Source organism: Thalassophryne amazonica, chromosome 20 (assembly GCF_902500255.1).
Source record: "Thalassophryne amazonica chromosome 20, fThaAma1.1, whole genome shotgun sequence".
Taxonomy (NCBI): domain Eukaryota; kingdom Metazoa; phylum Chordata; class Actinopteri; order Batrachoidiformes; family Batrachoididae; genus Thalassophryne; species Thalassophryne amazonica.
The window spans coordinates 32,141,140-32,213,228 of NC_047122.1; the positions used below are offsets into that span (position 1 = coordinate 32,141,140).

The 72,089-nt window shown below is 41.8% G+C and overlaps 1 protein-coding gene, 1 long non-coding RNA gene and 1 other non-coding gene across 3 annotated transcripts in view; 1 reads left to right on the forward strand and 2 right to left on the reverse strand.

Moving 5' to 3' along the window:
• The window catches only part of sdc2 (syndecan 2), a 131,711-nt gene extending 126,090 nt beyond the window's left edge, over nucleotides 1–5,621 (forward strand). Inside the window, exon 5 of the mRNA XM_034160099.1 lies at nucleotides 4,688–5,621. Within this exon, the coding sequence (XP_034015990.1) occupies nucleotides 4,688–4,851 (164 nt within the window). The 3' untranslated portion in view covers nucleotides 4,852–5,621. The remainder of the gene's footprint in view (nucleotides 1–4,687) is intronic.
• Nucleotides 5,622–11,111: 5,490 nt separating this feature from the next.
• LOC117501256 lies at nucleotides 11,112–25,133 on the reverse strand. The gene is made up of 3 exons (XR_004557983.1): nucleotides 25,124–25,133; nucleotides 19,380–19,384; nucleotides 11,112–11,225 (listed from the first exon to the last, which is right to left on the reverse strand). It is a non-coding gene; the product is annotated as an uncharacterized LOC117501256 (long non-coding RNA).
• A 749-nt stretch (nucleotides 25,134–25,882) lies between these two features.
• Nucleotides 25,883–25,953, reverse strand: trnag-gcc. Its single transcript has one exon. It is a non-coding gene; the product is annotated as a tRNA-Gly (tRNA).
• Nucleotides 25,954–72,089: the final 46,136 nt, after the last annotated feature.

Sequence of the window (72,089 nt, forward strand, 5' to 3'; positions counted from 1 at the left end):
GGTCCAGATATACTCCAGGTTCCGATGGTCGGTGAAGACCGTGAATGGAACCACAGCTCCATCCAACAAGTGGCTCCACTCCTCCAGGGCCTCCTTCACCACCAGGAGCTCCCGATTGCCGACGTCATAATTCCGCTCTGCTGGGGTCAACCTGCGGGAGAAATAGGCACAGGGGTGGAGAACTCCCCGCTCTGGGACAGCACGGCTCCTATCCCTGAGTCAGAGGCATCTACTTCCACAACAAACTGGCGGCTAGGATCAGGCTGCACCAGAACTGGCGCAGTAGAGAACCGGCGTTTCAACTCCCTAAACGCGGCTTCGCACCGATCCGACCAGGTGAAGGGAACTTTTGGGGAGGTCAGGGCTGTAAGGGGACCAACAACCTGACTATAGCCCTTGATAAACCTCCGATAGAAATTAGCGAAGCTGAGGAACTGTTGCAGCTTCCTACGGCTTGCCGGTTGGGGCCAATCTCTCACCGCCGCTACCTTGGCCGGATCAGGGGTGACGGAGTTGGAGGAGATTATGAACCCCAGGAAGGACAAAGAAGTACGGTGGAACTGGCACTTCTCGTCCTTCACAAACAGCCGGTTCTCCAACAACCGCTGCAGGACCTGACGTACATGCTTAACATGGGTCTCAGGATCCGGGGAGAAGATGAGGATATCGTCTAGGTATACGAAGACGAACCGATGCAGGAAGTCCCGCAACACGTCATTTACTAATGCTTGGAACGTCGCGGGGGCGTTAGTGAGGCAGAACGGCATGACCAGGTACTCAAAGTGACCTAACGGGGTGTTAAATGCCGTCTTCCATTCGTCTCCCTTCCGGATCCAAACCAGGTGATACGCATTCCTAAGATCCAATTTAGTAAATATTTTGGCTCCATGCAGGGGCGTGAACACTGAATCCAACAGAGGCAACGGGTATCGGTTGCGAACCGTGATCTCGTTCAGCCCTCTAAAATCAATGCATGGACAGAGTCCGCCGTCCTTCTTGCCCACAAAAAAGAAACCAGCACCTAACGGGGAGGTCGAGTTCCGGATCAACCCGGCAGCTAAAGAGTCCCGGATGTAGGTCTCCATCGATTCTCGCTCGGGGCGTGAGAGGTTGTACAGTTTGCTGGATGGATACTCAGCGCCCGGGATTAAATCAATGGCACAATCGTACAGTCGATGTGGAGGAAGCGTGAGTGCCAGATCTTTGCTGAAAATGTCAGCAAGATCGTGGTACTCAACTGGCACCGCCGTGAGATTGGGAGGGACTTGAACCTCCTCTTTAGCAGTCACACCGGGTGGAACCGAGGATCGTAAACACTCCCGGTGGCAGGTTTTGCTCCATTGAGCCACAACCCCAGATGGCCAATCGATCCGGGGATTGTGCTTACTAATCCATGGATAGCCCAAAATAACTCTGGAGGTAGAAGGTGTTACAAAAAACACAATCTCCTCCCTGTGATTCCCAGACACAACCAGTGTTACGGGCTGTGTCTGGTGTGTGATTAGTGGAAGAAGGGTGCCATCTAGTGCCCGTACCCTCACTGGTGAAGGAAGAGCCACTAGAGGGAGCCCTACTTCTTTAGCCCATCTGCTATGTAGCAGATTCCCTTCTGATCCTGTGTCAATTAGTGCTGGGGCTTGAAGGGTTAAATCCCCACAGAGGATCACAACTGGGATTCGTGCGGATTTACGTGCATTACCCACATGTGTGTTATGGCCCACCCTAAGCCCAGTCTCTAAGGGTGTGTGTTGTTGTTTTGACCGTTTGGGGCATTGTTTCTGCAAATGTTCGTTAGAGCCACAGAAAAAGTACTCTCCACGGGCCAGCCTCCTCTGTCTGTTTTCTAATTTTATTTTGGCCCTGCTCGTGTCCATAGCTTCGTCAGCAGGGGGAGCTGTCGTCACACGGAGCACTCTGGCTCTGGAGCGTGGGGAAGGCGGGGCTGCTTCGGACCGGGAAGGGAGAGGGACGGCGCGTGCCCGGCCACGCCCTTCGTTGTTCTTCCAATCGGTTGTCTAAACATATAACTAAATCAATAAGCCCGTCTAAATCCCGCGGCTCATCTCTACCCACCAGGTGCTCCTTCAGGAAGGCGGTGCGGAGCGCTACAGTATTCCAGCTGGCCCTCGCAGCCGCGACACGGAAGTCGACTGCATACTCCGTGGTGCTCCGTCGCCCCTGTCGAATGGACAGCAGCAGCGTGGAAGCAGATTCGCCTCGATTAGGGTGATCAAGCACTTGTCTGAATTCCCGTACGAACCCAGTGTAAGTCTTTAGGAGCCGCGAATTCTGCTCCCAAAGCGCCGTAGCCCAGGCGCGTGCCTCACCTCGAAGCAAATTGACAACATAAGCCACCTTGCTGGAGTCTGACGCGTACATTACTGGACGCTGAGCGAAGACGAGTGAGCACTGCATTAAGAAGTCTGCGCACGTCTCAACACAGCCTCCGTACGGCTCCGGGGGACTTATGTATGCTTCAGGGGATGGGGGGGTCCGTTGAACGACCACTGGAGGGTCCCTTTTCTGCAACAGGTTGGCAGGAGGAGGAGCGGCAGCCGCGCCCTGTGCACGCGCTTCCACCTGTGCGGTGAGAGCCTCCATCCTATGATTGAGTAGTACATTCTGCTCAGTTACCAAATCCAACCGAGCAGTGAAGGCGGCCAAAAATTGCTGCAACTCACCCATAATTCCTCCTGCAGAAGCCTGTGCACCTTGCGTCTCCATTGACTGTTCAACGGGTGGGTTGTGCCCCTCGGGATGCATGACGTTGGCCGAGATATCCTGTTGGGGAAAGTGTAATGCACGGACCCACAACAGGGGGCGCAAATGAACGGTCAATAGATAATCCAATAAATACAATTTATTGTGGCAAATGTGCACAACAGGTCGAATACTGCTTTTAGACAGTCAGTCACAAAATACAATTGGTGACATGTGGGCAGGCCCGAGGGTAGGAGACGCCTATCCAGAGAAGAGCCGGGGCCCACAAGGTTCCGCCGCCAACGAAGACCTGCAGTATACTGAAGCCGCCAAGTCCCGAGTCCCCAGGTGGCCTCTGCTTCAGCTGTCAGATCCGGTACTGCTGGCAGGAACAAAAACAGGTTAATGGTGGTTGTGTGGACACCCAGTAAGCAGTCAGCAAACTCACAGTTCTTATCCACTTGGAGGGGACACCTCCACCTCCAACTCAGGAACAATTCAACGGCAGAGCCTGAACTACTACTTATCGTAAGTGGAGCGAGGAGTGAAGGTCGTCACTCCTCCACCGTCCACAAACCCAGCTCCAGCTGCGAGTAGAGTTCCAGGTACTCCTGCAAAAGGTTCAGAACAGACAAGGTACGTGCGTTCGGCACAGAAAAACGGCTGAGAGGATTACCTGTGTGGTAAACTGATATCTCGGCAGAGATGTGGTGTCTCCTCCAGGCTTTTATGGTGCAGTGATGATGATTACTGACAGCTGTCAGTCCTGGCTCCTGGGTAGTGACTGCACCCTCTGGTGCCTGAAACCCGACTACAGGCAGGGTGCCCTCTGGCGTAGGCCAGCAGTACCTCCTCTTCGGGCGGCCCACACAACATAATTTTATTTAGTCACTTTGCATTATTTCATCTTGAAGCGCCAGCAGACGGTTGCGTTATTTACCCATAAGACCACCAAAAATGGTGCGCTGGGCAGACTGTCGCACCACGACAGGCTCTGATCAGATTACGAATCTATAAGGGACGTCATACTGGCACAGTCAGGTAGAAGATTGGACTAAACCCAGAAAATCACGTTAGCGGCACAGGTGAGGAAACGCAGGGTCAAGCCTGTGGGTAGGATCTTGATTTCATTCATTGTTTCCTCGGTGGTCCGCCGCTGGTAGACAGTTAGTTTGGAATGTGACCTTTGCGGGATATTTAACCGTGTTTGTGCATCTATAACAGTTTATGCCATATAAGTGAGAAATCTGCTCTTCAATAGATCCTCTGTACAGTTTATACACACGGTATAATTTTAGTCATATTAAAACATTAAATCAAGTCTTTGACTGCTTGAATCAGTTTTGACCCTTGTGTTGAGGGAAATCGCTTTTTCGGCAAACAAAAAGGAAGTCATGCTGTCAGCAGGGCAGACATTATGACATATGTTTTGGAAACATCACATGGAGGCATTTGGTCATGATGTTTCCACACTGATGTCAATATTCAGTTTGTTGCCTGCAGGCTGGTTGTTGTTGTTATTGATCCGTCATTGGTTGCGTTTGGACCCATTGGACACATTGGACACTTTCCAGCTGTGATTGACGGGGATGAAGAGCGAGTCTGTGAGGGTTCTGTGCACTCGAGAAGAACTGGTGTTCAAACTTTAAACACGACACATTAGGAGAGGCGAGAAATGATTAGCTTTGTATCTCCAGAGGTAAACCGAAGGCGTTCGGTACAGTCTGTCGTGAGGTCGTTCAAGATTTTGTGGATTGGTTTCAACATTTAGCTTGAATTTTCTGTCATTTCAGTCACTTTCTAAAGCTTCAACTGTTTCATAAGTTGCTGTCACACAAAACAGAGGAGGCAGCTCAGTGCTTGAGAAGACCCCTCTTCAAATTCGGAGGCTCAATCTCCGTGACTACCTGCAGCAAATATTGACTTGACCTCATGGACCTTTTGACACTTAACGTCTGTGTCTTGCTTCTTGTTTTCTCCTTTGCAGCTGTCATCGCTGGCGGCGTGATTGGATTCTTGTTCGCCATCTTCCTCATCCTCCTGCTGGTCTACCGCATGAGGAAGAAGGACGAGGGCAGCTACGACCTCGGAGAGAGGAAACCTTCAGGTGCAGCCTATCAGAAAGCCCCGACCAAGGAGTTTTATGCATAAAAAAAAAAGAAAAACCTGCCATCCTTTCACCGGAGTGACGAGTTGTAAGCGACTGTTCAAATCCAGTCGACGACAACAGCGAACCTGTTCAAATGCAGCGGCAACATGTTGTAAAGTAAATAACATAAAGGAAAAGCTTTTGCATAGAGTATTGTAATTAAGATCTTTTTTTTTTTCTTCTTTTTTTTTGGACATGAAAACATTTCTCATTTTATGTCAAATCTCAGTGTATTTAAACATATTGTGTGCTATGAGAAAAAAAGCAAATCTATAACAGCCGATTGCATCTGTCTTCTGTCGAAGGAGCAGGTTTTTAGCCGCTGACTACTTTTAACTGTAGCAGTATTTGTAAAGAAAAACAAAGTGGAAATAATTGAAGATAAATATTCTGGATCAAACCTGCTTTCACCTTATTTTCTTTTGTCCTAGCATGTCTGATGTTGATCTCTAAAGGTGTATGACATTAATTTATCTTTTTCTCTGATGTAAAGAAAAAAAAAGCCTTTGTAGTTTTGATGAAGTGCTTCGGTTTCCACATTAACGGCGTTAACGGTCAGTGTAAATGTCATCCATCCAGGTTACGGTGTTTCTTTGTTTGTTTTTTTTGCTCTCACGTCACTTTTTAGGCAAAGATTTAAGCGTTTCAAGATGTCCGTTTGTTCGTCAACTTATCGATGTAGCCTTTTTTTCTCTCTCTCTCTCTCTCTCTCTTCGACTGCGTTTTACTGTCATACCCAGGAATCAGTCTTCAAATTATATATATATATATATATATAAAAGAAAAGTCAGGGCTCAAGAAAAAAGTCAGTGTTGCCGAAAATCTTTTTCTATATAAATGCATTCACTTTAATCCTGCACATGTACTGTTTGTGCAGATATGTGTGTTTGTGGTGTTTCAAAGGTGAAGGTTCTTCTGTGGCTTGTATTGTTGATTCTCATCGTTTTCTAAGATGTCTGGAGAATCATGTTCAGACATCGCCTGCAGTTGCCCTTTCACACATGTAGCACATAGCAGCAGAGTGTCCGTGTCAGATGCTTTATAACCCACTGCAAATACCCTGCTTGGTTTAGGCAATGAATGGGGTAGAGTGCGTACAAGACAGGACATGACGCAAAAATGATGCTTTCGAGATCGCTTTGGCATTCCTTGAATTTGTCTAATTTTGGCATCTCTCCCATTAAGACATTTTCACTGGTGACTAAATGTAAATGGACATTTTTCTTCACCCTTGGACAGTATTGTAGTCAAGACCAAGGCATGGACCCCTCAGGCCAAGGTTTGAAACTTTCAAGGCCAAGGCTTGGACCCATCAAGGGCTCTAAATCAACTCTTAACCTTAAAATAGTGAAGTGTAGTTATTAACAGTAGTTCTTATAAAACAGCATAGGTTGCTTGTAATATTCTTAAATTGCTAGGAATAGCTTGATCAGACTGCGGCGATCAGTATTGGGCCTACTTAAGGCATTTCTGTCTGAACCCTTCAAGGCCAAAGCATGGACCCTTCAAGGCCAATGCTTGAAACCTTCAAGGCCAAGGCATGGACCCCTCATGGGCAAGGCTTGAAAACTTCAAGCCCAATGCTTGGACCCCTCAAGACCAATGCTTGAAATGTTCAACTCCAAGACTTGGAACTTTCAAGGCTAAGACTTGGACCAATCAAGGCCAATGCTTGGACCAATCAAGGCCAAGGCATTAATCTGTCTAAACTTGATGATTAAGGTCAGTGCTTTTACCTCTCAATGTCAATACTTTAAAACTCAAGTCCAATCTATCCAAAACCTGGCATATTATGAAAGTAGCTTCTTGAATACCCATTCTTTCCAGTAAAAGCAGTATTCTGTAAAGTACAGGCTGTTGAGGTGACTACAATGTGTTTAAAATGTGGCCAGAAATGCGTGCTTATTAACTTGCTATCAATGATAATTTGTTGATTTCAACTTGTAATCTTGCTACTTGTGTCTAAATTTGCCTGACTTTCTGTGTATTGAGGTAAGATTATATCAAAAAGTTCTTTTTTAAAACTTCTTCCCAATAAAATCAAAACAAAATCTATACAGAAAGATACACTACTGAAAGTGCATTTTTTTTCTGTCAAGTTAGCTATGTACGTTTTATAGAGCATATTACATTTTATGATAGCTGTTTTCATTGCCTAGGCCTATTATATTTGCCTGGAACTTGTATTTACTTCATAAAGACACACAAAGCAAATTATTGTAAAATTTACTTGAGGGGAGATCAAAATTACATTTATCTTGAAAAATGTCTTTAATTTTCTTGAGCTGTTCAAGGCTTTGAACCCTCAAGGCCAAGACATCCAAGACCAAGGTCAAGGCTTGGAAAAAAGTGGACCTTAAAGCTAAGGCCGAGCAGCATTGAGGCCCTACAATGCTACCCTTGGACATTACATAGACTTTGTACGTGGGAGTTCACAGGCTCACGTCTGTTGGGCATTTGTGTTCTCACGTAGCGGTCCTCTTGGTAATGTCTATTTAAGTTCAGAGCTGCATTGTGTGAAAGAGGCTTCTGATTTTGCCCACTGTCTGCTTGTCTTCTCCACCCTCAGTCTCTCTTTGAATCCCGACCTCCCTCAGTCACACCTTCTTTTTAACCAGACTGGACCACAGCCAGTTGAGGCGCCAATTCTTTCCCCTTATTTCTCACTTGGCTGTATGGAGCCGCCTGGTTAGCCTGGTGTTATTGTTCTAATGTTGTAGCTTTCAGCTCAGAGATCAGCTCATGGCGGCCTGACTACAGCGGGCCAGGACCGGATCACTCCGTGCACAGCAAATAACTCTGCAGCCAATAACAGCACAGCTTGTTTTCTCAATGGGATTTCCCATTGTTATAGAAAGAACCAGTTGTTTTTTGCTGGAGTGTCCTTTTAAGGTCTGTGCATGTGTTTTAAAAGTTTTTATGGTGGGTGCCAGCACCACGGGCACTTGTGCAGAGAAAGTGCTCTTAGATGAGGTTAAACACCTGCACACGGTGTGTTCAGTGGACCACACCGGCTGTTTTGAAACACATGTTATGTGCAGCACACAAATGCAAAATATTCTGCAATCGGGCCATATTGGAATTCTGCAATTGCGCGAGACTTCCAGAAGTGTGCAAACATGGTGTCTGGAAGCGGACGTCATGTTCAGATTGCCAATTTTTTATTTATTTTTTGCATATCAGAAAATTTAAACCCTAATCCTAAACCTTCTAAGAGATAGTAATTTTCAAAGTACTTTGGCAGCTGAGACATCAGGTGCAGAGCTTTGTTCTGACACCAGAAGGTTGCAGCGTTCTTCCAGAAATGGCATTTGGTTTCTGGAGTACAAACTCTTCCAAGTTTGTTCACAGTAACACACTGCACAGAACACATGCAGTTAACCTACATGTTACGTTACTGGAAACCAGTTTCCAAACCATGTAAATACAACTGTGAAGTATTTTTTCCAACCTTTCAAGTGTTTTTGTGAGTTCACTTAATTTCAAAAAGCTTCACATTAAGTTGCTGTTGATACTTTAATGCAAGCTTTCAGTACATTTACAACTACTATATAGCAAATACGGTATCTCCCGCACTATACACTCACAGAAATATTTAACCCTAACTTTAAGATTTATGTAATTTTATTACATGACAAATTCCCATTTACTTTTTTAGATAATTTTAATACAAACCTACCAAATAAACCTTACATGATGCATATTCATTACTGTAATAAACCTATTTATTTGAATTGCATAATCCTCAGCTTTATTTATTTAGTATTGGTAAAATATAATTACTCTAAATCAATAATAATGACAGTATTTATTTAAAATGCATAAAGTATATTGTTTGAGTTGCATAATAATTATGTTACCTATGCCACTTAGCTTGTATAGGTAACATAATTAAATAAATACTGTTATTATTATTGATTTAGAGTAATTATATTTTATTAATACTAAATACATAAAGCTGAGGATTATGCATTTCAAATGAATAGGATTTATTACAGTAATGAATATGCATCATGTAATGTTTATTTGGTAGGTTTGTATTACAATTATCTAAAAAAGTAAATGGGAATCTGTCATGTAATAAAATTACATAAATCTTCAAAGTTAGGGTTAAATATTTCTGAGTTTACGTTGCATTGTTTTTACTAGTTTGAGAGGTCCTGTGACTTATACATAAAAAATCATGTTCATTAATAATAACTATAATTATTGTTATTATCATTTATATAGACCTTTCCCAAGAATCAAAGCACTCAGCAAAATAAACTTCACTATTAAAAGACTAAATTCCAATAATAAGAGTAGACTGAAACAGTGCACAAAAATCCCTAATTAAAGAGCTGCGACATTTTTCTTGTAATATTTCCAGTGTTTCCAACAATCTGTATTTTTGGAATTTGAAAGTTCTTATGTTAAGTAACAGTGCAGGCTGTGGTGTGCACATGTGCGACCCCGAGTTCCTGTCCATTGTTCCCCAGGGAAACGCTGTGTTACAAAGTGAGTTCTGCATACAGAAATATAGTTTGACTTATACTCTGGAAAATACGGCAATCTTCTGGAATTTCCTGGTGGTGCATTCACATGCTGTGGTGAAGATTGGGCAACAGAGTTTCATAATCAGCTGCATTACAGTTATTATTGTTTTGGGCATTTAACATCCTAAAATGATTACAGTGAAGCTAAATATGTTATCCAACTTCAGTTTTACAAAATAGCACATGAACGCACCACAGTTTATAAATTGTACAAAATGCTAAAAACACACTTCTTAGGGGGAAAAAACGATGACTCATTTGTGATGATGATTATCTTTCCCAAAGCAAACAACAAGTTCATTTTAAAAGAATTAATGGTGGTAAATGTAGTGTAATGTCAACATTCCAGTGACACGGTTTGGAAAATGGTTTACATACAAACGGGCTGGTACGGTGCTTTTAAATGTCACGATTCACCCTCAATTGATTTTAATTTAATGGATTTTGGACATCACACGGGCACGTAGCAAACACGAATTAACTGTCACTTTCTTGTTGTAACGTCCGCGTTCAGTTGCTCTGAAGTGATGCACATTTTGTCTAGCGGGTTGATATGTTGCCTTTTTCTGCATGTACAGTAATATAAAGTAGAAATCACAGTGTCCAAATTCCATCCCTCATCTTTTCCATCCTTGTGTCCTTCCTGTCTGTCTCTCTGATGTGTTTTCTCCTCGTCACAGGACTTAAATTACTGAACTCTCCTGAAAAACCCAAAGACTCTGTATTTCTTACTCCCAACCAGCCCCAACGCCACGGCCACATCGTGTTGGTTTCCTTCACTCTTTCTCTCTCTCTTCTCTCTATTAGATACCTGACCTTTGAGTCCATTTGCTTATTAGTAAAAGATATATAAATATATAAATGTATATTCACAAATGTTTTAAACCTTCAAAGTGCCTACCATTTGGAAATGTACTTGCTCTAGGTCAGTGTGTGGCGGGTGCGTACACACGGGACGGGTGTAAACGACTTGACTGGCATTCTGTGAGCATGGATGACTGTAATGGTAACTTTTTTAGTCTTACAAAAGATGACAGTATTGTACCTATAAGTTAAAACAACACTACTGAATAAACATTGTGGCCTAATATCCAGTTGGTTGTCGTGTTTTCATAAAAAAGGGGAAAAGAACCCAACATTAGTCCCCTCTGATTCTGTCAAATCTATTCATTTATCATAGCTATGTTATAATAATTCACTAGAGTAACACAATGAGGTCATCGGATGAGTACTAGACCCAGTACACCCCGTTACTAATAAAACTACAGGTTGGAGCTTTGTGCTGACATATTGACCTTAAAGCCACTGTGTGTAGGATTTAGGGGTATTTATTAGCAGAAATGTAATGTAGCGTTCATAACAATCTATTCATTAAGTGCATAATAAATTACCTGCAACAACAAATCGATGTGTTTTCAAAAATTTAAATTTGCTCTTCATATCTACATGGGAGCGGGCCCCCTTATGGAGGCCGCCATATTGTTATAGTAGCCCAAAAATGACATATTATTGCTGTGATCAAAACACTTAGAAAAAATCTTGAAAGCTCAGTTGGGCCAGAATTTTCACTTCAAAATTGGTGAGGAAATGTAGCAACCAGAGGCTTCTGAGTTGACGTCATAGCTGTGGTAGCCGCGTTAGCGCCTGGTTAGACGACAGTGTTACTCATGTTGAAAATGCATCTTTAAAATCAAATTTTAATTTTTTGTAACATATTCACATTCTATGTACATTTAGTTTAGCTAGCAGCACCACACATCAGCAAAAACATCTTTGACAATTTCATTTAGCCCCAAAAGATAATGTTAGCCTAGCTCTACTGTGACAGGCTAAGTAGTTGTCTCCAAGGTAATCTCATGAATGCATTTTTTCCGGAAGTAGGGATTTTTTTATGTCTGTTTTTTCTGAGCTTCTGTGGGTTCTGAAGCAGCATTACTCCACTTTTTGAATTTTTGTAAAACATGATCATATATATTGTTATCACAGAAGGCAAGGGAGCATGAATCCCCATCGCAAAAGAAGCAAAAACACAAAGGGAAACAAAATTCTGACTAGTGATGCCATAATACAGTCTGCACCCTCACCATAGATGGCGCTACATACTTAATGTACTTGTTAAACTTTGTACCAGTGTTTTATTATCTTACAGTCTCAGGGTGCATACATAGGACTTCACAAAGATTTACCAACTGGAAATGGGCTCAGAACTGTGTATCTACATCTAAATCTAAAATGTATAACGTTCTAAAATGCAGGGCAGCCTTTGATACTTTGCAACGTATTTGGCTCTTTTAGCTAATCTTGATGTGAATTGTGTGCTGCAGTATGGCGTTTTTACAGAAGGAGATTACAATGGCAGTAAAATAATAATCATCTCAAACGGAATTTCACATCTGGAATGGTTTCAAGAGAGGAATGACTTTTAAAAAACATAATAGATGAACTGTGACTGACTGCTGTCAGGGAGCAGGTTTATTCTCATTAACTGGTTTAATTCTCCAGGTCACGTGTCCAAATGTAGCAATTAAGGCAACATAAACTCATCATATGTCCACATCATATATACTGGATAAATATTCCATCATGTCACCTGTAGGTTTTCTGAAGAGCTGGTTTGTAGCTAAAATGAGGTTGTCCCAAATGTCGCCATCTTGGCAGTGACCGACTCCACCTAACTACTAACAAGTGGTGGGCAAAGTTCAGCTAATCCAATAGTTTCTGAATGTTTTTGCTATCGGATTAGCTTTGCAGATAAGTTTTAAAACCATCATCGGACCAATTATTTTCTGATAAATTTAGTTCCAATAACTTTCAGTCCGATAACATTTTTTTTTTGCTGGTAGTTTAATGGTCAAAAACGTTTGTAAGCCCTAAAATCAAACATTTTAGTCCATTTGTTGTGTGTTTGCAGCAGACCGGCTGCCTGTCACTTGCTGATGACATCATCATTAAGCCCAAAACGTGATTGGGCTTAATGGCCGGTCGACGCAGGGAGCATTGTGGGTAGTGTAGTTCAGGTTCACTTTGGACGTTACAGTGAGTCGTCCGCTCGACACAAAAACAAAACAGAGTAATTTTAACATTATTTTATTTCTTTGTGGCTGCAATTTAATTGCCAAGACTCACTGGGGAGAGGAGCTCTCACGGCGCAGCTGTGTGTACAGAGGGAGGGATTTTTCTTCAAGTTTAGACACTGTTTTGGATTTTTAAAAAGGATGCTTTATGTAGAATATTTATTCAGATGAATCCCACTGAAACTAAGGAATTAAGTAAGAATTACTATTTACTACGTGTGTTTTCTGCGAATCAATGCATTAATGGATGTATTTTGGTTGTTTAAGCCGCAGGGTTCAAACCGTGCGAAAAAAAACAGCAGCTTTTAGCTCGTAAATGACGGTGTCTAATACCGAGATAAACTGTGACTTCTAATACTGTGTGTTACTGCTTTTAAAAGATGATGACAGTGTTTGGGGTTTTATTTTTTATTTATTAATTTTTCTGTGTTCTTTGTGTTCGTGATCCTCAGGCTTGGGGAGTAACGGAATACATGTAACGGCGTTACGTAATTAGGATACAAACAAAAAAGGTAACTGTATTCCGCTACAGTTACAGAAAAAAAGACGTATTCAGATTACAGGTATATTTAGTAAAAATGGGGATTACTTCGCAGGATTACAATTTTAATGCATTTTATGATATTATCCAGGGTTCTAGCTAGCACAAACTTGCGTTACGGCCCGTTACGCTTAATTTTGGACCGTTACGATTTTCAATACAGTGTCTGTAATCAACCGTTTCTGCAGCGTGACTCCAGTTTGAAGCGTGAATCGAAGCAATGGCTCGTGGCTCTTTGATTCGCTGCTCTTCAGAAGCGGTAAGTCCGCTTCTTAACCCCTCTGAAAGCCATCAAAATATCATGAGTCACTTTTGTGTGGATTAAAGTCATTAACTCTGACTCTGGTCTTGTTGCAGTCGAGAAACGAGAATCGTCCTCCGTTTTGTCACAGCTTCAAATGCTGTGCGGCTCTCTGCTGAGAGTCCGCTCGGAATTAATAACTTCAAAATGAATCGCCGCTTTAAATAAAATGACACCTCTTACAAACGTTGCAATACAGACAATAAACTACAATCGACTAAAATGTTTTTTCCTCCCAAAATGAGACGTTTTGCATTCTTTATGAACCTGACCTGCAGCACATCTGCAAGAGCTCAACTCATAGGTATGAAAAGACATTCATGCCAATAATAATGTCTGAAAGGAAATGCTTTTGACAAAAACTAACATTTTATTTCTGTTTATGTCCAAAGATCAAGGATCCACCATGTAGAGTTTATTATGTCCCAGAGTTTAAGGATCCAGTAACCAATTTCATATTTATTTACTTTAAGACTCAATAAAATGTTGTTCAATTTCAATTTAATCAGCTTCTAAAGCGCCAAATTACAACAAAAGCCATCTTAAGGTGCCTCACACAGAACAGTTCAACATAAAAAATTAAAATAAATAAATAAAAATAAAAATTCAAATACCTAATTAAAAACAGAAGTAAAAGAATAAAACATAACAAAATAAAAACTACTCATAAGAAAGAGAATAAAAATAGGTTTTAAGTCTTGACTTAAAAATGTTAATGTTAAATATTGTTCTGCAAGCCACTTTTAATTACAAATTCATCCGCACACGCCTGAGTTTTCATTATCCTTCATTTGTTTGGCATTTTTTGTTGAAAATTTAGCAGGTGAACACTGGGTGTGTTTAAAACTATATTGTGGGTGTTCTTAATTCATAATGTGAAGTAAAACAGAGGATGCCATGTAAAAGAAACAGTTTTATTTTTGCTTAATAAACTGTACTATGTGGTCAAGACTATTTATATTTAGTTTCTTTTGTCTGTATTAGCATATTTGATATTGTAGTAATCCAGAAGTAATTGAAAGTAATCAAATTACATTACTTTAATATTATGGTACTTGGATTACGTTACTGATTACATTTTTCAACAGGTAACTAGTAACTGATCCTTGAATTTACCCAGCAGCCCCTGCGGCGCTTAAAGTGAAACTGGTTTAATAGAAGCCCACTGTGTAATCTGATGTGGCCGCATCCAAATCAATACTAATAGTTATCGGTTATCTGTAATAAAGATTAATTTTTTTGCAGTTTATTGTCATAAAAGCTAGCTTTTCAGTTATCTGATTAATGGTTATCAAAGCTAACTTTTAGGTTAGCTGTGCCCACCACTGCTACTAACCAACTTATAAAGGTGTAAAGAGGTGGAGCATAGGCTAGAACAACATGACATGGGCGGGAAGAATGAAACCCAAACAACACTTCCCAATTTTGGATTTTCCAAGCCAGCTAAAGCTAACAGGCTAATCTTGATGTGGGTGTTTGACTGTAGTATAGTTTTGTGGACTAGGTGGTGGTTTCCATACCAGTTGGATAATGTAATATTGCTTCCGTGGGCTAATGCCATTAAAGTATGGACACCTAATTGGTGCTAAAAGTGTGAATATACAAATTAAATAACACAAGAATTTAAACCAGTGGAAATACTGAAGCACAGATTTCTTAGTACAATTAATCACACATCAAGCCATATCAACATGGTTGAGTCTACAGCTAGCTGCCACCTGCTAGCACAGGCCACGACAGTAGTGGCCGCCTGGAATCGGCACCTACAAGCTGTCACTCAAAGCGGCTACACCTTTAATTATTTATATCTTTACATCTTAAAATAACTTAAACTGATGAGGTACTCAGACACTCATCTTCAACCGCTTATCCAATATCGGGCCGCGGGGGACCTATCCCAGCAGTCATAGGATATAAGGCGGTATACACCCTGGACAGGACGCCAGTCTGCTGCAGGGCCACATATAGATGAACAAACATATTCACACTCGCACACCTGCTCCTCCACATCGAAAGGAGTCAGTTGAGGTGGCTCGGGCATCTTTTCTGGATGCCCCCGGACACCTCGCCGGAGAGGTGTTCTGGGCACGTCCCATTGAGAGGAGGCCCCGGGGAAGACCCAGGACACGCTGGAGGGAGTACATCTCTCGGCTGGCTTGGGAACACCTTGGGGTTCCCCCGGAGGAGCTGGGGGAGGTGTGTGTGGATCGGGAGGTCTGGGCGGCTTTGCTTGAGCTGCTGCCCCCGCGACCCGACTCTGGATAAAGTGGAAGAAAATGGATGGATGGACTAAATCTCAAACCCTGACACACGGGGAGAACATGCAAACTCCACACAGAAAGTCGACAGGTAGGAATCAACCCCATGACCTTATCACTGTGAGGCAACAGTGCTAACCACTAAGCCACCTTGCTGCCCCTGATAAGGTACTGTGTATAACAATTTAACCTCAAAACTGTTTATTTCTGTTTATTTCTGTTGTAAATTTAACATGGCCATCTATGGGGAGTCAGGATGGACATTACTCTGGTGTTCTATGTGTTCTTTTGGCTGAATAGTCTGCTTTCTACCATTTGTAAGGAATCAGGTCAGTACATTCTGGACATATCTGGCCTGAAGCATTTGGAACAAGATGTGGCACTGAAGGAGGACCTGTTCAGGGGCAGAGAAGCAGACAAATTTAGATTTTAACAAACATTTGACAGTCTGTCTCCGTCCACATGTTCGGAATGTTTGTCCTGCGGCCGCCACTTTGTGTCAAGTGCTGGATTTGTACACCGTTTGCTTTCTGTTTGGGTTAGCGCAAGTCAGCATTTATGTCAGTGGGGGAAACATAAATTGAAGCCAAGCTCACTTAAGGATACAGGTGAACATGTTTTAACTTCTCATTCTCATTTTTCCCCTTTGCAGCTCTTCTTTCGCTGGAGAACTAATTCAATAAAGTTGTCGGCCATCGACTTGTAGTCAGCACCAAACCATGCAGAAAAGTCAAAGAAAGACCATCCAAGGTAAACAGGCTGTCAGAGCTCATCAGAGCCTGAGGCTGGAGACGAAGCCTGGACCAGACTAAAGCGAACACGTAGCACCTCAATGAGTGCAGCCGAGCGGAGACCAGACGAAACAAATTCAAATCCGAGCTCAGCACATCGTAAACAGTCTGGGTTATCCTGCCATGACTGCAGCCACATTTTGAACACAAATTTTCATGGGGAGAAAAAAAAAATGTCCAGTCAAATTCTGGTGAACTTTTGTATCATTCAGAATGTCACTCCTGGATCGCACCAACACATTCACTTCATATAATTTTAATTTTATTAAGTGGCTAGCAGCTGTGTTACCTAGCTAGCTAGTGTGGGTCAGTACTACAGAGTTGGTTATGCTAGTTTGCACTGAGCCTTACAACAATTTGATAAAATTCAGCCCTACCCAAGTTTTAAACTAATACACAACTAATAATATAAATAATGTTCTTAACTTATTTTTCAGGTAGAAAAACATGTCAAGTTGATGCAGTGGTTCACCAAGCTAGCTAGCATTCCTGGTTAACACGTAGCTGACTCAAAACATTTTTGAACCATCTAATGCTGAAATTACACATTTGTGAACCCTATCAGACTGCCACATTGATTTCACTAGATAATTTAAACTTTTTTAACTTTGCAATATAGAGAATAAGAATAATCATTATACACATGAAAATTCAGTAAGGTATATCTTATATATTATATTCCAATTCTAAGGTGGAACTATGCCAGTATACAAAGGTATAACTAAATATCTAAAAAGGAAGAGTAAAATAGGAGAGTAGAAAAGAGTAGAGTAGAGCCACTTAGGTGCCTGGTCTTGAGAACCAGGGATGTCAGATTTCAAAACCAGCGTGTCTACATCAGCCAGTTTTAATCCCTGCCCAAGCTTCGACATAAAGCACTTTGGCCATCATTTTTAATTGTCCTGTTGAAAAAAATATTAGTCCAACACTGCCGGGTCACAGGCCGAACGGTCCACCCTAAAAATTGGTTCGCCTTTTGCATCTGCACAGCCGTCGTTTTGGACCACAGCAGCAGGTCTGAGAGAGTCTCTTCACCTAAAGCAATCAAATGGGTTAATGGAATTATTATCCATCAGATAAAACCTCTTAAATCATTCTAAAGTGAGTTTTAAGCAGAAACGAGGCAAACGTCCATGACACTTTGAAATGTCCAACGCACAGTGAGCACATCACCTAGCAGCTTGTTTAGCCGCAGAGCTCTGGTCGCTTCCGCCACCTTTTATGATGAAATAATGCTGAATGTATGTGGAAATGATTGTTGTACAAAAGCTTCAGATATCTGTCACTGAGACAGATGATGACTTGAGTGCAGTTTTAAGCAGAAATGAGGTGTTAATCCATGAACCACGTCGTGTCATCAGGGGGACCGTTTGGTCTGCGACACAGGGTAAAAGAACTGAGACATCCAAAATGCATTCACTTAAAATATTTTGGATTAAGAATAATATCAGTTATCAAGTTGTTCACCAATGAATATGGCTTTATACACCCTGAAGAAAACCATACACCTTGAGGCTGAGGGTGTATGGTGGACGTACGTGACACCGGTGGGAAATACACACGTGGAACAAGAGGTGAAGCTCTTAACAGACAGAATATTTTACATCAACTAATGCTTCAGCTGAACGGTGCTGTTTCTTTTTTTTTCTCCCTTGTTTCAGAAGCCATAACTGGCAACTGTCTTCTAGTGTTAGCGGAGGTTAGCCTGTAAGCTTGCCGTCGTGCAGATAATCATTTGAGTACATTTGTTTAATGAAGCTGCTGTAAATGAAGAAATTCATCAAAATATCAACATAAATTGCGAAGGTGTTTTGCTTCTTTCATCATCTATCCACCTCAAGTTCCAAGCGCTGTTTTCTAAGCGAGGCGGAAAGAATTGTACGTGACATCTGATTGGCTGATTACTCGGGTGGTATGAAAAATATTACCTGTCCACGAATAGGGTGTATTGCTATTTATTCTTTAATGTTTTATCCAATGTTATTGGCATATCATTTATAGGTATATGATAATGATATATATCTATCGACTATATTATTGCTTGCTGATATATGCCCTCATATTGTGTCAAGTAACCTGCCTCTTGTAATATCATAGCAAGTGTGGTATACATTATTTGACCAGTAGATGTCAGTCACTAATAAGATGTTGAATAAGGTTTCAAGAAATGACGATTTTGGTGAAGCAATTGCGCTAGCTGCAGTCCTAGCATGACCATATCACTAATCCAAACGCTGACTAATCTATAGTTGCAAAACTATAAACCTCTAACTACCTCACTGCTGTACAATGTTTTAACTTCACACAAAAGAACTGCTCATTATTTTCACTGAGATAAGATGCATTAAGCCGTTAGCGATGCAACTGTAGATAATCAAACTCGTATATGCTGTAGAACAAATTGTCAAATAAAAAAGCTATCATTTACGAGCATGTCATTGCAAAGAGACATAAAAAGGTATCCTTAGTGCATAACAACAAAAAATGAACGAAATTTGAAATGCAAAGAAATGTAATCTTGTTAAACTATGAGGAGATAAACAAGCACCAATTGAAATGAAGATGCAGGTCACGTTGAAGATTAAATGAAGCAGACATCAAAGACACTGAGATCAGGATCAGAAAAGCAAACAAGAGTGGAAGAGACTAACAAGGAATTTACCTACACTCACAGCCCAGTTCATTTGGTGCACGGTAAATCTGAGCATGGACTGGTGTCGAGTATCATCGTATTCAACACAACACAGAACTGCTCCGGGTCCTGGATAGCAACAAGTCAATCACACAACCAATCCATTCCCACCTCTCGAAAGTAACCATCAGTCTGCCACAGCCAGATGAAACATGGCTTGTCCCCCTGTCCTTATCCAGCTACTGAGGTCCTCAACAGTGAGTCACCTACGTGCTGGATCATTGTCCAGAGAAACACACCACATGCCCAATGCAATGCAAGTGATACATAACTGTTTGGTTCAAAGTCTTCCCAGCAATACCCAAGGATCCTCCAACGAGACCTTCTACTAAAGACACCCCATCTTTGAGTTAGGTCAATAATTAATGTACACGTCTCACAACCATACAGTAAATCAGGAAGCACCAGGACTTAAAAGACTTGAACCCTCATCCTGCCACAACAATATCAGCATCTCTAAGCACCTCTGTCTAACAACTTCATGACACCATAAGCTCTTACCAGGTGTCCTACATGCTGGATCGTGCCCAGAGAAATGTGCCACATGTCCAAAATGCCGTAGCTGATGCTCCCTCATAATGCAAGTAATTCTCCTCATCTGACTCTCTTTAAGTACTTTTTGACACAAAGTCAATAGGTATTACACAAAGTCAAGGCAGTACACAAGGATTCTCCAGAGAAGGTTAGAGATATTTGCCTGTTCATCCAATTGTCTAATATGTCAGTTGTATGACAGCAACTCAATGAATAGAAGTGTAGAATTAAGACGGAACCTTCACGATGGGAAATAGTCTACTGTGGAATAAATATCAATGCTGACCATTGATGCTAAATATGCAAACATTACATAGCAAGTAGCTCAGTTTGATAAGACATTGGGGTTCCTTTATAAAAACCTGAGTTTGATTCCGAATCCTACTACTGTACAAGTTTGTGTTCTTGGACAAGATATTTAATGTGCATTGACCCAGTCCACTGAGCTGCAATTGAGTATCAGCCTTAGCAACGGGCCTCTAGAACTATGCAAGACTTACTTCTTCAAAACTTTGTGATATACCTATTGGAGAATTGTGTTTTTCTGAGATCTGTCATACTTAGTGAGTGTGGAAATTATAGAAAATACAGAAAAATATTAAATACAACAGGAGCAATCAGAGATTTCTGATGTCTGCCAATCCAGACCTGGATCACCACCAAAATGTAATGAAGTCTTCCATTCCCTAATATCTATCTGTAGTGCAAATTTGGTGAGAATCCGTGAAGCAGTTTTGACTTAAAGCCTATATAAAGTGAAACTTGATCCAGAATCTGGATCCGGATCCAGATCACCTCTAAAATTCAGTGGAGTCTTCCATGGACTGTTGCAAATTTGGTGAGAATTCGTGAAGTAATTCTGAAGTAATTCTTCAAAGCCTATATAAACAGAAATCTTGATCCAGAATCCCGATCCGGATCACCTACAAAATTTAATAGAGTCTTCCATGGCCTAATAGGTGTCCATGGTGAAAATTTGGTGAGAATCCGTGAAGTAGTTTTGACATAATCCTTCAAAGCCTATATAAAGTGAAATCTTGATCCAGATCCGGATCACCGCTAACATTTAATGGAGTCTTTCTTGGTCTAACATCTATCTGTGGTGAAAATTGCATCAAAATCTGTGCAATAGTTTTGACGTAATCTTGCAAACAGATGAACAGACAGACAAATAAATAAATAAACACTGATGATTTTATTACATCCTTGAAGGACGTAATAAGGAAATTATAATAAAATGTACAATTGGTCAAAAGAATCTGCCAAAAAAGTAAGTCAGTATTCTTATGTTATTCTAATTGATCCTATTTGGCCTGACAAGTCCGGGTAGGATTAAGTCCTGCAGATATTGGTTAAAGGAGAAAGAAGATCAGTTTATGCAGACATTTTGTCCGTACAGTCATAAAGTGCTCAGCAGAGTATTTGTTGCGTGGCGGGCTTTATGGACGAGCTAAATCATAGGTAAATGCTATAATTGCTGGAGCACATAGGATTTATGTTCATTCCTTTTGTCTGGGCTGATCTCCATCGCTTTTATTATCATCGCATGCGTTATTTTCAAAAGTTCTTTTATAGTCTGAGTCACATATAAAAAATGACACTTTGGAATGTGACGTTTTAAGACTTAATGGGGTTTTTTACATTCAGAGCAGAAGCAGGAACTAATTGTGAAAAAAAATCTCATCTTTCAGATAATCCACTGGGGAATGAAAGGCCTTTTAACGCTTCACTTTAAAACATAGGCGGAGCTGATATTTATTAAAAATACCACAACAGTGCACAACACAGCCATTAAACAGTGACCTTTCACTGGCTGTATAAAATCCACTCATTATTGAGATAAACAAGCTAAACGTATCAGTTTTGACCGTATTCTTAAAAGTTATGAACCATTAAATCCAAGCAGTCTGCTGCGGAAACACCAGCTCGCCTCATTTCTCATCTTTTAATTTACACTGAGATCTGCCAGTTAGTTATAAATTAAATTAGGAGCCAGTCATGTGGTTCGGTGGATTTATTTTTAGATGGATAGATGAAAAGGATACAGTCCTACATATAGGCCCTGAGGGACGTTGGTGCCACTACTTATCTCCAGATTCCATAGCATAAAGTGGCTGAGAGTCTACTAGAAATTGAGAGAGTGGCAACATGATGAGTCAAAAAAACAAAACAAAAAAAAAAACAGTCATGTGACTCATGGTGCCATCTTTGTTCCAAAATAGCGTTCGCTGTTAATCTGTGTCTGCACGGAAATCCAGCTATTTTATTTAGTGATTCGCTGAAAATGCCGGGTTGTTGCGCATTTGGATGCACAAATAGACACAACAAGGGGTTCAAGATGTACACATTCTCTATTTTTGGGAAAATAACGTCAGCTGTGTGGGATGGAAGCCGACATCATCATCAAAGTTTTGAGAGGTAAATTTATTGTTCAGTCCCATGTACAGTAAAATTCACCTAAACTGTCATCGTATAAACCAGTCACCAGACCATAAAAGTCCCAATGTTTTTGTATTATTTTGCGTGTAATAAACATCGCATATAACGGATTTTGTATAACAGATTGTTCGCTCACATCGGATAAAATGTCATGTCCAATTGCAGTGTATTTCCATTAAAACCCCGTGCAGTCTGGACGTGCACAGTAACATGGGTACAAATTAAGGTTTAGTGCTCTGACACTCAACAATTTGAGGAAAGTGGGACCGGAGTCATTTCTGTGATTAAAAGCCTGACCACTTATTTTTTTTTACACCATGCTTGGGCTTGGACCCACAGCCTGGATGTGCACCTGTTAAATGAGACAAAAATGGATGTGATTTGACACTTTTCTGCATTCACTCTTTCATATTTTAATAGTTTTTGCAGTGTATACGTTGATTAAAAATGGATCAGAAAAGTCCACACATTTACAGCACAAAGTTGGAAAAAGATGAAATTGTACAGTTTACCGTTGCTTTGGAGGTGATAATTGTACAACCCCAATTCCAATAAAGTTGGAATCTCTGGGACAGGTTCATCCAGGAGTTGGCAAGACATTATTTAGGACATTGTTTTGGTGATTAGGGATGTCCACATGTATTGTAATACAACCCCAATTCCATTGAAGTTGGGATGCTGTGTAAAATGTAAATAAAAAACGAATACAATGATTTGCAAATCCTCTTCATCCTATATTCAATTGAATACACCACAAAGACAAGATATTTAATGTTTAAACTGATAAACTTTGTTGTTTTGTGCAAATATTTGCTCATTTTGAAATGGATGCCTGCAACGCGTTTCAAAAAATCCGGGACAGTGGTATGTTTACCACTGTGTTACATCATCTTTCCTTCTAACAACACTCAATAAGTGTTTCGGAACTGAGGACACTAATTATTGAAGCTTTGTAGGTGGAATTCTTTCTCATTCTTGCTTGATGTACAACTTCAGTTGTTCAACAGTCCAGGGTCTCCGCTGTTGTATTTTGCGCTTCATAATGCGCCACACATTTTCAAGCGGCGACAGGTCTGGACTGAATGCAGGCCAGTCTACTACCCGCACTCTTTTACTATGAAGCCACGCTGTTGTAACACGTGCAGAATGTGGCTTGGCATTGTCTTGCTGAAATAAGCAGGGACGTCCCTGAAAAAGACGTTGCTTGGATGGCAGCATGTGTTGCTCCAAAACCTGGATGTACCTTTCAGCATTGATGGTGCCATCACAGATGTGTAAGTTGTCCATGCCATGGGCACTAACATACCATCACAGATGCCGGCTTTTGAACTTTGTGCAGGTAACAATCTGGATGGTCTTTTACCTCTTTTGTCCGGAGGACGCGATGGCCATGATTTCCAAAAACAATTTGAAATGTGGACTCATCAGACCACAGCACACTTTTCCAATTTGTGTCTGTCCATTTCAAATGAGCTTGGGCACAGAGAAGGCGGCGGCATTTCTGGATGTTGTTGATGTATGGCTTTCGCTTTGCATGGTAGAGTTTTAACTTGCACTTGTAGATGTAGCGACAAACTGTGTTAACTGACAATGGTTTTCTGAAGTGTTCCTGAGCCTATGTGGCAAGATCCTTTACACAATGATGTCGCTTTTTAATGCAGTGGTGCCTGAGGGATCGAAGGTCACGGGCATTCAATGTTGGTTTTCAGCCTTGCCGCTTACGTGTAGAAAGTTCTCCAGATTCTCTGAATCTTCTGATTATATTATGGACTGTAGATGAAGGAATCCCTAAATTCCTTGCAATTGAACGTTGAGAAACATTGTGTTATGTGTCGGACGCAGCTCGGAGAACCGACCAGCGTTTGAAGGACCCAGTATGAAATAAGCAGAGCACGGTACAAAGGATAACTGAATTTAATACATAACAGTGATGTGATACAAAACAACAAAAGAGTGTGCGGTCTGGCATGGTGGTGATACGGTGCGCTCCCAGCAGCGCTAACGGTCCGGAGCCAGAAGCCGTTCGGACCCAAGGACCCCGCCGACACCCCCCAGGTGGCCGCAACAAACCGAGTCTGTGAAAGAAGGAACCATTATGTGAGTCCACACTGTACACACAGAGAGACCACTCAAAGGTGTACATAAACAGCAAACACTTCCTGGCTTAATTACTAATCAGCTTCCCAACCTGCAGGCATGGAACATCCAGTTCACAAAACTCCACTGCAGTGGAAGCCGATACATGACTAACGTACAGCTCAATATAATAAGGTGTGAGGGACACCACATTTACTGACTGTATAAACGTTAGTCACAAAATCTAACGTACCTCAGGAAGTGTGCTGACGAGCGTGAGACCTCACCCCCTCCTCTTTCACAGACCGTGCATCAAACCCTGGACGTTCTCTGCATCCACTGATGATGAGATGGCTCCCGAGACGACGATCTCACCCGTCTGGTCACAAGGTCGAGTCTCTGGCAAATACACACTGTATACTCCAGTCTTAAATGCCACCATGTTCCAATCCATACAGATGCACCACAGCTGTGAGTCCTGACGAGCCGCAGGTGATCAGGGTGAGGTCCTGATAACCTCAGCAACACAGCCACTCAGTCCCAAATGCAAGCCACCTGGAAGGAAAACCAAAAGACAGAAACAAAAAGGCAGCCAGGCCCCCCAGCCATACAACAGTACCCCACCCTCACGGGAAGCCTCCCGGCGACCACACAAACCTGGCCCAGGAGAAACACCCCCCTCCAGGGACCATGGCTGGAAACCGCATCTGCATTCGTCTTCCAACAGAATGGTTGATGTCCTCTCCTCTGGCTGCATCCTTGCCTTTGATTCAGTCAGTCACTTAGCACAGGTGTGGCCAGGAGTTCTTAAACCGGTGCAGTCAGCCTTTATCCAACCATGTTCGGTCTTTAGTCATAAAACAAAAAAGACAAACACAAACAACCAAAACACCCCCCCTCCCCAGGGGACCGTCCCATCAAATCCTGGGAAGAGGAGAAAAGAAAAACCCCAAACTTAAGCTTACAAATAAAAGTGCTAAAACACCCCTGTTAAGGATTTTGTATATATGTTATCACTGTTAAACATTTGTACATTTGTCTTCTTTCTCATGAGAACGGTGTTGTGCTGTTTTGCACTTCACCCTGAGAATGTACGTGTTATTCAACCTTGTTTTAGCTTTGTCTTCTTTCTCATGAGAACGGTGTTGTGCTGTTTTGCACTTCACCCTGAGAATGTACGTGTTATTCAACCTTGTTTTAGCTTTGTCTTCTTCTCATGAGAACGGAGATGTGCTGTTTTGCACCTGTCTTAATGCAATCCTGAGAATTCAATTTTGTTTTAGCACTCTGGGGTCAATCTGAGCTGGGAATGAAGGGCTGGATGTACTTATTATTATAATATAACTTTGTTTTCGCAGCCTCTAACGACTGGGAGTAAGAGACGTTTTGACTATTGTGATGTGGTGTTTAGTGTGAAGGAGTGTGAAAGACAGGACACTTCAGGCAGATGCAGAACAGCTGATACCTGCAACAGACGAACGAGATGTGCTGACCTGAAAGTGTTCTTCCTTACAGCTGCACTTATTGACGTATGCGTTTATGTTATGGGAAGAAACTTGTCTTGCGTCATCACCCCCACCCTTAGGACAAGTTTCTTGTTTATGTGATGAGGGCGTCTCTTAATAAAAAGAGCGGAAAAGCAGGCCAGACTTTAGTGTAGCCTTGGTGTACAGCCTGGCCGCACTCCGCGCGTAAAATTTGACTTTCTGTCTCACTGGTGTTTCTTGACTCTGTTTGTCTTGTTAAAGGTTTTAAAAATGTTTGGAGGAGAAAATACCCAACATTGACTGGGGGCTCGTCCGGGAGTTGAACCCGGGACCTCTCGCATGGCAGGCGAGAATTCTACCACTGAACCACCAATGCAGATGATGTCATTTCTTGGATTGACAAATTACTGCAGGGCATGGATTCCTTGCTATTCAGAGTTGACTAGTCCACTTTCTGATTTGATGTACAAAGATGATATTTCAATGTCAACCGTGTTGGAATGGAACAAAGATGCTGAGGAAGCCTTTGTAAAAGTAAAACAAACATTAGTGTCATCCACAGTTTTGGCACTACCAGATTATAGTAAACCGTTCATTCAAACAGTTGATTGTAAGAATAAGTTCATGACTAGTGTTTTGGTTCAAGTGTATGGCTCAAAATTGAGGCCAGTTGCCTACTACTCATCTAAATTGGATGCAGTAGCAAGTGCTTTACCACCATGCGTACAGGCTGTTGTTGCAGCCTCTATGGCTGTTCAAAGTAGCAGTAATGTTGTTCTATTCCATCAGCTGACATTGAAAGTTCCACATGCAGTCTCTGCACTTCTGTTGCAGACAAACATGAGCCTTTTGTCCCCAGCAAGACATCTTTCGTGCATGTCCTTGCTATTATCACAGCCACACCTTACGATAGAGCGATGTACAACATTGAATCCCTCCACATTGATACCTTTACCTGAGGATGGTGAGCCGCACAATTGTCTTGATGTAGCAACAGTTTGTACAAAAGCACGCCCAGACCTCCGGGACACACCCATCCCAAACAGTACAATCGTGTATGTGGATGGTTCTTCCACCAAAAATGCTTATGGACAAACGCAATCTGGATATGCTGTCGTCACAAATTCAGAAGTATTAGATTCTGCTTCATTGCCATCGTCATTTTCAGCACAAGCAGCTGAATTAGTTGCTTTAACTGCAGCTTGCTATCTGTTTCAAGGTACGGCCGTATCAATTTATACGGACAGCCAGTACGCTTTCAGCACAGTGCATGTGTTTGCAAAACTGTGGGAGGAGCGTGGAATGGTGACATCGTCTGGAAAGCCAGTGACTCATGCCACTCTCCTAACTGCCCTACTGCAAGCTGTGAAGTTGCCTCAACAAATTGCTATATGCAAATGTGCGGCTCACACCAATGGCTCTGACAGTGTTTCAAAAGGAAATGATTTTGCTGACAGAGCAGCAAAAGAGGCAGCAGCAGCTTCTTCTATTTTTCTACAGCATTGTAGAGCATGCATGATATGTGCAAAACACAACTCACAAGGCAATTTGAGACCCCAAAGAGGTAAATTTCCAACACCACAATATCCCTTTCAAGTGATTCATATGGATTATATACAGCTGAGTAACATGAAGGGAAGGAATTTTGTTTAGTCATAATTGATGCCTTCTCAAAATGGGTAGAATTGTTCCCTACAAAACATGCAGATTCACTTACAGTGGCTAAAGCATTATGCAAAGACATCATCCCACGATTTGGAATACCAGAAACAGTCTATTCAGATAATGGAGCGCATTTTGTTAATACAATAGTGCAATACGTAGGAGAAGCACTACAGGTTAATCTCAAAAATCATTGTTCTTATCATCCACAAAGCGCCGGATTAGTGGAAAGGATGAATGGAACAGTAAAAAACAGACTTAGAAAGACAATGGAGGAAACAGGCAGACCATGGACGCATTGTGTAGATTTGGTAAAAATGTATATAAACATAACTAGTACCATGGGGTTGACACCGTATGAAACATTGTTTGGCAGAAAATATCGATTGCCATATTATGGACAAATTTGGGATGTACCTGAGGAAGCCAATTTGGCGGATTACATGAGAAAAATGTTAGAAGGACAACGAGGGAGAGATCCAAACACTGATGATCCCATTTCTCCACAGGAGGACCCTAAAGTGGTACCTGGAGACTGGGTGTTGATAAGAAGCATCAAGAGAAAACACTGGCATTCACCTAAATGGGAAGGGCCCTATCAAGTACTACTCACAACACCCCACAGCTTTGAAAATTGGGGAAAGAAGTACATGGATTCATTTAACTCACTGTAAGAAAGTCATTTCTGCAGACACAGACAAACAGTAAGAACAGTAGGACAAGACTAGTAATAGTGTGTGAGCTTGGTGTTAAGATCCAGGTTAGACACAAAAGCTAGCAGAAGACATTAAGAAGCCACTGTTCTGAACATAGGTGTGCTGTAGTGTGCAGAAATGGCGAAAGAAAAAAATAAAAAGAACGAGGGTTTCTGGACCCCACGGACAGTCCTTGTTATGCTACTTTTCTTTTTTGAATTGGGATTATTATTAAAAGCCATGAGCATGGGACATGATAATAAGGATCACATCCACAGATTGCAGAGACCAAAAAGAAGTAACGAAGACCCCAGTCCGATAATAAATGCCACAGTACATAGCTGTAATGGGAATAATGCGTACCGATTTGGTGTACAAGCCTGCATTCCTAGAAATACATCTGTGATCATCTCTGTACCATATAGTGGTCTTACCCATGGAATGCCGGATGGTGACAGAGGGACTAATTACGGAAATAGTTTCTCATGGTATATGACCAACGATCAACAAGATAGGAGATGGGAAACGTTGGTAGCCGATGAATGGAGTAGATGGACACCAAGATGGGCACAAACCGAGTGGGCTAAGTACCAGAGTCAAATTCTCAAAATGTATCAAACAGATGATAAGCTGTCTATAGTGGTGAATACCACAGAAAAAGGAACCATATTCCCACCTGATATAGAGGGGACTGTTGGTTGTTCCTCCTTTGGGTATACAAACAAGGAAAAGATCCGTATTTCCATTTCTTCCTCTGTGAAACAGATAGAGTACAGCAACCAATATTGACCGAATTAAGTACGTCAAAGGGGGTGTCCATACAAGCAAAGGGGGTGCCCATACAAGCAAAGGGGGTGCCCATACAAGCAAAGGGGGTGCCCATACAAGCAAAGGGGGTGTCTGTACAAGGCACAAAAGACATGAAGGCAGATGACTGGTTCCTAGTAACTACAGGAATTAGTGGACAAAATAACAATTGGCTTTTAATGGCAGAACAAGCAGGACTAGCAGCAAAGAAGGACTGTGTTGTATGTATGGGACCCAGACCTATATTACAGGTAATACCGGCAGCATTACCCAAAGACTGTCTACTGACTGCTATGACACAGACATACATTGCGGCAAACAACAATTGTTCTAAGTGGGACAAGATCTATCCAGTGACCAAATTGACTAAGATTAAACCTTTATTCTCAAGCAAAGTTGGGCATGCTAACCATACATGTGTACACTTGACAGGGACAAGTAAGGCTTTGGGTAGCTTAAACCACACCGCCTGGTGTAAGAATGTGGTCCATAGTACTCCCACATTCAAACCTGTCGGGAGGAGTGACGTATGGTGGTGGTGTGGGGATAACAGAATCTTTGACAGACTGCCACGGAATGTGTCAGGTTATTGTGCATTAATATCATTATTGTTACCAGTTGAAGCCATACCCATGACCCCTGAAGACGTTACGACATATGCAGCCTCTCTTATTCCTGAAGATTGGCAGAAAGGCATAGCCAGACATAGAGTGAAAAGAGATTGGAAAGGAGTGGGAAATCCAACATATATTGACGCAATAGGAGTCCCCAGGGGAGTGCCTGACGAGTATAAACTGGTTAATCAAATAGCAGCTGGATTCAAATCTTCCATCTGTTGGTGGTGCTCAATTAATAAAAACGTGGACAGAATAAACTACATCCACTACAATGTACAGAAATTAGGAAATTGGACTGAGGAAGGATTTAAGGCTGTCCATTCACAGTTAGAAGCCACGTCCCTTATGGCCTTCCAGAATCGTATTGCTCTGGATATGTTGTTGGCAGAGAAAGGAGGTGTTTGTGCCATGTTCGGAGAACAATGCTGCACATTCATTCCCAACAACACGGCTGCAGACGGCAGTCTCACTCAAGCCATTGACGGGCTGAGGACGTTGAACAGGAAGATGAAAGAGCACAGTGGAGTAAACACCGAAGGCTGGGATTGGTGGCTGGAAGGGATGGGAAAATGGAGGTCTTTGATTTCTTCACTATTAGTGTCTATAGCAGTATTTGCTGCAATTCTAACATTGTGTGGATGTTGTTGTATTCCATGTCTCCGAGGCCTTGTAAATAGAATGATAACCACAGCAATAAGTCCAGGACCAGGAGGGGGTCCGGCATCATATCCACTTCTGGGGACAGACGACAACGAGGAGGACGATGGCTCTCCTGACCTGTACCCAGACCAATGGAAGTATGATGACCCAGACACCGATGATGGTGACAATGACGACATCACCTCTGGGGTGTAAGCCTAGAGAGAGAACATACCATGATGAACCTCTTAGTGAAAATCTCAAAAAGAAGTGCTAAGCTGAGTGATGCCTACTGTATGTTTAACAGGCGATAAACAGGAGGGGAATGTTAAGGATTTTGTATATATGTTATCACTGTTAAACATTTGTACATTTGTCTTCTTTCTCATGAGAATGGTGTTGTGCTGTTTTGCACTTCACCCTGAGAATGTACGTGTTATTCAACCTTGTTTTAGCTTTGTCTTCTTTCTCATGAGAACGGTGTTGTGCTGTTTTGCACTTCACCCTGAGAATGTACGTGTTATTCAACCTTGTTTTAGCTTTGTCTTCTTTCTCATGAGAATGGAGATGTGCTGTTTTGCACCTGTCTTAATGCAATCCTGAGAATTCAATTTTGTTTTAGCACTCTGGGGTCAATCTGAGCTGGGAATGAAGGGCTGGATGTACTTATTATTATAATATAACTTTGTTTTCGCAGCCTCTAACGACTGGGAGTAAGAGAACGTTTTGACTATTGTGATGTGGTGTTTAGTGTGAAGGAGTGTGAAAGACAGGACACTTCAGGCAGATGCAGAACAGCTGATACCTGCAACAGACGAACGAGATGTGCTGACCTGAAAGTGTTCTTCCTTACAGCTGCACTTATTGACGTATGCGTTTATGTTATGGGAAGAAACTTGTCTTGCGTCATCACCCCCACCCTTAGGACAAGTTTCTTGTTTATGTGATGAGGGCGTCTCTTAATAAAAAGAGCGGAAAAGCAGGCCAGACTTTAGTGTAGCCTTGGTGTACAGCCTGGCCGCACTCCGCGCGTAAAATTTGACTTTCTGTCTCACTGGTGTTTCTTGACTCTGTTTGTCTTGTTAAAGGTTTTAAAAATGTTTGGAGGAGAAAATACCCAACAACCCCCCCCCCCCCCCCCCCAAACGACATGTAGGGACCAACACCCCCCAGAGGACTTCCCGCCAGCTCCAGGAGTAATAACCACTGCGAGGTCCCTCTGGGATCCAACGTCACCCACGGGGACTCCCAGCGCCTCCCAGAGGACCACTCGTCAACCCCAGGAGACGCCTCCCCTCATGACCAACGGACCCAGCCCCGGCCGTCTATGGCTAGATGGACCCACAGCCCTTTCCCCCCAGAGGACACCACAGTCAAACCCTGAGGGCGGAAACTGGGGGGAAAAACAAGAAGAGAGAAAAAAAAAAAACATACAAACAAAACAACCCCAACCCCACCGCCTTGGCGCAGTGGAAACTGGAAGCACGTCCATTGTCACCAACCGTGACTATACCCCAGAAGCCAACCGGGAGGAGTGGAACAGCGGTTATGGCAAATGGCACAAAACGGCGCCACTCCTCCGACTTCTACACCAGCCACTAGCTGCGGGTATATCCCACTGCCCCAAACCTCAGCCACGCCGATGGCAGACGGCCAAAGGCGTGCTGAAGCCGGAGGTGGAACAGGGAATCAAAAAACACCCCCCCCCAGGTGCAGAGGTTACCCGGGAAACGCCCAGTATAACCAAACTGCACCACTCCAGCAACGCCGACACTACAGCTCACCCGGCTGGAGCCAGAGGAGAAGAGAGGGAAGAAAAAGAAAATACCCCAAACCGCCCCCCCCCCTCCCGGGTGCAGAGGCTACCTGGGAAATGCCCAGCACAACCAAACTGCACCCCTCCAGCAACGCCGACACTACGGCTCACCCGGCTGGAGTCAGAGGAGAAGAGAGGGCATAACAAAAACAAAAAAAAAAAAAGAAAAAAAAAACCCAAGTACCACCCCATCACCCCCCAGGGGACTGTCCCATCAAACCCTGGGGAGGTGAAACAAAAAGAAATAAAAAGAAAGACTAACAGACCAACATATAGTTGTTTGGGTCCTTTTTTTTTTTTTTTTTTTTCTTCTTAGACAGGCTGCAGGGTCACAACCCCAGACACAAACAGTGGAAAAAAAAAAAAATCCCACACAAAAACCAACTCAAAAAACACCCACACGAAATGAACTAACACAAAACAAATCAGTGACGTATACCGTTAAGCTCAAACAAATCGAACACACCTGTTCTAACTTAAGAGCTTAACGGTAATGTGACTAAGTCACCAAAAGAGGGAGCCAAAGTGCTAAAAATGAAAAAAACCCCTTTGGTGACAGAAAACAAACAAGCTGCATCTCCGTGCGCAGCTGTGTGCAACACACAACCAAAATGTGCTCAACTAAATAACGCCAGAGCTGATACAACAGACGCAGTAGTTATCTTTATCCGGGGAAACGGGGCTACAACTGTAACACAGGAAGCTCAGCGACCCGTGCCACAGAGCTCCGCCTTGTGCGTGCACCCATTACAGACACACCCTTGCAGCTCCCGTTTAAACCTCTTATCCGGACGGAGCGTGACGCGAAGCCGTCGCCAGTCACACTCCACCACGACCCACGGATAAGGCACAACACAGGAACACGGCTGCAAGAGAACACAAATCAGTATTCAGCAATGGGTCTCAAACACGCACCATCTGGGCGGAGAGCACCCGCAACTGATCCGGATAACTACTGAACGTCTGCTGCCGCCTTCCCGGCGCATTACCGTCTCTGCTACCGCTGGGTCCGTGATGTTTGGCCAGAGACTACTGTTATGTGTCGGACGCAGCTCGGAGAACCGACCAGCGTTTGAAGGACCCAGTATGAAATAAGCAGAGCACGGTACAAAGGCTAACTGAATTTAATACATAACAGTGATGTGATACAAACAACAAAGAGTGTGCGGTCTGGCGTGGTGGTGATACGGGGCGCTCCCAGCAGCGCTAACGGTCTGGAGCCAGAAGCCGTTCGGACCCAAGGACCCCGCCGACACCCCCCAGGTGGCCGCAACAAACCGAGTCTGTGAAAGAAGGAACCATTATGTGAGTCCACACTCTACACACAGAGAGACCACTCAAAGGTGTACATAAACAGCAACACTTCCTGGCTTAATTACTAATCAGCTTCCCAACCTGCAGGCATGGAACATCCAGTTCACAAAACTCCACTGCAGTGGAAGCCGATACATGACTAACGTACAGCTCAATATAATAAGGTGTGAGGGACACCACATTTACTGACTGTATAAACGTTAGTCACAAAATCTAACGTACCTCAGGAAGTGTGCTGACGAGCGTGAGACCTCACCCCCTCCTCTTTCACAGACCGTGCGTCAAACCCTGGACGTTCTCTGCATCCACTGATGATGAGATGGCTCCCGAGACGACAATCTCACCTGTCTGGTCACAAGGTCGAGTCTCTGGCAAATACACACTGTATACTCCAGTCTTAAATGCCACCATGTTCCAATCCATATAGATGCACCACAGCTGTGAGTCCTGACGAGCCGCAGGTGATCAGGGTGAGGTCCTGATAACCTCAGCAACACAGCCACTCAGTCCCAAATGCAAGCCACCTGGAAGGAAAACCAAAAGACAGAAACAAAAAGGCAGCCAGGCCCCCCCCAGCCATACAACACATTGTTCTTAAACTGTTGGACTATTTTTTTCATGCAGTTGTTCACAAAGTGGTGATCCTCGCCCAATCTTAGCTTGTGAACGGCTGAGACTTTTGGGGATATTCCTTTTATACCAATCATTGTATTCTTTTTTATTTACATTTTACTTAACGTCCCAACTTCATTGGAATTGGGGTTTTAATGTCTCTATTCTTGAATTCAAGCTCTCATAAATCAACACAGTGAGAACAAAAGCACACAATTTTAAAAAAGTACAAAACGTGCTCTCAGGACCTACTGGAACAAAAGATGACAAAACGAGAATGGAAAAAAAAAACTAATTGCACAATTAACAAAAATTGCAAATGTAACCTTCCACACACGACAAACTCGATTCAGTGAAATGACAAGCTACTCAGTTTGCCACTTAATTAGTGTGTTTCTTGATGAAACGCCGACTGGTAATGAATGCCAATGTGCCGAGGTGCTTCCTCTTGATAGGATTTGGAAATTGTTTCTTTTCCCCTGACACCTTCTCACACGTTATTTCGTGAAAAGACAACGTCCTTGCTGAATGTCGCCGGGGAGGAAAACGTCAGTTTTGTTTTTTGATTCGGGTCCGGGAACGTTTACAGCTGTTTTAGTTTAATTATCTCTGAAGCTACAGGGAGGAAAAGTCATATAGATTTTACTGTGAGTGGTCCGAATCACATCCCAGACTTCTGGTAATAATATGGCTTGCTTTTCCTACATCATGTGGTCACCAGAAAACCACATGTCAAAATGTCCATTCTTATTAGAACAAAAGTGATTATTTTTCTTCTACTTTCTCCAAGAAATTAATCAGTTATGAAGTTTCAAAAAACTTCATCACGCTGTAGTTTAGTAATGTTTGTTTGTTGTTTGTCTGATGCCAACTTTAACCAAACCTCTTGAAGGTCAGACCTGTAGGTAAAGATCAAAGTTACTGGGATCAAAGGTCAAAATTTGGCTTTTCATTCTGATTTGTATCAAACTTGACATATGTAGGTCAGTATGTTCCAGAGTTGCCCAGGTGAGGTCTCATTTGACAAAGGTCAAGGTCATTGACATTCACTTGCCCTATATAACCCTAAGTATTTTCATGCCCATGGGTAATTTTGCCTAGTTTCAAATTGAAACAGCAAAAAATAAATTAAAAAACAAATACAAATATATATCTAATCAGTTTATCATTTAACAAAACATTGCCAGGGCACCACACCGATCAATGTTAGATGCAAGATACATACATACTTACATACTAGAAGAAGGTGATAGCAAAATGACCCATATTGTAATGCTTAATATGCACAAACCATAATAGATACCTCACATTTTTTACTGTGCGTAGTTGGGTGGAAACTTTGCCAACATGCCATATATAGCCTGATCAGACTTAGATGTAAGATATATACATGGATTAATTTCATGCAGTCAGCTTACTGGTTAGCAATGTTGCCTTACAGCAAGAAGGACATGGGTTTGATTCCCACCTAGGGCCTTTGTGCGTGGAATTTGCATGTTCTTTGTGTCTTTGCCTGGGTTCCATCTGGATTCCTTCCACATCCAAAAACATGCATGTTAGGTGAATTGGAAACTTTAAATTGACCGTAGGTGTGCTTGCGGGTATGAATGTGTTTGTCTGTCTGTACGTGGCGCTGCGACAGACTGGCATGCTGTCCAGGGTCTACCCTGCCTTATGCCCTATGACTCTGCTGGGATAGGCTCCAGCCCCCTGTGAACCTTAACTGGAGTAAGTGGGTATAGAAAATGGATGGATGGGTGATTTCATACACAAAACATTGTGCAAAACTTAAAGGGGGTCACCTTTACAACCCCTGCCACTTACACACACACACACACACACACACACACACACACACACACACACACACACACACACACACACACACACACACACACACACACACACACACACACACACACATTAAAACTTGCATATAATGGACTCAGGTCGACCAGTGAATTTTGTCCCTTATAATTGAAATCTGCTATATGTATAAAACTTAAAACGGACAAAATCTGTCATGTAAATGCATTAGTTACAGCCAGGAGGCGCTGAACACTCTACGGGGAATCCCCAGCGCCAATTGATTAAACACGTGACTATGAATGTCTCTGATTTAATGGCTGGGTCAAACCTTCATCTGAAAAAATAAATGCCTGCCTTAAATAAGCATTATGTACATCGGTCGAGTCACTCCTTTTTCCAAGTCTGCAGCGCAGTGGTATATTACAATCCTAGAGCTGGATTTGTGCTTCTGCAGCTCTGTAACTACGTGGCCATGCAAGAAGTTGACCCTTTTAAAGTACTCCGTGATGTTGGTTGGTGTCTTAATGCAATTAACTGTAGAAACAGTTTTTTTTTTTCTGGATCAATTTGTCCCTCAATGACCTCCACTTCTTTATACAATCATCAACTGTCTGAGCGCGTTTTGGAAAAAATAAACGCCTGGGCTTTTAATCAAGGAAATACGGTCCCACTTTCCTCAATTTGGCAAGTGTCAGGACTGAACTTCATTTCGTACCTCTGTTGGGGCTGAACATGCCCAAACTGCTCTGTCTGGTACATGTGAGGGGATTTTAATAGAAATACATTGCGATGGGGCGGGACGTTTTGTCCGATATGAGCGACAATCCATTATACAAAATGCGGTATATATGGTGTTGGTTACATGGAAAAGATACAAAAGCATTGGAACATTTGCTTTTGTCCAGTGAGTGTGAGTGCCATTATCCGGTTTATACAATGGCAGTTTACACGAGTTTTACTGTGTGTGTGTGTGTGTGTGTGTGTATATATATATATATATATATACAGTAGTGTTCAGAATAATAGTAGTGCTATGTGACTAAAAAGATTCATCCAGATTTTGAGTATATTTCTTATTGTTACATGGGAAACAAGGTACCAGTAGATTCAGTAGATTCTCACAAATCCAACAAGACCAAGCATTCATGATATGCACACTCTTAAGGCTATGAAATTGGGCTATTAGTAAAAAAAAAGTAGAAAAGGTATTATGTGGGGGCGCAAGTTAAAAGGGCGATCCAAGGCCCGACTGAACCCAGCCTAAAATAACTAGAAGCAGTTCCAAAGAAACAAGTTTATTGATCACCCTGTCGTGCTGTACATAAACGTCAAAATAAAATACATCTGGTGGTGGCTAAACAGGCGGTGCGCTCTCTCTGCGCCTGGACTGACCGGAGCCCGAACGTTCAGGACTCAGGATTTCCGCCGACACCCCCCCCCAGGTGGCCTTTCCCGGACTATACTCTGTGAGGAGGAAACAAAGGTGATAATATCAGAAAACTATTAGAGGCTTACTTATCAGCAACACATTCAGTTTGATCTCAGCGTTATTTAAAAGAACAGCTGCTCGCAGCCGGTGGAGGATTATCACTCCACACGCCACCGCCCCGAGGAGCAAACAAGACACTGACTTTTAGTATTTAAATTTAGCTACGCACAATTGCCATATTATTTTCATAGATAAACATTCAAAGAAAGTCACCTCTGACGTGTGCTGACAGCATTTGCCTCTCACCCTCGTCCTCCTTCACAGACGTACGGTCAGGCTCTGGAGCGACCCTCAGCGTCCCCAAACGGTCGACACAACGTTGTATTGAGCTGTGAAAAGTTGAATTCTCCGGCAGCCAGCACTCATCACCGCTGGCTTAAATGCAGCTCCTAATTTCTCTATTGACACCAGCTGAAAGTCCTTACTCTGCACGTGAATGCCACAGGTCCAGCAAATCCTTGTATCAGAGGTGAGAGACTCTTCTGCAGCACAATTTACCCAGAGAACAGTCCCAAACCACCTGGAAAGGAAAACAAACACACAAACACCAACACAATATCCAACCCCGCCCCCCATCACACAACAAAAGGGGGTGTTCACAATAATAGCAGTGTGACATTCAGTCAGTGAATTTGTCAATTTTGTGGAACAAACAGGTGTGAATCAGGTGTCCCCTATTTGAGGATGAAGCCAGCACCTGTTGAACATGCTTTTCTCTTTGAAAGCCTGAGGAAAATGCGATGTTCAAGACATTATTGAGAAGAACAGCGTAGTTTGATTAAAAAGTTGATTGGAGAGGGGAAAACGTATACGCAGGTGCAAAAAATTATAGGCTGTTCATCTACAATGATCTCCAATGCTTTAAAATGGACAAAAAACCAGAGACGCGTGGAAGAAAATGGAAAACAACCATCAAAATGGATAGAAGAATAACCAGAATGGCAAAGGCTCACCCATTGATCAGCTCCAGGATGATCAAAGACAATCTGGAGTTACCTGTAAGTGCTGTGACAGTTAGAAGACGCCTGTGTGAAGTTAATTTATTTGCAAGAATCCCCCGCAAAGTCCCTCTGTTAAATAAAAGACATGTGCAGAAGAGGTTACAATTTGCCAAAGAACACATCAACTGGCCTAAATAGAAATGGAGGAATATTTTGTGGACTGATGAGAGTAAAATTGTTCTTTTTGGGTCCAAGGGCCACAGACAGTTTGTGAGACGACCCCCAAACTCTGAATTCAAGCCACAGTTCACAGTGAAGACAGTGAAGCATGGTGGTGCAAGCATCATGATATGGACATGTTTCTCCTACTATGGTGTTGGGCCTATATATCGCATACCAGGTATCATGGATCAGTTTGGATATGTCAAAATATTTGAAGAGGTCATGTTACCTTATGCTGAAGAGGACACACCCTTGAAATGGGTGTTTCAACAAGACAATGACCCCAAGCACACTAGTAAACGAGCAAAATCTTGGTTCCAAACCAACAAAATTAATGCCTCGCAGATGTGAAGAAATCATGAAAAACTGTGGTTATACAACTAAATACTAGTTTAGTGATTCACAGGATTGCTAAAAAAGCAGTTTGAACATAATAGTTTGGAGTTTGGAGTGTCAACAGCAGATGCTACTATTATTGTGAACACCCCCTTTTCTACTTTGTTTTTACTAATAGCCCAGTTTCATAGCCTTAAGAGTGTGCATATCATGAATGCTTGGTCTTGTTGGATTTGTGAGAATCTACTGAATCTACTGGTACCTTGTTTCCCATGTAACAATAAGAAATATACTCAAAACCTGGATTAATCTTTTTAGTCACATAGCACTACTATTATTCTGAGCACTACTGTATATATAATATGTCCACCTGCATGCTGCAGATTCTTCTTTTACCATCACTCCCCAGTATTTCCTCGAGTAAGCTTTAAGTATGTTGTTATCTGCTGTAAGTGCGACAATAACAACATGGGACAACTGACTGAAATACATCACTCAGTGACATGTTCCATCACAAAACACTGATTTGATCTTCTCTCTCATTTTGTATTCTGTGTTTATACATTCATCAACAAATGAGGGTGTTTTCAGCTGCCGAACTCCTGCTGGCTTTGTTCAAATAATCACCTTGCTGCTTCACGATCGAAGTTTCAAATCCCCAAATAAGTCATTGTCACAGGCTGAAAAACCAGCAAGGAGGAGGATCTGCCTTTGATGTCAGGTTCCAAAGCAGAAGAACGTGGGCTGGTGTGTCGTTGCCACAATACATAATTGTTCTTGAGTTAATCAATCAGTGTGGTTATCAAGGCAACAGCCGCAGGTCTCACCTGGACTTCAGTTGTTGCAGTATAAGCAGTGAAGCATGTTCAAAGGGTGCAAACTGCTGTAGCAGCACATGTGTTGGCTAATCTGTGCCGAGCTGTTCCATCAAATACTAATGACTAATTTAGTAGAGCCTGCTGTTAAAATACTGCATGTGCTCTAAATCTGGGAGCATTCAAACCTCCAGACTGCCCTACATAACGTCCAGATGCTGCCTGATCAGCAGCAGCAGCAACATTTCTACCAGCTATGAGGAGCAAGTCGGCTTCATCCCAAAGGACTACGGGTGGCATAGTCACCGGGATCATTCATCACCAAAAATGTCCTTACAAATACATAGTTCTTTAAAAAGTGGTTTTAAGGAGATTCTGCATTTGTTTGTTTGTTTCTCCTTAAAACCACAGAATAACCATTCATGTATCACAGTACTCCACAACACTAGGGGGTAGCAGTAAGTCCTTAAGTATTTTTTTCTTTCCAGCCATTCCTGTTAGTCAAACAAGAAGAGAAAGTTGGTCAACCTGCTCAGTGTGCAGCTCTCGCTGGAGCGACATCTCTGCTATTTTGGCATTGTGGGATAGCTCACGCCCACAGATTGAGCTCGACGGACTTCTTTCGCCTGACCCATTTTTCGGTTGTTTGCAAAATGCCGCTGAATTTGCCGACAAGAGAAGATGCTGCTGGATGAGTATGAGTATTGACTTACGATCATTTAGGCATAAAAACACACACGTTCTTGTGCCAAATATCACAATTACGCGTATCTGGGAACTACGTTTTGCACAGGAATTCATCAAGCATGACAGCCGCGGGCACGTACTAACACAGAATATCCAAAAACTGTATAGACGTTCAGGCAAAATGAGAGCGTCCACTTTTAGCTTGCCATAAGCTAAGCTATTGGCGCTCGTGAGAATGTGAAAGTTGGTTTATGGCTGTGTCCCAGTTCAGGGGCTGCATCCTTTGAAGGCTGTATTCTATGGAGGTCTGGCCTTCAAAGACTGCGGAAAAAGGAACCACTGAAATTAAACTGTCTTGCCCCTCCACCCCATCTATCGCTTAGCCACCTTAACAGCTGCACGCGATAAAGTAGCAAAGTGTTTGTAACCTGTAGTTTAATAATCATTTTTTAAGTTATTTATACTTTGCTTATAAACATTACTTATTTAGAAATGTACATATGGAGCCTAAAACTATACACACACACACACACACACACACACACACACACACACACACACACACACACACACACACACACACACACACACACACACACACACACACACACACACACACACACACACACACACACACACACACACACACACACACACACATATATATACATATATGTATGTTTTCCACTCAGATTGCAATAGCCAATCACAGATTAACCTTTTTGTCCATCATTTACTTGTATTTTGGCATGCTTGGCACCAGAAAGTTATGTTGGATCCAAGACAATCAAAAAGGCTAGGACCAAAAGTTATATTGGATCGGTTCCCACTGACCAATAGCATTAGAGCTTACTGCCAACAGCTAGCCAATCATCCATTCAGAAAAGTTATATTGGAAGAGGCGTAGCCAAGTCCAATATAACATGTATATATAGACAGGGTTCTCACCGGCACAAGTATTGTGAGAGTGTCCGGCATCCCCCCGAGAAAATTTGGAAATTTATAACCCTTTTAATCACTATTTCCTGCATTTTGAGTGCCACTTTGTGTTGCTAACTGGGAAAGAAAAACAGAAAGCCCCCCTATCCTGGTTAAATCACAGTATAGGTGCCCAAGTCATAGCATAGGGGATCCAAATCATAGCATAGGGGCCCCCTATGCTCAACTGTGCTGGTGAGAACCCTATATATATATATATATATATATATATATATACAGAGTGAAGTTTTATGAGAAGCTGTCATTTGCGCAAAAATAAACCAAACTTAACATGTACTAAATGTTGACGGGAGTCTGAAGACAAAAAAAAAAAAAAACACAACACGCTGGACAGTAAATTCATCCCAACGTGAATGGTAAGAGATGTAATCAATTCATCAACGTTTAATGAAAAAGTTTACATTTACACTGTCTCACGGTGGTAAAGTGTCTGATGATGGCTCTGTGCTGCTCAGAGTAAAGCTCTTCTACTGGATGTGTACTGAACCGTGATGTCGAAACACAAATATGAACTTGGAAAAAATATGCTGCTATGACTCTTGGGATTGTTTGTGCCATGACGGGTTCACCTGTTGTATCCTTTGTTTTCAGTGGACAGAAGGCTCCATTTGTCGGCGGCATTCCAAGCAGCCTTCACAATGAAACAGCCTCGTCACATATGCCCTCAATGAATGCAGCATTTGTAGGATGTGCCCCCTGAACTGAGATGCAGCCTGTGACACATAATTTACACTCATTGGGCCTCATGTATCAACGTTGCATACGGCGATATTTGAGCGTATATGGGGTGTACGCCAAAACGGCTGCGCTACTTGGCATTTATCAATGTGGTCGTTGGCATACGCTGCGCTGAAAATATACACCAGGTCCAGAGGTGGTTAAATTATACACCAAAATGAACCAGCGCTGGAATCCACATAAAAATGAAGATGATCAACATGATAAACAGTGCCATTATACAAATCAATGCATATGTTACATAAATAACACTTTCCTGATTATACTACATAATAATCAATACAAATCCCGCTTTTGCGGGATTGTTATGGAGCACGATTCGTGGTCACAGCGCTGACCGCAAAGAAAGCGCTGCTCGCCTTTTTCTCCAGACTTCGAGCCTGGAGCCAGAGCAGCGCTGAGCTTAACTTCATGTGTTGTGATCGTTTTAGACACTGAAACTGATAATAACAACTGTAGTTTCGTCATTCCCTTAATTCGCCCGTGCTGCAGCCAGGTTTTGTCGTCTCCATTCGGTTGTCACAATAAAATAAATACAGAAATACATTTAAAAAATAAAGAAATCTGACAGATTAGGCGTCTTATTAATTGAGCGAGCAAATATCCACATGTCAAGAATTATTGACATGTGAAAAGAGAATACAGTGGTCCCTCGCTATAACGCCGTTCACCTGTCGTGGCCTCGGAGTCTCGCGGAGTATTTAGTCCAATTTTGCATGCCTTTTTTTTTTTTTACAGTGTTCTGTGTTCTGCGTATCTGTTTATAAGAATCTTGTTGCCCAGAAGAAAAAAGAGCGCCAACAACTACTCTTAACTGTGTTTGTCACTCGGAAACAGACACCTGCTGCAGCCAGGTGTGAGTGGGAAAAGGCGCGGCGTCAGGACGCAGAGGCCCGATCTGTGAAATACTGGTCAGTCACTATTAATAATTTCTTATGTGTCCGACCTCGTTCGTTGATCGTTAAAATTAAATTTGTTAGTTCTAAAAGCCATCATAATTATTTATAGGAAAACGTTCTATTTTTATTTCTCAATCAAATGTTTGGGCCTGAAAACCGTTTGGTATTATTTTCCTACTAAGGTTTGAACTTTGAGAGTGTTTACACACGAGAGAAAAGTGACAAAATGTTCATGCCTGATTGAGAAAGTGTATAAACTGTGTAGTGAGGGGTTTTACAGCTTTGAAACGTCTATAATAATTGTAAAAACTAACGCTGACTACTGTAGAGGGACCACTGTAACACTTTTTTGATTATATACTACAAAACAATTGATACAACGGCCGCTTTTGACGCTCTATTGACACGCTTCGTGATTGGTGGAGTTCTTTTTCTTTGCCATCTTTCCGGCTTCCATGTCGTAAAATGAGGGTGTGTCTGAAGCAGAGTCTGAATATTTATGGGTGTGTTTATTATAATTACGATCGTTTCCACCCGCCGCATTTACCAAGATCACGTCAGGCGTACGCCGGCAATGGGCAGGTGCGCACTGCTTGATACATGTCATGGCGACTTTGGTGTATTTCAAGTTTACGCCGTAAATTTACACCACAAGTGCACAATATTGATACATGAGGCCCAATGTGCCAGATGTTGGATCACAATCACTTATCTACATAACTTTAACAAGCTCACCACGAGAACCAGCATGAAACATTCTCAAATCACAGTCGACTGGAATAAAGTGTTTGGCTCCAAAAGAAGTAAATGGAAAAGGCAGAAAGGAAGCAAAGTACTGTGTTTTTAAAACTTATGCCGACCTGACAGATATACACACCTGCACATCTTCACAAATGTAAATCTGACAAGTTCTGTTTACTTTGATTAACAGTTGCACTCTGGTGGAGCAGCTAGATAGGAGCCGGTGCTTGAACTCTAATAATCATACAGACAGATTAGTCCCGATTTGTTCAGTGCACATCTGAAAGCAAAACACTGAGATACAAATCAAACATGACGGATGCAACATCAAATTAACAGGTGATTATTAATTGGCGTTTGAGTTGTTTTAACGGTGGGGATTAACTTTGCATGTTGTAAAACCTGCGCTCATTTTTTACACATTTCTCAAAGACTGACTTTTTTGGGAACAAGCGTTTTATGTGACAGCGGGATGCACACTCCGTGAGGCATTCGCCTCTGTTTCTATTCTGATTCTTCAGCCTATATGCACCTTTTCATCCATCTCCGACTTTGTCAATCAAGATAAAAAGCACAGAAAGACACCACAAAGACTCTAAGAAAAGACGGCGCCCGTTCATCTCGAACGTGTGGCTTTTGTTGCCTGGGCGGGGGGGGGGTGCACACGCTTCCACTTTTGCTCACTCTCAATCTGCTGTTTTTAATGGCTGAGTGGAATAGAGAGAGAGAGAGAAAGAGAGAGAGAGAGAGATGGAGAATTGGCTAAGAAAAGAAAGATGAGCAGGATGAGGATGGAGGGAATGCTCTCGTCTCCAGGCGAGGCTTTAATGAAGAGCCTTTGAAGTTTGCTGTGATTGAGTGGCACCAATGTCCTCTTCTAAAACGGTCCATGAGGAATTCCTCTGTACCCTCTTTTTCTTTTTTGTCACTTTTTTTCCTCCTCGCCACTGTCCTGATGTATTTTCCTTTCGTCTATGATCATTGCATCTGTGATCTTCCCTTTAAGCGCCCCACCACTACCACCACCACCCCCTACGTCCAACCAGGACTTCCCATCCTCCTTTATGATCAGGACATGGTTCATGTCTCTGGTTAATTAACTGTGGCGGTCTCATCTTGTTAGCGTTGGTACTTTAACAACACGGTGCGTTGCCTGGGAAATACGTGCATCTATCCGAGGGTGGAGGGGAAGGTTTGTGCGCATCCACATTTCGTGCCCGTAGCCTTCACTAACAGATAGTACTGCTATCCACCCATCATGACCGGTAACGGCGCCACTGATACCGCTCTGTTATCTCTACAAAGTGGCTCCGTGGGTGATTTTCCAGCTGTCCACCCATCAATCCACCCTCCTCCACTCTTCCTCTTGTTCCTCCGGGTCATCCTCTTCTTGCTTTCTTTGTCCTTTGCTGTGACTCTGCCTTTGCCCCTCCCCCACCTAATTGATGTGTATTCCTCTGTGGCAGCCTCCTGCTATATAGAGTCGACAACTCCTGCCTCGAGCGTTTTATGAAGGCCATGTAGTATGAAAAGGAGTGTGCACCATACAGGACGCTGTGCCGCAAATGGTTTGCATGTGAGCTATCTAAAGTGAACTTGAGGCTGGAACTCATAACACACTGTATAGGGTTTTACCGTAAAACACAGGTTTGATGGTAAGTGATATCAGTTTGGTCCATGTAAACTCCATTCCATTTATTAGGTTTTATTATAATGCATCAGCCATATGTTCAGTAAACCCCACTCTCTTGGGAAAAGTGGGGTTTATTTTTCAGCACTGAATAGTCGGTATACGTAGAGCAGGTAGCTCTAGGCATGTCCACTTGTTGTTTGTCTATGTTCTTCTTTAGTTGCATTGTCTTGTGTCACTCTCCTGTAAATTCAGGAATCTCCTGGCCACATCTGGGAGGAACCGGGATGAACTAGCATCCCATTGAGGGGGATTCACAGACTCACAGGCATAATTTGTCTTCACCACAAATTCTAAATTGAGAGACGTTTACTCTTTGGACCATGTTGTTGAGTACCATTTGATGCCGGGCTGGTGCTGGCATGCGTGAAGTTAACTGTGGATTTCATGGAGTGGACATGATGCAGCATTCCTCTTCACATCCAGGACCTGTTTGTGTCATGCGGTCACTTTAGGCCCCTTCACACATTACACGACGTTGGCCGAAAAATGCAGAAGGAAGAAAATCGCAAACAAAAAACAAGATGGAGAACCGCAAAACATTCCACCTGCTGTCAGGAGGGTCACACGGTCGGGCAGGCGTGCACAACACTGCGACAGTTTGGTGCACGCTCGTGTTTGCATGCACGAACACAGTGCGAGCACGTGGAAAGTCACCAAAATTTCTAATACTTAATTCCTGTTGTAAAGAGCAGACTTAGCCTCCGCCTAGACATACTTTGTGTGTAATTTTCCCCAGAACTCAGTGAAAGTGCTGTGTTTTTGTCAAGAAATTCCGTCATATGCATCATATTTTACCCCTTTAGCACGCGCCCTCAAATGAGACCGCGCTGCCCAATTGAGAGCTGAAATTGGAAATCAGAACTGTTTAAAGAATTTATTTTGAATAACCTGTCTTGGCTCAACTGCTGTACCTAAGCATACCCCTGGTGGATTGTTAAGAGTATACAGGTCGGTCACGAGACCCACTCTTGGAAATCTCTGTACTTTGATATGGGTTAGAATTTTTAACTGCGACTCCAGCCACATTCGGTGTAAACGATCCCATTAAACAGCTCCGACGGTGAGAGTTCTGATCAGTTTAACAATCTAATCAGCAATTCTCATGAAAAGGCTGCACACGGAGTAAATATCAGTTTACCTTCGGTCAAACAGTGCTAAAATCTGCCAGGAACTTGGACCCACCTGTGGCTCAGGCCAGTCTCCATCTTTCCTCAGCTGTATAAATTTTGGACTTTGAAATATTGGATGACTGGCCATAATTACTTCCTTTTACCCAAATTATAACATGAGCTGGGACCTTTCAAACACGGACATACTCCAGAATCCAGTGGTGAGACAAGACAGTGACACCCCCAAGATCCAGAGGTCCACTGAGGACTGGAATGACATGGGTACTTAGTGAGACTGGAATTGTTGTATTTTGTGTTTTATTTTTCCTGCTAGGCAGGAATAGAGATCAGATTGAAAGCATCTGAATCCACTTAATATCAAAATAAAAAAAGTGAATTTTACCAGAGGATACACAGTTCTTCTTTCAGTAAGCCACTTCTTGTCAGCATGCATTTTGATTTGTTTTGCTCACGTCCAGCCATTGCTCTCTGTGGCTGGGTTTCTATTACAGATTTGTGCAAAAGGTAAGTGATATTTTCAGAATGTCAACAAAACACTCCAGCGAAATGACAGTGTTTGCACTGAGCAATGGAATGCGACCACTGGAATTTGTCCTCTCGTGATAACTGTCATTCCAGTGGGGCTTTGCGAGAACTGTAACTCCAATTCTCATGGTGATGGAAGGGTAAGTCCTGTGAAATATTACAATTTTATAGTTTAAAAAATGTAATTAATATGAGCGGAGCGGCGCGAGGCTCACTCTATGGTAGACGACGCCAAAAACCGGAAATGGCACAAAAAATCTCAGCAGTGGGGAAAAAGCCACAAACCGTTGTCATAAAAAGCCGTGAAAAGCCACAAACTGATGATAGACGAACATAGACGTTATAAAGAGGAATAGACGCCGCATTGGTTGCTGTGGCGTGAGAAATGCGGCCGCCATCTTGAACCGGTCATCGTAGGGATTCTATCACAAGGCACAATGAAGAATTGACTTTATAATCTTATTTTCTTTTTTAATCTTTCAAACATAATATGTGTGAAGTACCAAGTGTTCAAATACTTTTCGATATTATTACAGTTTTGTTTAAGAATGTTTAATTTTCACTGTTGCTGCACTTTGTGTGAAATCAATATGAGAATTTGGCCATATTGTGGGCAAAAAAAGAAAAATGCTTAAAAAGCAAAAATTAAATAAATAAATAAAATAAAACGCGGCGGGGGGGCTGAAAGGTTTTAGGCATGCTCATGCTCCAAACATTTACTCAAAAAAAGTCTGAAGGACCTAAATGACATGGTGAGATGCTAAAGAGCTTCACTCATCGTGTTCGTGACATATACATATTATTGCAAAATCAGCATGGTGTTAGTTCTGGCAGGCCATGAAGTCAAGCTTAGCCTACATCAGCTGACTCCCTGATATGACATAGCTAAGTGTCACAGCTAGCATCCACCACCACCACAGCTTCTGAGGTCCCACAACAGTGCCATACCCTCAGTGACAACTTATTGCTATGAAATCAAGGCTTTAATTCCATTTCAATTGATTTTATTTATATAGTGCCAAATCACAAATCACTTCAAGCAGATCAGACTCAGAGGGGTGACTCACTGCTTAGTCCATTCAAATGGATACAAGGTTTTCACAAAATCTTACAAGAATTTCTTTACAAACAGAAGAAACAGAAACACAAAATAATAAAACACAAAATAATAAAACAGAAGAGCAACAAAAACAGTTGCCTTAACTGAAATCAAAAAGCAGTCTCTCTTGGGTCTTTAGGTGGATGAAGAGGTAACAGATAGATTCTGGCCCTGTAGGAAGCCCTATTAAAGGTCTCATCAGTGCCTCAGACAGAGAGAAAAAATAGCAGAATCAGCTGGAAATAACTGCAACTAAGGCATTAACTCACCAGCAGTAAGTCAACAGGGAAGCAGAGTGATTACTAAGGTGGTCGCCAGCAGCTAGCCCTGTGCTTCACTAACATACCCAGAATTTAGATGAAGTGAGGCAGAGACCTGTTCTGCTGCTAAAAATATGAATTAAAAGGAGATGAAGCGTAGTTCCATACTCTACTGGTACACTACCCATATGAGAGGGAGAACAGATGTGTCTTTAGTCTGGACTTCAATGTCTCTATGGCATCTGACTGTTTTTTTCTCTGCAGGTAGATGATTCCACAAGTCAGGTGCACGATAAGAGAAAGCTCTGTGGCTTGCTGACTTTATTTTTAACCTTAGGGACACAAAGTAGTCCTGAGAACGCAGAGCACAGGCCAGTACGTAGGGAGTAATTGGGTCAGCCAGGTAGGGAGGTGCTAGCCCATGAATAATTTTATAAGTTAGTAACAGAACCTTTAAATCACACCTCACAAACACAGGAAGCTAATGAAGAGTTACCAAAATCGGTGTAATGTGGTTGAACTTTCTGCTTCTTGTCAAAATTCTGGCAGCACCATTTTGAAACAATTGGAGACCCCTAATGCCGGACTGCAGTAAACCATAGAATAGGACACTGCAGTAGTTCAGTCTAGAAGAGACAATTGCATGGATCAGAGTCTCTGCATCACCCATAGACAGGATGGGAACAATCTTCGCAATGTGATGAAGGTAGAAGAAAGCAGTCCTTGTGGTTTCTCTGATGTGTAGGTCAAAGGTCAGCAAGCGTTCAACCTGGTCCTGGTCCCTGAACTCCTGTTATCAGTTCTCCTTCAAGACTGGCTCAGGATACTGCAGCTCCCTGTTTTCACCGCCAGGAGGCGGGCCATCTCGCCATTCTGCAGGCACCCCAGTGCAGCATTTTTATTTTTATTCTCATAAATAAATATCTTTTCCTTTGTCATCTTTCCTGTGTCCTGCTCCCTACCATTTGGGTCCATTGCCTGATTCGGTCCGGTTCCATCTGGACCTCTAACAATAACAACCATGGTGGTGTCCAAGTCTATTGCAAGCAGATCGTTTACCACTTTAGTATAAGAGCTATCTTTGTGGAGTGTCTAAATGCAGACTGCAGTGGCTGAAAGAGGTTATTCTCAGTAAGGTGATCCACGAGCTGCTATGAAACCACTTCTTCAATTTTAGAACAAAATAATAGATTTGATATTGGCCTATGTTTTTTCAGTAGACTGGGATCAAGGTTTCTTAAGTAGTGGTTTAATCACAGCAAGGTTAGTGACAGGTTAATAATTTCCAATACAGCAGGCCCAAGTGTAGACCATAAGTCCTTAAAGAGTTTTGTTGGTATAGGGTTGAAAAGACCCGTTGTGCATTTAGCGGAAGTTGCTAGTTTCATCAACACACCCAGCAAGATGGTATCAAATTCAGTAAATCTCGGTGATGTATCAGTGATGGCACTCACATCATCAACAGAATGCACAACTGGGACTAAGGCATGTTGGGATATGTTTGACCTAATGTGGTGTATTTTCTTTTCAAAGTAATCTAAAAAGTCTTGAGCTGTGAATGTAGAGAGACTTCTCCTTGAATAAATGTTGCCACTGTGCAAACAGGAACTTTGAATTATGCTTGTTTTTGTTCATCAAATCAGAGTAATTGGCCCATTTTGTCACCAGCGTGCTTACGAGGTCTGTATCCGACCTTTTTATTTTTTCAAAAACCTGATGGATTTGAATCATGTGTGCTTGCATGAGCCAACCTTGAACATTCGTGTGTATGCGTGAGTTTTTTCATGCCCTGTCGGTTGCGTCATTTGCTTGTAAGCAGCCTTTGTGTGAGGATGGGTGTAGTCTCTCGTCGTTTTTTCTTTGCAAGGAAAATGGCAGAATGACTGTTTTTTTCTCTCCCCCTCCCCAGCCTCCTGTCCTGGACACCAGCATGGACTCCCAAAATGTATTGTATATTTGTATTGTCAAGTGTGTTGGTAGCATGGCCCAAGCAGAGGGTCACCCCTTAGAGTCTGGTCTGCTTGAGGTTTCTTCCTCAAATCATTAGAGGGAGTTTTTCCTTACCACTGTCGCCTGTATGCTTGCTCTATGGGTTGGTAAGGTTAGCCCTTATTTGTGTGAAGCGCCTTGAAGGCAGCTTTGTTGTGATTTGGTGCTGTATAAATGAAATAAATTTAATTATATTGAAACTGTGACGCGGGTTCTCTCTAATGTAGCTGTCGTCACAGACAGACCACACTGAAGTCAAAGACTTTGAACACAAAGTGGGGGATTACCGACCTCACACACAGACACCTCTGCATGTGCAGACCTGTAAGACAAAGAAGCCGATGAATGCGGGTACGATATTTAATATGATGGCAAGAAAACTGTGTTCTTGGCCTTCAAGTGCCGCCTTGGTGTTTTGTCATATCGCGTTGCACTTTTCACCTCCACAACATCATGAAAAACAAATACAGCTGTCTCACGAAAAACACTGAGGCTGCTTTAATCTCCAAATGAAAATGAGCTTGGCTTGTCTTTCTTTTCAGTAAATTACTACTTTTATTTTGCAACAGTTACTTTGAGGAGCGGCCGTTGTTGTGCGTGGCGACACGTTTCATAAAGCAGAGGAATGAGAGTTGGAAACGCTCGTGGCAGCTCTGCTGCTGGTGATTTAGATGTCAGGCAGTTCACAAGCTGTTTAATGGCACTTTTCTGTGTTTTCAGGTAGTGAGCGCTTTGCCATTTATGATAACGTATTTCTGAGCGCCATAGTTCTTTTATTACCTCAGCTAACGACTGGCTCTGATCACATTCGCACTGTTTGAAGCAACGGCTGCTGTACTGTGAATAATCTTTTATTCTTCTTCTTCTGCAGAAACAGGGATGCATTTGTTCTTTCATTTCTTGAGAAGATCAGATCATCTTTTAATGAGCCTCCTCCCTCCTCTTCGCTATAAAAAAAAATCAAACCAGAAGAAGTTATTTAACACCCGTCTCAGAAATCTGGTAGGATGCCAAGTTAATACATTTTTTGAAGCTTTAACTTTACTGAGACTTCAGCTTCTTATTGACAAAGAAAACTTTAGTTTTTTAAAAAACTGCTTTTGTTGCAGAGTAGGTGACTCTGTGGAGTAGGAGTTGGACTGCCAATATATAGAACGGGGTTCAAGTCCAGTATGTACATCAAGATATAAGATAATTCACCTGCATCTTCTCAGTCAACCCAGCTGTAAATGGATACCAGCCTTGGTTGGTAAGGCAATGTGTGATGGACTAGTACCTCATGTAGAAGGAGTCGTAGACTGTCATCCACATCATGGTACAGTTGCTGGGGATAAGCTAATGGGCCTGAGGGATCATGCATAGGACTTATGGGAACATAGTGTTTCAGGGAAATAAACCACATAAGCAAAACAACTGATGCATTAACATTTTTATATCAACATGAAAGACACTCTATAATGTAATGGAGATCGTGGAAAAATTATATTGTACAAGTACCTACATTAAAGGTAAATGCCCACCAGGTGGCGCTATTGCTCCATCTGAAGAACCTTGAGTACAAGCTGCTGTGGGACACAATGGCAAACCTGTTGCTTATAGTAGTAGATACTTCAAGTTAGGGGTGCTGTTTTTTTTTTTGTTTGTTTTTTTTTACATCCAATGCAATCCAAATACTCAAACCTTCAGTATCTGTATTTAGATACTTGGCCCTTTCTGGAACAAGTTGCCCACCCCTGGTATAGACCAATATCAATCTGATGTCATTTCCTGTTACGGTTTGGACCGGAGTGGAATGGAGAACCCAAGTGCTGGGAGCAGAAACGAGAGTGGAGTGAATCAGAAAACTGGTTTATTGACAGTGGAATGTGTATGGAAGATGTGGATGAGTCTGCAGTCTTGCAGAGTGGAGACAGGGCCCGCACAGCAGTGGAACCAGGGAACCACAGTCCGGACAGCATTGAAACCAGAGCGAGGAGTGGATGATACAATCTGGGAGCCAAGTGTCCGCCTGCAAGCTGTCGATGTGTAATCTGGAGAGGACACACAGGTGAGTGGTTTGCTGAGCACACAAACCCAGTACAGTTCCAGAAGTAATTCAAGTTCACAGTCAGGTCTGTGAGAAACAGTATTATAGCAGAATCCCAAATACTGGAATGAGCTGACAGCTAGAAAAAGACAGACAAAAATGCTGAGCTCGGAAACTCAGACAAGCTGCAGGAAAAATAGCAGCACGCAAACAATGAGTGTGGAAGCTCAGAAAAATCACTGCATAGGAACACACAAACAGAGAGGCCAGATACCATGGAAGATTCACTGAGTTTCTGGCGATGATGAATTGAAGAGCCAGGGTTTATATGCAGAGACTGATGAGATGATAAGCAGGTGTGTCGATCATCTTGAAGCGCGCCACCTGTGCAGAGGAGAGAGACAGAAACAGCAGGAACAAGCAGCCCACAACATTTCCCCTGTCTTAAAACAACTATTACGTTCATTAATATATTTGTTGGGATTCACTTCAATACACTAGCAATCAACTGAAACTGTGAAATAGAAATTCTAATCTAAAAGAGAACAGATATAATAATAATAATAACTTTTATTTATAACACACTTTACATTTACAAGAAAATCTCAAAGTGCTACAGCATAAAAATGAACAGAAACACATTAAAATTACACATTAAAAGCCTTTCTAAATAAAAATGTTTTAAGCTGCTTTTTAAAAGACTCCACAGACTGTGGCTCTGTCAGGTCTTGGGACAGGACGTTCTAGAGTCGTGGGGTAGCTAGCTGCCTGAAAAGATCTGTCCCCATGGTGCGGAGTCAGCAGGCAGATCTTGTAATCAATCCTCTACTGGACCAGGAGCCAGTGGAGGGACTGAAGTATGGGGGTGATGTGGTCATATTTGTGCCTCCTCATCCGGACCCGGGCAGCTGTGCTGGAGCTTCTGCGTGCTCCTGCCCGAGATCCCAAGATATAGTCAATAACATCTCAGATGCACAATAGAAGTTGGATCAAATTAAGTTTTTATTTATTTATTATTATTTCAGATATCTGATCCAGCAAATGTGTCGAATTTGGACCTATATTCTTTTTAAAATATCAGAGTGGCATATCCTTACCTCAAGTCCTTACTGGCCCCTTTATGTCATTCATAATACATATTTCAGCACATATTTTCCTAATATTCCTCAAACTACTTGCTACCTCCACTAAACATGTTCTCAGTGCTGTTTGTCTGTTTATAGGATGACACAAAAAGTGAAAAACTGATTTCCTTGGAACTTGGTGAAAGGGTGCACTCAAAAATTGATTCATTGGATTGGATTTCCATCCAGTAAATATATGTAGTCCCAACTAAATTAAATTGCATTAGCTTTCATGGATGTGCTTTATTTGAGTCGGGGCTACATATATTTATTAGATGGAAATCCTGCACTTAATTGATTTGAGTTCAACCAATGCATGAGTGTTTTGAGTGTGGTGTACGAGCCAAAGGGTGGCGTATGGGCTACACTTTCTTTAACATTGCTAGATTGGGCATTTTTCAACATTTTTATGAATTTCTCAATAGATAATGCACAGATATGTAGAACGCCTTTATGTACATTAGTCTCCTTTTTGTACAGCTCGTACTTGCATGTGTCACACAGTATGTCACTGACTTGGAAAAATCCTCACATTTAGTTTGAACAAATTGTTTCCAGCCAGTAATCAGACTGTGTATATAAATGACATATTTTGTTAAACCCCTTGAATTAAAGCTGAAAGTCTCCAAGCACATTTTGATCATTTTGTTTCAACTCTATTCTGATGGTATGTATGAAAACCAATGATAACAAAAAAAAAAAAAAAAAAAAAAGCGGTGTCGCTGCCAAAATACTTATGGGTCTGACTCTGACAATGCAGCAGCAGTCTGATGAATAATTCGGTGATGGCACTAATGGTGTCCTCCTCGTCAGTGTTAAATAGCTACTAAAATATGATAAATAAAAGTTCTCCCATGTGACGCCTAAACTTTCTTTCCGGTTGCTGATGTTGCACTTATGCTGAAAATAAATTGTGTGTAAGCACAGGGAATGGCCTGGTAATGTGGTAACTATAGTTACAGGACAGTTTTGTGTCACCATAACCCTAATTTAGATTTACTGGGCAGACGAAAACAGAACAATATGCAAGTAACATCTGCAACATCCATCAGTATCTCTGTGTGAATTCAGTGTTTGTGTTTATGCCTTTAAATGTTACATTTGGACATATTCATCACAGATTCCAGCTTGATTTTAGCAGAGAACTGCTAATCTGATTATTTAATGGCTTTGATTTCACCCTCAACTGCAGTATCAAATTATCCGAATGCCCTCGCACCAATCTAACGACAGCGCTTTTTGGGGAAAATTGCATTTCTTGCTAAGGCACTTACAGAAAAGCACTGCCTTGTAAAATTCTAGTGGCTTGCCTGCAAGGGCTTATAAAAACAGACAGCAGCCTATTAGCACCAAATTAGGATTTTACACATTATGAAGCAGGAAGCTGGATACTCATTTAGAAAAAACGAGACCGAATCAGTCGCGCCATGAGGTTTTTGTATGATTTTAGTTTTTTCCCCCCCTCTTTTATCATTTTCTTTATGGATTTTGTTTGATACTCATCTGTGATCGTGCTCTTGACACCCAGCTTTAATCCTCCTCCCACCAAGGAGGCAAAATGATGCTAATCTTTGCAGATCACATTCATGTTTTAAATTAAAATGCAAATACACAGAATGCTTACAAGTATAAAAAGACCTACATCAATTCCAACAATGCGTCATTGTATCTAGGAATGTCTTGCAAATTGAGAATACAGAGAACACAAAGGAATATAAGCTGCTGCACATGCAACAATTTAATACCATACATATCTTGTCTGCTTTAAATTCACACAGAGGTTTATGTCAGGAGGATTTTGTATTTGTAGTAAGTGTTTTCAGCATTTGCTGGTGTTATGTTCAATTGGAAGTGTTATGGCCTCTCTTGGCTACCGTGCATTTAAGACATATCACATGTATATGGACGGGGGGTTTAATATATCTTCATGGCCACGAGTACCTAGTATGTAAAAATTGAACAGTGTTTCTTGAAAGTAGAGAAGCTTGAATCTTCAACTGGACTGGGTTGCTTGACGCGAGGACGTTTCGCTTCAAATCGCAGACGCTTCCTCAGCTAAAATTCTTACTCTGGTAGTCTGACTTCTGTCTGACCCTTGTCGAGAAGAACAAAGAGAAGCCACAAAAGCTGGAGTTTTAAACCTAACCAGACACCTCCTACCGCAGACTGCTATTTGCTAGTGATTAAACAATTGCTTTAATTAGCACCTATTGTGCTCTATTTAGCACCCTCCTAATGACAGGGTAGCTGTCCCTCCTAACGATGGGACTGACGCCTCTCCTGATGACATGAATGACTCATTACCATGAACAAAAGACTGAAACTGCTTTGATCTGAGTACCCCATTGTAAACAGGGGACAAAGCATGTCTCAGACCCCCTCCCCGGTTAAGGCTGGGTTTCAACTGTTTCACATAGAAAGTGAAAAAAAAAAAGAAAATTAACCAAAGCTAACTGACGCATCCCAGTGATTATGATATTGTTTGACAATGCAGACAGAACACGCTGAATTAAATTATCTGTGAGGGGATCAACCAACCAACACCATCTGTTGTTTTAAAGAGAGCTCCAGACAAACTGTTCTTACAATTACATCAATTTTAGATTCAATTAAACAATTTAGACTCAACTTAATTTCTCTGTCACGACATTGGTCTCAAATTTGTTGTACAATGACCTTAGAATCAACATGAATTCTCCTAAATACAGATCATATTTCAAAACATAGCTGCTATTTGTTAATGCGTGCGCGCGCACACACACACACACACACACACACACATGCACACATGCCTTTTGCAATTGGAAAAATCTGGCGTTCTTTGATTTTTCAAACGAACAGAGTCCATCTTGTTTGCTTTCAAAGAGACCCCTGGTGCTACAAAACCAATAATAATGTAATTTCATCTTTGTTCTATTGTTAACACGCCACCCAGCCCGCAGGATCGGTTTCTGTGGTTTCCACACAGAAAATGAGAATGATGTTTGTTAGGTTCTTTAATGTGGTGAGTGATCTCAAAAAGAATTGGACAGGAAATGGACATCAAAGTTTAGAAGTTGTATTGAAAAAGACTTCAGAGTTTAGATGTTGTATTGAAAGGTGCCTACACTGATACAGAGAGTCATCTAACAGTGTTGGGGTCTTTCGGACAGATCACCTGCAACTTCTGGAACAAAGAGCCTAGCTCTCCTCTCTACGCTAACTTTTATTCCTGAAGCAAGGCCGGCCCCATGTGGGTGGGTGGTCCTTAGCCACTGATTTATGTGATTGGCTGCAAAGTGAAGTGAGTTGGTGGGTATAAGTGGGTGTCGTGCTCACGTTGCATTCAAAGCAGTATGTAAAAATGCTATAGTGTATGTCTGCGTGTCACGCAACACATCGGAGTTCCATCATGTCATCCAAATATATGCGATTATTTTGGTTTTACCAATCAAACAGCTATAAAAAGATCAGATAGTTTTATCAATTAGAGACAGCTAAAAAGCAGTTAGGTTAAGATCAGATCGTCACAAGGACATTTTGGATGTGCATCGGCCATTTTGTGGTATACATCATGGAACATTTTGACAATGTTGAAAGAAATCTTTTTTTTTTAAAAACTGGTTAATTTTACAAGTGCACTATGCATGTTTTGTTGGAGGGCAAATGCCACACAAAAATGAACTGGCCTGGTGGTGGTGAAAGTGGACCCATGACTGTCTTGTTATAAGATAAGCGTTTCACTCCATGTGGTCATGCCCGAGAGTGGCCGCTGGTGTCATGCGTGACAGTAAAATCAAAATTTCCATCATAACAATCATCGGTCACCTGCCACCCTTCAAAGAGCTGTTATTTCATAGTCTGATGGTGTTTGTCAAGATGACCATTGTTTTTAATCTCAACGATTTTACACTTTTTGGTAACACTTTACAATAAAGGCACATAAATTGACATTAGCTAATGTGGAAATACACATTAACAATGAGGAATTAACTAACTGTTTAGTAATAATTTATAAATGTGTTCATGTTAGCGGGTTAATGCAGTTATAAACATTACTAAACAATGAATTACGAGTTAATCTCAGTAATAATTTATTGATGCATTCATGTGTTCATGCAGTTAAATGTTCATTAATCATTTATTAAATTGTTCCTCTTAGTTAATATAGGAATGAATTAACAGTGAATTAAGGGTTAAATCTTCAGCAATCATTTATTAATGGGTTCATGCTGGTTAATACAGTAATAAGCATTAACTACAGTTAATTAAACGTTAACTAATGAGTTTAGTAATCATTTGTTAATGGTGTTCATGCTAGCTAATACACTAATAAGCATTATCTACAGTTAATTAAACATTAACTAATGAGTTTAGTAATCATTTGTTAATGGTGTTCATGCTAGCCAATAAATAAATAAGCATGAACTCCAGTTAATTAAACGTTAACTAATGAGATGAGTAATCATTTGTTAATGGTGTTCATGCCAGCTAATACAGTAATAAGCATTAACTACAGTTAATTAAACATTAACTAATGAGATTAGTAATCATTTGTTAATGGTGTTCATGCCAGCTAATACAGTAATAAGCATTAACTACAGTTAATTAAACATTAACTTATGAGATTAGTAATCATTTGTTAATGGTGTTCATGCCAGCTAATACAGTAATAAGCATTCAATCAATCAATTTCAATCAATTTCTTTATATAGCGCCAAATCACAACAAACAGTTGCCCCAAGGCGCTTTATATTGTAAGGCAAGGCCATACAATAATTATGTAAAAACCCCAACGGTCAAAACGACCCCCTGTGAGCAAGCACTTGGCTACAGTGGGAAGGAAAAACTCCCTTTTAACAGGAAGAAACCTCCAGCAGAACCAGGCTCAGGGAGGGGCAGTCTTCTGCTGGGACTGGTTGGGGCTGAGGGAGAGAACCAGGAAAAAGACATGCTGTGGAGGGGAGCAGAGATCGATCACTAATGATTAAATGCAGAGTGGTGCATACAGAGCAAAAAGAGAAAGAAACAGTGCATCATGGGAACCCCCCAGCAGTCTACGTCTATAGCAGCATAACTAAGGGATGGTTCAGGGTCACCTGATCCAGCCCTAACTATAAGCTTTAGCAAAAAGGAAAGTTTTAAGCCTAATCTTAAAAGTAGAGAGGGTGTCTGTCTCCCTGATCTGAATTGGGAGCTGGTTCCACAGGAGAGGAGCCTGAAAGCTGAAGGCTCTGCCTCCCATTCTACTCTTACAAACCCTAGGAACTACAAGTAAGCCTGCAGTCTGAGAGCGAAGCGCTCTATTGGGGTGATATGGTACTACGAGGTCCCTAAGATAAGATGGGACCTGATTATTCAAAACCTTATAAGTAAGAAGAAGAATTTTAAATTCTATTCTAGAATTAACAGGAAGCCAATGAAGAGAGGCCAATATGGGTGAGATATGCTCTCTCCTTCTAGTCCCCGTCAGTACTCTAGCTGCAGCATTTTGAATTAACTGAAGGCTTTTTAGGGAACTTTTAGGACAACCTGATAATAATGAATTACAATAGTCCAGCCTAGAGGAAATAAATGCATGAATTAGTTTTTCAGCATCACTCTGAGACAAGACCTTTCTGATTTTAGAGATATTGCGTAAATGCAAAAAAGCAGTCCTACATATTTGTTTAATATGCGCTTTGAATGAGATATCCTGATCAAAAATGACTCCAAGATTTCTCACAGTATTACTAGAGGTCAGGGTAATGCCATCCAGAGTAAGGATCTGGTTAGACACCATGTTTCTAAGATTTGTGGGGCCAAGTACAATAACTTCAGTTTTATCTGAGTTTAAAAGCAGGAAATTAGAGGTCATCCATGTCTTTATGTCTGTAAGACAATCCTGCAGTTTAGCTAATTGGTGTGTGTCCTCTGGCTTCATGGATAGATAAAGCTGGGTATCATCTGCGTAACAATGAAAATTTAAGCAATACCGTCTAATAATACTGCCTAAGGGAAGCATGTATAAAGTGAATAAAATTGGTCCTAGGACAGAACCTTGTGGAACTCCATAATTAACTTTAGTCTGTGAAGAAGATTCCCCATTTACATGAACAAATTGTAATCTATTAGACAAATATGATTCAAACCACCGCAGCGCAGTGCCTTTAATACCTATGGCATGCTCTAATCTCTGTAATAAAATTTTATGGTCAACAGTATCAAAAGCAGCACTGAGGTCTAACAGAACAAGCACAGAGATGAGTCCACTGTCCGAGGCCATAAGAAGATCATTTGTAACCTTCACTAATGCTGTTTCTGTACTATGATGAATTCTAAAACCTGACTGAAACTCTTCAAATAGACCATTCCTCTGCAGATGATCAGTTAGCTGTTTTACAACTACCATTTCAAGAATTTTTGAGAGAAAAGGAAGGTTGGAGATTGGCCTATAATTAGCTAAGATAGCTGGGTCAAGTGATGGCTTTTTAAGTAATGGTTTAATTACTGCCACCTTAAAAGCCTGTGGTACATAGCCAACTAACAAAGATAGATTGATCATATTTAAGATTGAAGCATTAAATAATGGTAGGGCTTCCTTGAGCAGCCTGGTAGGAATGGGGTCTAATAAACATGTTGATGGTTTGGATGAAGTAACTAATGAAAATAACTCAGACAGAACAATCAGAGAGAAAGAGTCTAACCAAATACCGGCATCACTGAAAGCAGCCAAAGATAACGATACGTCTTTGGGATGGTTATGAGTAAGTTTTTTTTTTTCTAATAGTTAAAATTTTGTTAGCAAAGAAAGTCATGAAGTCATTACTAGTTAAAGTTAATGGAATACTCAGCTCAATAGAGCTCTGACTCTTTGTCAGCCTGGCTACAGTGCATTAACTACAGTTAATTAAACATTAACTTATGAGATTAGTAATCATTTGTTAATGGTGTTCATGCTAGTTAATGCAATAAGTATTACCTAACAATTAAGAGTTAACTATTTGAGCAACCATTTATTAATGGTGATGAGTATCTATAAATTGTTAAATAAGGTATGAATAAATATATCTTAGTTTACATAACTGCCCTTAACAAAGAGATAATCAAACACAGTCTTAATTCACTTTTATTCAATGTTTATTATTGCATTAATTACCCTTGTTGTATAGCGTTAACCACTCTGTTTACTGTGAAGGTCATATGGAGTCATTTGCACATTCCGTACTCATAATCTCTTGTAGTCTGCGTCGGGCCGCTGTCTTCCACATGATGAAAATGCTTCATTGCCCAGAATACTTTTGCCGTGATTTGTAATGACCTTCCTGTCTTTGGACAAGTGGGTTAGAACCACAGCATGATCAGATATCCATTGCATCTGTGTATGGAAGCCACTCTTTGTCCCCCTCATGGTTTTGCCATCCATCTGTACCTGCTCTACTTTGTCCTTTTTGCATCTGCACGCTAAGTATTTTGAACCAAACATCTGAGCCGAGGCTCACTGCTGAGACACACACCTCACATAGATGAGGAGTGTGCTTCTATTGTTACCAGAGCGAGCGAACGGCCCGAAGAGCTGAATAGCTCTTTTGTTTCTCCTCCAGACAAGAGACGTGGGCGCACATCACTTGAAACACTTCTCGTCTGGACAGCACACTCAGCCGACCCTAATAAAGTGCTCAGGTTTTGCATAACACCCAATCAACAGACCGCGAGGGTACGCTACAGACGTACTTGTGAGGTGCGGTGGGTCGAGGACGAGTCTGATTTGTTGTCTGTAAAAGCTCAGCCTTCATTAGGACAGTGCACGTTTACCGTCAGATGAGTGCTGTGCGTACAGTACTGTTATATACAGCCAAGACTCCAGCACCATTTACCGCTAAGGAGCCGGATAATGGTTGGAGGTGTCAGCGCGTACGCCACTTTAAGTGATCAACCTGCGTGTTTTCCCATAATGCACAGCTGTGCATCCACTTTGGGAGCACTTCAGCTGTGTAATTGAGGATCAGCAGCATTCCTGAGTGCGCGCAACAATGGGATGCGCGTTTATCAAGACACATGAATCTGCGTGGATGTAGGACAGGCTGAGCTGCGGCAGCCCATTTGTGATGTGTGATGTCAATCATAACGAGGACAGAAGGGACTGCGCACAAAATCAAACGGAAATACTAATGAAGTCAGAAAGATGCTATTACTGCTTCCTTTCTCTGCTCATGTCTCATCTATTGTTGTCCACAGTACCTTTTGTCTCCATCAGAGTATTCACATTGAAGCTCCAGCCTACATCCAAACATGCTTCAAATCTCACTGCCTTTCTTGTCAATGCATTTGCAGTTGCGCTATATTAAATGTCTTCTGACCTCAGCTGCATAGAGCTCACTGGAAGGAACATTTTGAACTTCTTGGGTTATGAACAGTGAACATCAGTTTTATCATTAGATGGTACATTGACATCGTGTCTCTAGGTGTCCTCGGCCTTTGAGATCACAAGTCATAAGTAGGGATGGGTATTGATAAGATTTTATCGATATCGATGCTATTATCGATTCTGCTTATCGATCCGATTCCTTATCAATTCCCTTATCGATACCTCATGAATTTTGTACTAAAAGTAGGCTTTACAGGTTTTCTATGTATTTCATTGAGTCTTAATATAAAAAATATGAAATTGGTCACTGTATCCTTGATCTCTGGACATAAATAAAAATAAACAAAACAGTGTTTTGCTTTGAAGTTATTAATTCCGACTGGACTCTATCGTTCTAACTTGACTCGTCAGAGAGCTGCGCAGCGTTTGGAGCTGTGTGAACAGAACGGAGGATGATTCTCATTTCTTTCTCGCAACAAGACAGGAGTCCCAGTTAGTGACTTTAATCTGCACAAAAGTGACTCACAATTGACATATTCAGGGATGATAGTGGCGAAAAACAAAAAAAGCTGAAACCCAAAATTACCCCCAACACCACCCGCACGAAAATGTTTGAATTCTAGAAACTCTGAAATGCAATCTGGGACTATTCCAGACGACAAACTGCAGTGAGTGCAGCATCCATTTAGTGAGAAAAAAAAACAACTTTCCTTATTCAAATTCATTCCAGTAGTTTTCTGCTCTTACTAGGATGCAGCAGTTTTCTAGCTTGACAGATAGTTCTGGAGGAAATCACTGAAGAAATTAACACATTGAAAATATGGTTTGACCGAAACAAACTGTCATTAAACTTAAATAAGACAGGGATGAAATGGAGGTGTGAGAGTCACTAGGTGTTCACAGGAAACATTTATTTCTGTATGTATTTATTTATGTATGTTCATTGTTAGTTGGTTTTATATTTTCTGTTGTGTTTCTATTCAGGTTCTTTTTGTCTCTTTCTCTAAAATTGTATATAATAACTAATCATTAGATTAATAATATATAAAAATAGATGGCAGCGGCTTAATGCTAAATTTAACATTGAAAATGCCATAGACATGCTAACACATTAGCATCGCTCCCGTTTTTAAGTTATAAAATACATCTATCAACTGTTTCAGAAGACCATAACTGGTCGGTTTAACATAAGAAAGGTAAATATTACTCACAGACACATGCTCTTTAGGGTTTTAGCGGGGGAAAATTAAGATACAGCGAAAGAAAAAAATGAATAAAGAAAGCAATACATCGAAGCACTGCTTCAATCTGCGAACCACTGCTTCGATTGGTTAAAGGTTCAAAGCAAAGCCGCGCTGCAGAAAAGTTGATTACGGACCCGCTGCAGGGTCTGTAATCAATGTAGAGAAATTATCATTTTCCTGACAAACAACCCCCAAAACAACGGCCACTCTGAAGGACCGATAACGGAATCGTTAAGCAAAAAGCTTATTGATGTCGGTGGGTCAAATCATTTCTTAACGATACCCGAAAGGAACTGGTTCTCGATACCGATCCCTAGTCATAAGGTTGCTGGACAGAGATGTTTGGTGATGCCAGTACCTTTGAGGAGAAGGTCCAAAGTCTTTAGAATCCTGGGGCCTCTTTGTAAATACTGTGAATCCATGAAAACCACATGTGCGCCCTTTCCCACCACAGAGTGTATATGTACCGGACAAACCCTACGTGACATCATCCATTCACAGTTTTAGAGTATCCCAGAATCCTTTGTGCGCTGGGGAGGGAGGCTTGATAATGGCTCAGTTTAATGCTAACTTTAACATTGAAAATGCCATAGACATGCTAACGCGTTAGCATGAGTCCCGTTTTTAAGTTATAAAGTACATCTATCAACTGTTTCAGTAGACCATAACAGGTCAATTTAACATTTAAAAAAAATGTAAATATTACTCACAGACATATGCTCTTTAGGGTTTTAGTGGGGAAAAATTAAGATAAAACAAAGAACCAATGAAGCAACAGATCGAAAATCGAAGCACTGCTTCATTGGTTCAAGGTTCAAAGCTGCGCTGCAGAAATGGTTGATTACAGACCCGCTGCAAGGTCTGTAATCAATGTACAGAAATGATCATTTTCCTGACAAACACTCTCCAAAACAACGGCCACTCCGAAGAACCGATAAGGGAATCATTAAGCAAAAAGTCCATTGATGTCGATGGATCGAATCATTTCTTAATGATACTCGAAAAGAACCGGTTCCTGACATGCAACCGTAACAGCAAAACACTTGTTTTTTTTTTTTATAAAACTCACATTAAAGACTCACGATTATCTTTGTTAAACACCTAAATGCATATTTTGGATGAACTCGCCTCCATAATGATACAATGTTGCAAACAAGTTGCCGCAAACGCTTGTTTACACTGACAATGAAATCTCGGCCTCCCCAGCGACAACAGGATTACGCGTGAGATTTGACACCGTAAAGGCGTCTATAGGGTTTCTGAAGATCCCGGAAGAGCTGTTTTGAAAAATTGCTGCTCTGGGTGTCACTATGTTGGCAGCACTTGCTTTGCCAACGTCCCACCCAACACATAAAAGGTGGAGTGTAAGCAAAACCCTGTTACAGTGCCAACATGAATTAAATAACACATAAAACTTGACCACAGAGTTCTTAGATGGTCCGTTGGGACAATTAATGACCCAACCGGTCATATTATTACATATATTTGGAATAAAATGCTCAGAAAGGACAGACACGGTCAGTCAGCAACAGATAGCAGTCTGTGGTAGCTGACAGCGGCGCACACTACCTGTCAATCAAAGTGATCTCATCCCTAATTGTTTACAGTTTTATGGCTTAAAGTATGCTAAACTGATGAGATATTTAAAATATAATGCAATGCTAAAGTATACTCAGCCATATTGTCTTCTTTATAATTTGCCGTTTTTAAATTGGTATCCCATTGCAACGTGTGTATATATATATATATATATATATATATATATATATATATATATATATACACACAGAGAGTTTTCAGTTTTAGAAGTGTTTATTTCTAACTATCTTTTACATAATTCTTCACTTGGTCCTCTTTTATTTATAATTTTTATTGATGACCTTCCTCTCACCTGCGAAGACTGTAATATTCAACTCTATGCGGATGATACTATTATTATTTATTGTTCTAAACCTAAAATTGCTGACATTCAGTACTCGCTTCAACATGATTTTAACTCAGTTCAATTATGGCTTCAAGCTAACAAATTGCTTCTTAACAATAAAAAAATCTCACTCAATGTTATTCAAGAAAAGCTCTATATCAGTAGGTGAGCTCATTCTTACTTCTTTGGACAATATCCCAGTTGTACCTGTTGAGCAGTTTAAATATTTATGTCTTTGGCTTGATCCTTCTCTCTTTTTTTTTTACAAACCATATTCAGTCTGTTACAAATAAAACTGCATATCAACTGAAACAACTTTATCAGTCAATTAATTGTTTTTGTTTTTCTGTAAGAAAGAGGAGTGTCATGCAATTATTACTCCCCATTCTTGATTATAGTGATATAGTTAATTAAAATACTCCATCTTCTCATCTTAAACCACTTAATGTAGTTTACAACAGTCTGTGTAGGTTTATTCTCTGCTGCCCCTTTATGACTCACCATTGTGACCTTTTTAACCAGTTGTCCTTGTTCACTTCATCCTCCAGACAACAATTTCTATTAGTTATTTATTTTTAAATGCATTAATCTCAGTTATCCAGAATATTTAAAACAATATATGACTCATTTTGGTTCTTCTTATAGTCTGAGACATGCATCTCAATCTTTTGTTGTTGTTGTTGTTCCAGGAATTAATAAAGAAATTGGAAAATTTTCATTTAAACATAAAGCGCCCTATGATTGGAACAGCCTTCAGTCCTCTATCCGCTCTACAACCTCTTTGTCTGTATTTAAAAGTGCCCTTGTGCAACACCTTAAAAACATATGTAACTGTTTTTGATTCCGCTTGTCCATAATTAATTTTTATTAATTTTGTATGGTTGTACTAATGGGAGTGTTAGAGAGCTTTGTGTTTTTGCGTGTGTGCTGTGATTGGTTGTGGGTGTGTGTGTGTGTAGACATGTTTGTGTGTAATTAATTGTTTGTCGCTGTATTGTTGCCTCTGTATATTTTGTTATGTATGTACTGCTGCATGTCTTGCCCATTGGTTGTTGTTGTTGTTATTATTGAGGACCCCCTTCAAAATGAGATTAGGAATCTCAAGGGGTTTATCCTTTCAAGTTCAATAAATAAAAATAAAATAAATAATATATGAGAAACACGTTATATTTACACATATCTGACAAGAGCGGAAGTTAGCTTTAAGTTAGTGGACGTTAGTGTCCCTCAAATGTCTTGTAGTAAATGACTCCAGAGGTGCTATCAGGTTACAAAAACAGCATTTTCAGTTTTAGAAGTGTTTATTGTACATATAGTATATGAAAAACATATTATATTTACACATAAACCAAGCAGTTTGGTAGCGGCAGAGAAACCAGCCACTGACGTCACGGCACCACTCTACAATGATTGGCTGTCACCCCTACCCTTAAAACACACACACACACACACACACACACACACACACACACACACACACACACACACACACACACACACACACACACACACACACACACACACACACACACACACACACACACACACACACACACACACAGTTGCATGATTCATAACATAAAAATATGTGACATTTTAACCTCTTAAAATATCTCTTACAAAAGGTCAAGGTTAGCCATCTTTGAACTTGTCCAAGGTCTGTGTCCCAAGTATGTTTCCTGTGAATTTGAAGACCGTGGCAGTAATTGAACTAGACTTACGCTGAGCACAGACAGATGGACAGATGAAAAGTCTTCGCAATACCTGATGGCCATATTTGCTGGCCTCGGGTAAAAATGGTCAAGAGTGCAAACCTATAAACATCCCAGAGAAACCTGATGAATGTACATGAGGGAAACTGGACAGATGAACACACATGGGAAAACCATACAAATGAACGAAAGCAGCGCTCAGAAAAATGATGAGAAAAACGCTTTAAACACCACAAAGTCAGATGACGTCACAGAGTCTATCAGGGATGTTTTCTGTGCTCTGTTTCAATGGTTGAATGGACTAGTTGTTGGGAAGTCCATTTGGGCATATTTGTCAGCGAGGAAACATTCACCCATCCTGCTTTTCAGATGATGTTCTGGTCTTTTAATGCAAGCAATGGGGTCCTCTTTGCTGGAGGCCGCAGTGACTGGACTAGACCAAGTGGGTGCCCTCATAACATCTTACTGCAGTGCACAGATGGCTGTTTTCACCAGATAGAGATGAACCACGTTTACCTGGGTGAGCACTAGTCACAACAAAAGCGAGTCTGTGAGGTCTTGGCTGTGCCAGCACGTAGCACCAGTGTATGATCTCAAGCCTGACCTCATCCTTTATACCCTTCAAGATAAGTAGGTGAGGTGAAGTCAATCATACACTCCTATGTTGTTGCTGATGTTACTGTTGATTCCAGTCACATGTCCTTGTGCTGGACTATGCACAGTTTGCACTGTGGATGGATATAGACACCTGCATTTACCTTTGGTAGAGCATTTGAGGTAACATTATCCACTACTATAAGCAACAGGTTGATCGCCATCATGTCCCTCAAAAGCCTCTAATCAAGGTTCTTGATGTAAAGCAATATCTCTGCTTGGTGGACATTTCCCATTAATGCAGGTACAATAGAATTTCTCCAAGAGCCTCATGAAAAACTCTGGCATATGAAGATATTCAGTCAAAAATACTTAATGTTCATTTTTGCTGCTTTTTGTACTATTTCAGAAGTTGCTTGTGACAAAAGGAACCCTCTTCCATTCACCATCTGCAGATGAGGAACAAAAACGCTCACACAGATAATACTTCCCATAACCCCTTGCCCACCTTAGATCCACCCACATATGCACCGTTGCACAGCAACCGCTGCCATATGAAGCTCAGCCCAGCTGTGGTGAGCCAGCAGCGTCTGAGATGTATCATTCTGTCAGGCCGCAAAATGAAAGGCTCTCAGATGCTGTGAGCATTACGTAAGGAAGGTCCTGGCATAAGGAGATTACGTAGCAGGCTCAAATTCATTTCCACATCCCTTCAAGAGCTGAACGACACAGCTTAGTGAGCCCTGCTCCTCTCTGCTCTCACACCCAATCTGCTCCAATTTTATTTTTTTTACTACATTATCATGGCTTATTTCCTGAGCAGAGGAGGTCATGTGATTATTGGTTTCTCTTTTAGAAGGATCTGAACATCATGCAGCCACAGAGGCGAGGTTTCTTCCCATGTCTATTGGTTGCTTTGTTTATCACCATGACTACCCCAAAATTTTAGTTTCATGAATTTGATGCATGGTTAGACATGGTAAGCCAAAGAAGAAGAGGGTAGATTTGGATCCCAGATTCAGAATTTTTTTTCTCTCACCTTTCTCAGCATTGCAAGATAGGGCATTTTGAACAATTTCTTATTCATAAGGTGTAGACCGCAAAAAAAGAAAAAAAAAAAGAAAAAAGAAAAAGCGCCAGCATATGAATTGGGAAAATATGGTTAAACCACCTTGGCAGACATAAGCCTTGTTTCCACCAAGTGGTCCGGGTCGGCACGGCACGGTATGGTATGGAATGGTTCGGATGGGTAAGCATGGCTTGGCTTGCATTTCCAATGGTGCATAGATTTTCAACAGGATTCTGTATAGTGTTTGAGCTGTAAAATTGTTCACAGACTTGCACCTTCCGACCTGGCTGACTTAGTAAAACCCTACGTTCCGGCCCGGGCTTTGCACTCACAGGATGTGGGACTATTTTGTGTTCCTAGGGTCAATAAAAGTCTGTGGGGCAAATAGCTTTCTCTTATTGTGCCCCCTTTCTGTGGAACAGTCTTCCAGTGCCTATAAAGCAGTCAGATTCTGTGGACACTTTTAAAGCCAGATTGAAGACGCATTTATTCTCCCTTTCATTGAGTTAGCATATTTGTCACTATGCTTTTTATTGTTGTTATTATGCTTTTTATTTCTTTTAATATTTAATATTTATTTTACTCTCTTAATTGTGTTTTTAATCTTTTAATTCATTTTAATTTGTTTTTGGATTGCTTTGTGTGAAGCACCTTGGGGTGACGCTGTTGTGAGTTGGCACTCTACAAATTGAATAAATTAAATGAAATTGAATTGAGCTGTTGCGGGGTGATGAGGCATTCCCATATTGCTATGAGGCAATCAATGGATAGTAATGGGTTAGTTCCTCCCTTCTGTTACTGTTCCATCACTTTGCTACCTCAAGCAAAGGGTGCCAAGAAGTGGTACGGTACGGGTCAGTTACTTTGGTGCCCATCCCTAAATTGGAATGTGGAAATGCACAAAATAGTGTTCTGTACCATGCCATGCTGACCCAGACTGCTTAGTGGAGAACATCATTTCTTTTGCGTAACCCACCCCACAAACCTTTTTTGCCCGAGGCCATCAAATATGGCCTCGGGTATGTCCGAAATGTTTCCATATGATGTTCATGAATTTTGGTGGATAATCCACGTTCAATGACATGATGAACTGTTGACATTTTGATCCAAATTATTTCGTAACAATTACTACACTCATTGCAAGGATACAGACCCCATGAGAGACAACATCTTACTCTATGCACACACACAACCCCTCCAAATACACACAACCCCTACACATATACACACTATCTACCCACATAGTGTGTTTTTACGAATAATGTTACTGACGGCGCTGTAAGCCTATAAACTTCAAATAAAGCCCTTTGACTGCATGAATTACCTTATTGAGTGTTGTTTGAAGGAAAGGTGATGTAACACCGTGGTAAACATACCACTATCCCAGCTTTTTTGAAACATGTTGCAGGCATCCATTTCAAAATTAGCAAATATTTACATAAAAACAATAAAGTTTATCAGTTTGAACATTAAATATCTTGTCTTTGTAGTGTACGTATTCTACTGAATATAGGTTGAAGAGGATTTACAAATCATTGTATTCTGTTTTTATTTACATTTTACACAACGTCCCAACTTCATTGGAATTGGGGTTGTATTACAATACATGAGGACATCCCTAATCACCAAAACAATGTCCTAAATAATATCTTGCCAACTCCTGTGTTGTATGGCTGGAGGGCCTGGCTGCCTTTTTGTTTCTGTCTTTTGTTTTTCCTTCCAGGTGGCTTGCATTTGGGACTGAGTGGCTGTGTAGCTGAGTTTATCAGGACCTCACCCTGATCACCTGCGGCTCGTCAGGACTCACAGCTGTGGTGCATCTTCATGGATTGGAACATGGTGGCATTTAAGACTGGAGTACACAGTGTGTATTTGCCAGAGACTCGACCTTGTGACCAGACGGGTGAGATCGTCGTCTCGGGAGCCATCTCATCATCAGTGGATGCAGAGAACGTCCAGGTTTGATGCATGGTCTGTGAAAGAGGAGAGGGTGAGGTCTCACGCTCGTCAGCACACTTCCTGAGGTACGTTAGATTTGTGACTAACATTTATACAGTCAGTAAATGTGGTGTCCCTCACACCTTATTATATTGAGCTGTATGTTGGTCGTTTAAATCAGCTTCCACTGCAGTGAGTTTGTGAACTGGATGTTCCATGCCTGCAGGGTGGGAAGCTGATTAGTAATCAAGCCAGGAAGTGTTTGCTGTTTGTACACCTTTGAGCGTTCTCTCTGTGTGTGGAGTGTGGACTCACATAATGATTCCTTCTTTCACAGACTCGGTTTGTCGCGGCCACCTGGGGGGTGTCGGCGGGGTCCTTGGGTCTGAACCAGTTCTGGCTCCGGACCGTTAGCGCTGCTGGGAGCGCACCGCAATCCACCACGCCAGACCGTGCACGTTTATATTTTTCACAGCACTGTTATGTTCATTAAACTCTGTTATCCTTTGTACCGTGCTCTGCTTATTTTATACTGGGTCCTTCAAACGCTGGTCGGTTCTCCGGGCTGCGTCCGACACATAACAGTAGTCTCTGGCCAAACATCACGGACCCAGCGGTAGCAGAGACGGTAAACGCGCCGGGAAGGCGGCAGCAGACGTTCAGAAGTTATCCGGATCAGTTGCGGGTGCTCTCCGCCCGGATGGTGCGCGTTGGAGAACCCATTACCAAATACTGATTTGAGTGCTCATGCAGCCGTGTTCCTGTGTGTGCGCCTTATCGGGGGTCGTGGTGGAGTGTGACTGGCGACGGCTTCGCGTCACGCTCCGACCGGATAAGAGGTTTAAACGGGAGCTGCAAGAGTGTGTCTGTAATGGGTGCACGCGCACGGCGGAGCTATGTGGCACGGGTCGCGGTGCTTCCTGTGTTACAGTCGTAGCCCCGTTTCCCCGGGTAATGATAACTACTGCGTCTGTTGTCAGCTCCGGTGTTATTTAGTTGAATCACATTTTGGTTGTGTGCTGCTCACAGAAAGGCAGCATGAGTTTGTTTCTCAGTTACCAAAGGGGGTTTTTAATTTTTAGCACTTTGGCTCCCTCTTTTGGTGACTGAGTCACATTACCGTCAAGCTCTTGAATTGGAACAGGTGTGTTCCATTTGTTTGAGCTTGACGGTATAAATCACTTATAGTTTTGTGTGGATGTTTTTTTGAGTTGGTTTTTGTGTGGGGTTTTTATTTGTACACTATTTAGTGTCTGGGGTCGTGACCCTGCAGTTCTGTCAAAAAAAAAAAAAAAGGACCCAAGCAACCTTATGTTAGTCTGTTAGTCTTTCTTTTTATTTCTTTCAGTTTCACCTCCCAGGGTTTGATGGGACGGTCCCCTGGGGGGTCATGGGGGGGTAATTGGGTTGTTTTTTCTTTTTTTTTTTGTTATGCCCTCTCTTCTCCTCTGACTCCAGCCGTGTGAGCCGTAGTGTTGGCGTTGCTGGAGTGGTGCAGTTTGGTTGTGCTGGGCGTTTCCCAGGTAACCTCTGCACCCGGGAGGGGAGGGGGGGGGGTTTGGGGTATTTTCTTTTTGTTCCCTCTCTTCTCCTCTGGCTCCAGCCGTGTGAGCCGTAGTGTCGGCGTTGCTGGAGTGGTGCAGTTTGGTTATGCTGGGCGTTTCCCAGGTAACCTCTGCACCTGGGGGGGGGGGGGATGTTTTTGTTTGTTGTTTCCCTGTTCCACCTCCGGCTTCAGCACGCCTTTGAGCCGTCTGCCATTGGCGTGGCTGAGGTTTGGGGCAGTGGGATATACCCGCAGCTAGTGGCTGGTTTAGAAGTCGGAGGAGTGGCGCCGTTTTGTGCTGTCTGCCATAACCGCTGTTCCACTCCTCCTGGTTGGCTTCTGGGGTATAGTCACGGTTGGTGACACTGGACGTGCTTCCAGTTTCCACTGCGCCAAGGGGGTGGGGTTGGGGTTGTTTTGTTTGTATGTTTTTTTTTTTTCTCCTTTTGTTTTTCCCCCCAGTTTCCGCCCTCAG